The sequence below is a fragment of the Oncorhynchus mykiss genome, chromosome 20 (assembly GCF_057628025.1).
Source record: "Oncorhynchus mykiss isolate SJ-2025 chromosome 20, ASM5762802v1, whole genome shotgun sequence".
Lineage (NCBI taxonomy): Eukaryota > Metazoa > Chordata > Actinopteri > Salmoniformes > Salmonidae > Oncorhynchus > Oncorhynchus mykiss.
In genome coordinates this window covers 43,921,107-43,993,195 of record NC_143041.1, presented here as the reverse complement: position 1 = coordinate 43,993,195, position 72,089 = coordinate 43,921,107, and the positions used below count along the sequence as shown (strand labels likewise).

The 72,089-nt window shown below is 42.3% G+C and overlaps 4 protein-coding genes across 8 annotated transcripts; 2 read left to right on the top strand and 2 right to left on the bottom strand.

Moving 5' to 3' along the window:
- Positions 1-28,232: 28,232 nt before the first annotated feature.
- comtd1 (catechol-O-methyltransferase domain containing 1) lies at positions 28,233-36,709 on the top strand. Of its 5 annotated transcripts, XM_021575347.3 has the most exons (8): positions 28,864-29,091; positions 29,586-29,653; positions 29,843-29,970; positions 32,768-32,873; positions 33,078-33,196; positions 35,177-35,231; positions 35,316-35,449; positions 36,032-36,708. In XM_021575347.3, exons 3-8 carry the CDS (start codon positions 29,866-29,868, stop codon positions 36,182-36,184), a joined length of 672 nt encoding a protein of 223 aa, XP_021431022.1. In that variant the 5' UTR covers positions 28,864-29,091; positions 29,586-29,653; positions 29,843-29,865; the 3' UTR covers positions 36,185-36,708.
- A 154-nt stretch (positions 36,710-36,863) lies between these two features.
- LOC110499468 (non-selective voltage-gated ion channel VDAC2) lies at positions 36,864-41,076 on the bottom strand. Its single transcript, XM_021576606.3, has 9 exons — positions 40,992-41,076; positions 40,073-40,144; positions 39,630-39,679; positions 39,379-39,531; positions 39,248-39,300; positions 38,797-39,024; positions 38,394-38,544; positions 38,113-38,170; positions 36,864-38,018 (listed from the first exon to the last, which is right to left on the bottom strand). The coding sequence occupies exons 2-9, from the start codon at positions 40,137-40,139 to the stop codon at positions 37,927-37,929; spliced, it is 852 nt and encodes a 283-aa protein (XP_021432281.1). The 5' UTR covers positions 40,140-40,144; positions 40,992-41,076; the 3' UTR covers positions 36,864-37,926.
- A 2,595-nt stretch (positions 41,077-43,671) lies between these two features.
- On the bottom strand, positions 43,672-52,980 carry LOC110499467 (sphingomyelin synthase-related protein 1). Its single transcript, XM_036956332.2, has 6 exons — positions 52,692-52,980; positions 50,019-50,600; positions 48,746-48,841; positions 48,232-48,349; positions 47,710-47,860; positions 43,672-47,460 (listed from the first exon to the last, which is right to left on the bottom strand). Exons 2-6 carry the CDS (start codon positions 50,579-50,581, stop codon positions 47,153-47,155), a joined length of 1,236 nt encoding a protein of 411 aa, XP_036812227.1. The 5' UTR covers positions 50,582-50,600; positions 52,692-52,980; the 3' UTR covers positions 43,672-47,152.
- Positions 52,981-55,781: 2,801 nt separating this feature from the next.
- Positions 55,782-58,992, top strand: LOC110499466 (dual specificity protein phosphatase 13A). The gene is made up of 3 exons (XM_021576604.3): positions 55,782-56,270; positions 56,580-56,797; positions 58,564-58,992. Exons 1-3 carry the CDS (start codon positions 56,134-56,136, stop codon positions 58,782-58,784), a joined length of 576 nt encoding a protein of 191 aa, XP_021432279.2. The 5' UTR covers positions 55,782-56,133; the 3' UTR covers positions 58,785-58,992.
- The last annotated feature ends 13,097 nt before the right edge of the window (positions 58,993-72,089 follow it).

Sequence of the window (72,089 nt, the reverse complement as noted above, 5' to 3'; positions counted from 1 at the left end):
TACGAAATAGGGTGCCATTTGGGACATGTCTAGACATATCCCTCGCCACCTGCAACTCAAGCAGCCAGCCAGTCAGACATTATCTGTGTGTTTTACTATCAGTGAAAACGGCTGGTGACTCATACATTTAAATTCAGTTGAACTGGACCGGTTAGAGCACAGGGTTGTTTTGGATGTTTTCCTGGCTCAAGCTGAAAACACCTGACCAGCTCTTACTGTGCGAGTCACTGCTAATATATCAACAGAGTAGGTGCCTGAACAGATGTTGTGGAACCAGCAGAGAATCCCAGCTAACCCAAGACCTGGCTGCCTTTTAGAGCACGCTATATTTGTGAGACTAGATCAGAGGTCCCATGCCATATTAATCTTCTCAATAAATCTTCATATTCTTTTTAAAGACATGCATACTACCTATTCCGTTTTGTTGACCTGGTAAATTTAACTGGTTAACTGGTAGGCATACTGTAAGTATAAAAGTTCTCGTCGAATCTTTCAATGCTTCGTGTTAAGTATCATCGCTTAAGTATCAGGGTTATCGTCCCGTTATCCCAAACTCAAAAGAGGGATGACAACAACCTCAAGAAACCAGTCAACAAACCAACGTATGAACATGTACATTGATCGCTGAATAAAGTTGATGAACGTTCTAGAACACCTAGTGAATTTTCTCCACCCAAAAGAATTCAACGGATTTCTCCCGTGTGACCTTCAATTAAACACTTAAAGAGTATGGATCACCTTCTCTCACCTTGGTTATACGATTACTCTAGCTATTTATTTCCCCTAAGTTTAATACGTTATGTAATATGTAACGAATAAAACCACTTTTCAACACAGTATTGTGTGAGGATAATAGCATCTAATATTGCCACTTAACGGTAAGTCTCAAGAAGCTTGATTGATGTAAGCCATTGTAAACAAGACTTCCCGAATGTCAATTGACTGCAACTGAAACTAACTGAAATGGAGCGAGAGGATACTGAAGTATCAGACACAAGACAATACATAGTGATCTATAGCACTGTTGTAATGGTATGGTATATCATAGTCATTGATCTGAACTTCAGAAGGTTACTCGAGACGTCTCATTCTGCCAAAAGGAGTTCTGCTACAACTCAAATATTTCTCTTTGACAGCCTCCCTATAGGATACATTACAATACAACCTCCCACTCTTATTGAAACATACAAGTTGGCAACCAGGCAAGGCAGTGCACGAGGCTGGTCAGGTATACTGTAAGCAATCTAATTGAAGAAGCCAAAATGGACACCAAGTAGACGTTTACTTTCCCATGATCACAGCAGCTTTGATTTAGTGTGTACGGGATTTAGTCTGGGATTTAGTCTGGTCTAAATCAAGAACACAGGGATTCCCACGGTACTGTGGCATAACTCAAAATTATCATAGCAGCTTTGATTTAGTGTGTACGGGATTTAGTCTGGGATTTAGTCTGGTCTAAATCAAGAACACAGGGATTCCCACGGTACTGTGGCATAACTCAAAATTATCATAGCAGCTTTGATTTAGTGTGTACGGGATTTAGTCTGGGATTTAGTCTGGTCTAAATCAAGAACACAGGGATTCCCACGGTGCTGTTGCATAACTCAAAAGCTGAAAGAAAAAACAGCAAAGAACATACTGCTCTAAGACATGAATATATAAATTAATAAATACATAAATAGTATATCTACAGTACATTCAATATTTTTAAAATCGAGCTTATAGGTGTAGAAACACTCGGGATACACTGTATAAAAATCCTGTTGTTTTTTACAGTTGAAGGTAATGTTCTTTAAACCAAAGTTTCCTTGGAATTTACGGTAATATTCTGTACCTTTGTTTACAGTAACTTACAGGTAACTGGCAGCCTGTAAGTTACCATAAAAACAACAGGATTGTTTTTTGTTTTTTACAATGTATGGTAGGCTACAAGTGGTCTCGGTAATTGTTATGTATGGTACGGTGTGCTGTACGGCGTGCTGTACGTTGCTATGGTTTACTGTACGTTGCTATGGTTTACTGTATGTTGCTATGGTTCACTGTACTTTGCTATGGTTTACTGTACGTTGCTATGGTTTACTGTATGTTGCTATGGTTTACTGTACGTTGCTATGGTTTACTGTACGTTGCTATGGTTTACTGTACGTTGCTATGGTTTACTGTATGTTGCTTTACATATGAATGGGTTATCAGAATGACACTTTGGACAAGTCATTAGACATCATAGTGATGTACAATGTGAAACCATTCTACAGCTAAGCTACACTCAACAAAAATCTAAAACGCAACATGAAACAATTTCTAAGATTTTACTTCAGTTACAATTCATATGGGGAAATCAGTCCATTGAAATAAATAAAAATAAAGCCCTAGTCTATGGATTTCACATGACTGGCAATACAGATATGCAAAAAGGTAGGAGTGTGGATCAGAAAACCAGTCAGTATCTTGTGTGACCACTTGCCTCATGCAGCGCAACACATCTCCTTCTCATAGAGTTGATCAGGCTGTTGATTGTGGCCTGTGGAATGTTGTCTCACTCCTTTTCAATGTGCGAAGTCGGTGGATATTGGCAGGAATTGGAACACGCTGTCGTACACGTCGATCCAGAGCATCCCACACATGCTCAGTGGGTGACATGTCTGTTGCGTATGCAGGCCATGGAAGAACTGGGACGTTTTCAGCTTCTAGGAATTGTGTACAGATCCTTGTGAAATGTGTTATCGTGCTAAAACATTAAGTGATGGCGGCAGATGAATGGCACGACAATGGGCCTCAGGATCTCGTCACTGTTCCCTCTGTTCACAGCGTTGACATCAGCAAACCGCTATCTAACCGGTACAGTTGAAACCGGAATTTCATATGTGAAGAGCACACATCTCCAGTATGCCAGTGGCCATTGAAGGTGAGCATTTGCCCACTGAAGTCAGATACGATGCCAAACTGCAGTCAGGTCAAGACCGTGGTTAGGACGACGAGCACGTAGATGAGCTTCTCTGAGAAAGTTTCTGACTGTTTTTGCAGAAATTCTTTTGGTTGTACAAACCCATAGTTCCATCAGCTGTCCAGGTGGCGAGTCTCAGACTATCCTGCAGGTGAAGAAGCTGGATGTGGAGGTTCTGGGTTGGCGTGGTTACACATGGTCTGCAGCAGTGCTTAATTTGTAAATCGTGAGGTGCCGGAAAACAGCGAGAGGGAGGTGACCTGGGAAGCTCTGAGATACCAGAAAATCCCCTTTATAATAAATCACTGCATGCATATCATCCCATGTGGTAGCAGTCTAGACTAGAGCAGAAGAGTAGAGGCGATTGTAGCCTAGGGTCCGGGAAAAACTGAGCCTTTCATAAACGCATTTCATGCAATTCTGTGTCATTTTACATGACTGGAGACTTTCGCAGAATTAAAAAAAAATACCACACAAGTTATTTAAATGTCAAGCTACTTTGACACCGACAAAATGAGAATGTGGGTGGGGTTATATCCTTCCTGTTTGGCCCTATCCGGGGTTATCATCGGATGTGGCCACAGTGTCTCCTGACCCCTCCTGTCTCAGCCTCCATTATTTATGCTGCAGTAGTTTGTGTCGGGGGGCTAGGGTCAGTTTGTTATATCTGGAGTACTTCTCCTGTCTTATCCGGTGTCCTGTGTGAATTTAAGTATGCTCTCTCTAATTCTCTTTCTTTCTCTCTCTCGGAGGACCTGAGCCCTAGGACAATGCCTCAGGACTACCTGGCCGAGCTGTTGTTCCAGTTTCAACTGTTCTGCCTGCGGCTATGGAATCCTGACCTGTTCACCGGACGTGCTACCTGTACCAGACCTGCTGTTTTCAACTCTCCAGAGACAGCAGGAGTGGTAGAGATACTCTTAATGATCTGCTATGAAAAGCCAACTGACATTTACTCCTGAGGTGCTGACTTGCTGCACCCTCGGCAACTACTGTGATTATTATTATTTGACCCTGCTGGTCATCTATGAATGTTTGAACATCTTGGCCATGTTCTGTTATAATCTCCACCCGGCACAACCTGAAGAGGACTGGCCACCCCACATAGCCTGGTTCCTCTCTCGGTTTCTTCCTAGGTTTTGGCCTTTCTAGGGTGTTTTTCCTAGCCACCATGCTTCTACACCTACATTGCTTGCTGTTTGGGGTTTTAGGCTGTGTTTCTGTACAGCACTTTGAGATATCAGCTGATGTACAAAGGGCTATATAAATACATTTGATTTGAATGTGAGATCAATAAAAAACGATCTGGTCTTGAATCCAGCCTGGACCAGGTGTATAGTCCTAAAAATGCTTTCCAGTTTCACTGACTCACCCAAGGATTTGCAGCTCACTCACCAGCGATGGCCAGCCAAAAGCCTCTCTCTTTCGTTTTAGTTTGTAAAAACAATGCTGTTCACTCCATAGGCCTATTTGGATGTTAGGCCTATTTGGAAGTTGATCAGCTAGCCTACAGACAGAATAGTATTTTTTGTTTCAGCAGGAGCCATTTGCTTTCCAACCTGTGCTATCCCACAATTGTGTTTGACATATTGCGAAAGGCCTGTTTTGGCTGCATGCTGTTCGCTGACAACATTCTACCCATGGCTATGATTCTATAAGGAAATAAATGATCAAGTGCAACGCAGGAGAGATGAGAGTTGCAGGCTCATGTCTATCAGACTAGCGAGAGGGAGAGAGATCCTAGAAAGTGAATCACATTCTGGTTCTGTGAGAGATACAGGCGAGCTTCTCTCTCACACCACAACAACTGCCACAAGCTGGTCTCTAGGCTACAATGTTGCGTAAATCATAAACCGGGGTTGAATCAATTCTTAGAATATCAGGCATGGGTTGAAAATCAACGTTTTCACATTAGGCCACATTTTTTTTAAGGGGGCATGATACTTACAGAGGGGGGGAACTCGAATGAACTAAAAAAAATGACATTGCAAACAGTTAAAATGATGTTTCATGCCAGTAGAGGTACCTGATTCTGACAAATAGGTTCAGGAATGAAACAGTCTCTAAAATGATGTTGGAGGCGGCTTATGGTCGGGAAATTAACATTCAATTCTCTGGCAACAGCTCTGGTGGACATTCCTGTTGTCAACATGCCAATTGCACACTCCCTTAAAACTTGAGACATCTGTGACATTGTGGTGGTGTGTGACAAAACTACTCATTTTAGAGTGACCTATTATTGTCCGCAGCACAAGGTGCACCTGTGTAATGATCATGCCGTTTAGTCAGCTTATTGATATATGACATATGTCAGGTGGATGGATTATCTTGGCGAAGGAGCAATTCTCACTAACAGAGATGTAAACAATATTTTAGAGAAATAAGCTTTTTGTGCATATGAAACATTTCTGGGATCTTTTATTTCAGCTCCTGAAACATGGGACCAACATTTTACATTTTTGCGTTATTATTACAGACATTACGGTAAAATTGAATCTGTTTTCTGTGTTTACTTTGTTATCCTTTCAGAATGATCACAGACTAATAATAACACCTGCCATTCACATGACACACACACACACACACACACACACACACACACACACACACACACACACACACACACACACACACACACACACACACACACACACACACCCCAGAAAATCTCTGACATCTTCCATTCACGCTGTCTTCTCCTCACATCTCACTTCATCATCACCAGCCCACAACAAAGAGAGATGCCCCAAGTCATCGTCCATCAAACCAAGCCTTTTATGGCTCTTCAAAAGACAATGTACTGTCAAAGCCAGAGGAGTGTTTCAGACATGATATGACAGCAAATACTCCAGACAGAGATGAAACCGTCTGCTGAAATGAAAGGGCTACATGATGTTTGGGTAATTTGAAAGAATTAGTCAATATTATCCGTCTTTATGAAGGAACAGGAGTGTGGGAAAGTTCTCTCCCTTGTTCCTGATTGCAGTTTGATCCTTTGCCTTGAAGATTATGCTTGGCATCGGATCCACCATTTTGATGGGTTTAAGTGTTTCAGTATTTCATTGTTGACATATGTCAGCAGTGTTCTTTAGTTCTGAGGTGCATGCTGGGAATAAAAGCAGTATTCTGAAACAATATGTCATTCAATTAAATCAAACGTTATTGTATTCAAACTAAACATAGTGTAACACAGGGCAAGAAATGGTTGGACAGATATCAAGAGAACTATCGTTGTCTACTGGCACTGAAGAATGCAGATCAGTGTATAGTGAAGAATGGACGGACGACTAGCACCCCTTAAGGAAAAACCACATGAATTTCACATGTGATCACGTGTTTCATGACTTATGTAAAAGCAACATGTGATAACATGAAACTACGGGTGACAACATTTGCAAGATTTTCACATGTGAAAGTGCCAATTTGAATTTCACATGAGAAAGTTAGATTTTCACATGTGAATGTAAAAGTAACATTTTCACGTGAGAGTTTTTCAGTCAGTGGCGACTCCTCAGAGGAGGAAGGGGAGGACCATTTTACTGAATTTCATAAAAATCCAAAATTGTGAAACACTAAAAAAGTTATATTTTTAAATAATCTATACTAAATATATTCACGTCGCCAAATAACTGATTAAAGCACACTGTTTTGCTATGAAGATCTACAGTAGCCTCAGCAGCACTCTGTAGGGTAGCACCATGGTGTGGCAGGAGGACGGCAAGCCTCTATCCTCATCTGAATGCATTGACTTCCATACAAGACTTCTCATCCCCTTCCATGATGACTTCCCAGAGGACGTCTTCCAACCTATCAGAGTTCTTGTAGCATGAACTGGCGTGTTGTCCACCCAATCAAAGGATCAGAGAATGAATCTAGTACTGAAAGCATAAGCTACAGCTAGCTAGCACTGCAGTGTATAACATGATGAATCTAGTACTGAAAGCATATGCTACAGCTAGCTAGCACTGCAGTGTATAAAATGTGGTGAGTAGTTGACTCAAAGAGATAAAGACAATGGTTAAACAGTTTAACAAATTAATTTCTTTAAAAAATAAGGAGAAGCAGCAGAGAGAGAGAGAGAGAGAAACAGATATATTTTGTTGTATTTATTTCACTTACTTACTGTAGCTACTTATTGCAGCTAGCTAGTTAAACCTACTCAAACACCAGGCTCAAACAGAGAGGAAGGCTATTTATGTTAACTAGATGGCCAAGACTATCCAACAGAGAGGGGCGCTATGTTAGCTAGCTGGCTATGGCTATCCAACAGAGAGGGACGCTATGTTAGCTAGCTGGCTATGGCTATCCAACAGAGAGGGATGCTATGTTAGCTAGCTGGCTATGGCTATCCAACAGAGAGGGATGCTATGTTAGCTAGCTGGCTATGGCTATCCAACAGAGAGGGATGCTATGTTAGCTAGCTGGCTATGGCTATCCAACAGAGAGGGATGCTATGTTAGCTAGCTGGCTATGGCTATCCAACAGAGAGGGATGCTATGTTAGCTAGCTGGCTATGGCTATCCAACAGAGAGGGATGCTATGTTAGCTAGCTGGCTATGGCTATCCAACAGAGAGGGACGCTATGTTAGCTAGCTGGCTATGGCTATCCAACAGAGAGGGATGCTATGTTAGCTAGCTGGCTATGGCTATCCAACAGAGAGGGATGCTATGTTAGCTAGCTGGCTATGGCTATCCAACAGAGAGGGATGCTATGTTAGCTAGCTGGCTATGGCTATCCAACAGAGAGGGATGCTATGTTAGCTAGCTGGCTATGGCTATCCAACAGAGAGGGATGCTATGTTAGCTAGCTGGCTATGGCTATCCAACAGAGAGGGACGCTATGTTAGCTAGCTGGCTATGGCTATCCAACAGAGAGGGATGCTATGTTAGCTAGCTGGCTATGGCTATCCAACAGAGAGGGATGCTATGTTAGCTAGCTGGCTATGGCTATCCAACAGAGAGGGATGCTATGTTAGCTAGCTGGCTATGGCTATCCAACAGAGAGGGATGCTATGTTAGCTAGCTGGCTATGACTATCCAACAGAGAGGGATGCTATGTTAGCTAGCTGGCTATGGCTATGCAACACTGGAACTCTTCCAAGTCAGGGGAAGCCTTTGGTTTTATTAATTTATTGCCACCGGGACCCGCCGGTGTAACTGCTAAACCTTCTTGCTGACTGTACACTGTACTGCATGATTGTAGCGGGTTTACTAACGAGTTAGTTCTAGTAGCTATGTTGACTAGTATGACGTTAGCTAATACGGTGACAATGATGTAGGCTATGTGTAGTGGTTAGCGGTTATGGCATGAAGGTTTGGCTTGGAAAGGATTTTTCGCCTGGTCACAGACAGTTGCTATGTTGTGCAATGAAGTGAGACAACAACATCAAACAAAATGATGATACTGTTTGCATGTGGCTGCTATGAAAGCGGCTATGAAAAGCCAACTGACATTTACTCCTGAGGCACTGACCTGTTGCACCCTCTACAACCACTGTGATTATTAATTGACCCTGCTGGTCATCTATGAATGTTTGCCACCCCTCAGAGCCTGGTTCCTCTCCATCCTGCACAGCCAGAAGAGGACTGGCCACCCCTCAGAGCTTGGTTCCTCTCCACCCGGCACAGCCAGAAGAGGACTGGCCACCCCTCAGAGCCTGGTTCCTCTCCATCCTGCACAGCCAGAAGAGGACTGGCCACCCCTCAGAGCCTGGTTCCTCTCTAGGTTTCTTTAAAGGTTCCGGGCTTTCTAGGGAGTTTTTCCTAGTCACTTCTACATCTGTTATTGCTTGTTGTTTTGTGTTTTAGGCTGGGTTTTCTTTATAGCACTTTGTGACATCTGCTGATGTAAAAAAGGGCTTTATTAATACATTTGATTGAATTAAATACATTTGATTGATTGATGAAAGTGAACTGTGAGTGTGGGTGATTAGGGGTGTATTCATTCCAACAATTCTGTTGAAAACGTTTCTTAAAAACGGAAGCAAACGGAACGAAATGGTGATAAACCTACCTGAATTTGTCCAATACAAACTCTTGTTTGCAACGGTTGGACTAATGATTACACCCTAGATCAGCTAGATTCAGGCAAGAGTGTGCAAGGCGGTATTGAATGTGTCACTGTCTGCCACCTTGATTACTCAAATTTCTCCAATTTATCTCTCGATCTGTACACCTACATTGTAAACTTTCCTTCATAGGCTAGGTTGTAGCAAGCTCATGATGGGTATCATGTAGTAGCCTAAACCTATCACTTACATTGAACTGGGTGAATGGAATATGAATGACAGTCATCCAATATGCTATATTAGAAACAAGGCCATGCTCATGGGAAAATAAAATCATCCTCCATAATCTTAAACAGCACCGACCGCCACTGAATTCCACATCTGAGGGTTTTTCACATGATACCCGAAAATTCTGCAATTCGCATGCGAGTTGAAAACACGTTATTCTCCTCACGTGTGAAGAGGTGGCTTTATTAACACGTGAACTCTATATTGAATACATTGTGAACAACTGACCTCACGTGTGAAGAGGTGGCTTTATTAACACGTGAACTCTATATTGAATACATTGTGAACAACTGACCTCACGTGCCTCTTTTGTTTTTACATGTGAAATGTTCAACTCAACATGTGGAAAAAAGTTATTTCAATTTTTGCAACTGCAAATTTAACATGTTTTTTTGGGGGGTAACGGAAGTAATTAAATTGTATGGGTGTTTTAAGGTAAGTTGTACGTTATTCAGCTAAAATAGTGTAAAAATCTTTAAATCAACAACATGATAACTTAGTATTGACTTTTCAATATGTGTCACGTCTTCCAACGAAGGTGTTCGGGCGGCGGTCTTCCTGTTCGGGCGGCGCTCGGCGGTCGTCGTCGCCGGTCTACTAGCTGCCACCGATCCCCTTTTCCTTTTCTGTTTGGTCTTGTTGGTTGCACCTGTCTCTTATTTTGTTTTTTGATTCAGTACCATTTAAGCCTGTTTTTGTGCGGGCTTGTTTTCTGTTAGTCAGGTTGTGCGTGTTCTGTTGCTGTCCGTCTCTGCCCTGTGTTGGACATTTTGTGATCATTTTCACCTGTTGTTTTGGGCGTTGGCATTGGAAACCAAAATAAAGTCTGGTTTTCCCCGTATTCTCTGCTCTCTGCGTTTGACGCCGCACCCACCACTCCAGGGGTTGTGACAATATGACCACACCTGTGATTTGAACTCACGATCTCTGGATTTGGGGTACGCCGATCATTCTGGTGCCAACACACTCTCTCTCTCTCAGCAGTTTGAGGGTTTTCTGTATAGTTGTCTAATGTTGATGGAGCATATTATTCCCTTTTTAAAAGTTTCTCCTCAATCACTATGATAAATAGACTAGTTTTCCTTGATTACACAAAGCTGAGATTGACGTTGAAGTCCAAAGTGTTGGAATACAGGTGAAATCAGTAAACTGATAGACATGTTGGTGTAGAAAGAAGATTGGACTGCAAATCCTCGGTGAGGATGACATGTTGAATGATAATTCAGGATCTCTGTATGATGACACGGTGTTCACTGATTTATCGTAACAGCGGTAACTCCCTGCTGAACCCAGTCATCAGCTGTTACTATGACTAGTGCCAGACCTGGGTTCAAATAGTATTTATTTTCTTTCAAACGCTTTTCGTTTGATTGAGCTTGCCTGGGGCAACAGAATCAATGTGTGTGTTTTGGATTACAGTACTATGTGTCAAAAACAGCTATTCCTCTGTGTGTTTTGAATTACAGTACTATGTGTCAAACAGGGCTATTCCTCTCTGTGTGTTTTGGATTACAGTACTATGTGTCAAACAGGGCTATTCCTCTGTGTGTTTTGGATTACAGTACTATGTGTCAAACAGGGCTATTCCTCTCTGTGTGTTTTGAATTACAGTACTATGTGTCAAACAGGGCTATTCCTCTCTGTGTGTTTTGGATTACAGTACTATGTGTCAAACAGGGCTATTCCTCTCTGTGTGTTTTGGATTACAGTACTATGTGTCAAACAGGGCTATTCCTCTCTGTGTGTTTTGAATTACAGTACTATGTGTCAAACAGGGCTATTCCTCTCTGTGTATTTTGGATTACAGTACTATGTGTCAAACAGAGCTATTCCTATCTGTGTGTTTTGGATTACAGTACTATGTGTCAAACAGAGCTATTCCTCTGTGTGTTTTGGATTACAGTACTATGTGTCAAACAGGGCTATTCCTCTCTGTGTGTTTTGGATTACAGTACTATGTGTCAAACAGGACTATTCCTCTCTGTGTGTTTTGGCCTCAGTCCTCCAGTAAACTCTACAACACAATTAATCACTGAGCTGAGCTCAGTGTCAACATCGTTTGTCATCAGTGGTCCGTAACAGTCACTCTTAAGTCGGGAGTGCAAGGATGTTGCTGACAGAACCGCCTGCCAGAACTTTCCCGGCTGTAAACGAACACATTTTGACACTCCCTATCACTATCAGTGAGCTCGGGACTCAGTCAGGAGCTTCTTCCTGGGTGACTAGACAGGGGAAGATAATGCACAAGGCCCTGCCTGCCGCTCTAGCATTCCTGCCTGGTTCTCAGGACCCTTGTCAACAACCCAGAGGTGCAGATGCTCCGGCTGTCAGAGCCACTTCAGGAGGACTGGAAAGAAGGGATTTGTCCCACATGGCACCCTATTCCCTATTTAGGGCACTACTTTAGACCCGAGCCTCATAGGCCCCCAAACCCCAGATCAAAAGTAGTCCACTAAATAGGTAACAGGGTGCCGTTTTGGACGCGTAGGATAAAGGGCTGAGGCTCGACAGCCTTTGCATGCGATTTGTGATGTCAGCCTTGTGTGTTACAATGGGAAACTTCATCACCATCACCATCGTTTCATGTCCCATATGCTCATGACGTTATGCACCACTACGACAGAATCTTGGCGAGGACTTCACGTGTAGAGATTGTGGTGTTGTAAAATGAACCACTCATTATTTTTTAGTTAACTACTGTTTGTATATAGGGCGTCATTGTAAATAAGAATATGTTCTTTAACTGATTTTGCTTAGTTAAATAAAGGTTCAATTAAAAAAAAATTAAAAAAGGTATGTACTTCTCTTAAACAAGATCATAGAATTGAAACTGTACCAATGCACATTGATTTAAAAGTGTCTATAATATATAGTTGAAAATGTAGACAATTAAGTGTACTACAGCATGTTTAATGAATGGTTGGATGTGAGAGGCAACCGCTTTTAAAAGGTGGCTTTCCATTTAGTAGTGTTGACTATATTATCTCTAGAACATTATTCAGAATAAATGCATTATCAGGAAGTGGACACAAACGACTAGATACAAAATGTTAAACAGACAACCCAATGGTCCCCAACAAGATAAACAGCAGGTATTCCTTTTTCAGGATTGGATTTATTTTCTATGTTATTTCTCCCGTTAATAACTAGCCGTGATCACCACTGTTAATAACATATCGACAGTGTCTCCAGATTGGCAGTGAAACCCCGACGACTAATGAGAATTCAAAATGGCCGTTATCTACGTTAATGTCTTTTCATTCGGAGAGTCAATACAGTGTCTGAGATGGTGCGTGAGAGAGAGATGTATTCTAAGGGAGAGCAATCTGGAGTAAAGTCATCCGTTATCAACGATCTAATTTAAAGTGGTTTTTTAAACACGGCATGTGAAGGTATTTTGGCTTCTATGTGGGTGTAGCCAGTACATTTATATTAATGCATTTTCTTCGCTCTTCGTATTACTCTTTTAGATGAGTGCAAGATTTTCCCAATCGCATTTATCACCTACTAGGCCCAATTTAACTTTCATCGGTGTATGTATTATCACACCAACCAGATTTAAAATATTGAAAGCTTAATGATGTAGACTGATGTAGAGAATCTGTTGTAGGCCATTTTTTTTTCCCCCAACGAGAATGTTTTACATTAGTGGGATGAATTGAAGTAACACGTTCCTGCCTTCAATGTGTTTTCTCTCTGTAGGACGTACAGTGTATTCTACCAGAGGCTCTGAGGTAGAGAGGAAGTTGGACTCTTTCATTAAAATGAATGCTATCTTAGTAATGACTCCGCCTGTGATTCATAATGAAAGAGTCAAGCTTAGTAATGACTCCGCCTGTGATTCATAATGAAAGACTCAAGCTTAGTAATGACTCCACCTGTGATTCATAATGAGAGTCTAGCTTAGTAATGACTTCGCCTGTGATTCATAATGAAAGAGTCTAGCTTAGTAATGATTCCTCCTGTGATTCATAATGAGAGTCTAGCTTAGTAATGACTTCGCCTGTGATTCATAATGAAAGAGTCTAGCTTAGTAATGATTCCTCCTGTGATTCATAATGAGAGTCTAGCTTAGTAATGACTTCGCCTGTGATTCATAATGAGAGTCAAGCTTAGTAATGACTCCGCCTGTGATTCATAATGAAAGAGTCAAGCTTAGTAATGACTCCGCCTGTGATTCATAATGAAAGAGTCTAGCTTAGTAATGACTCCGCCTGTGATTCATAATGAAAGAGTCTAGCTTAGTAATGACTCCGCCTGTGATTCATAATGAAAGAGTCTAGCTTAGTAATGATTCCTCCTGTGATTCATAATGAGAGTCTAGCTTAGTAATGACTCCACCTGTGATTCATAATGAAAGAGTCTAGCTTAGTAATGATTCCTCCTGTGATTCATACAGTAAAGGAAATCGACTTTTAACAGGGGGAAACGGCATCTTTCAAAGCCCTTTAAATCCAAGCATTAGGGAAGATTCGCTGCCCCATGCAATTACATTAAAACCTACTGTTTCTCATCGATGTACAGAATAAAGACAGATTTATATAATATATGGTGTTTTCAGGTAAAATATAGCCTACAATAACTTTCTTAGCATGTTGTGTGCAATTCAAATGCTTAGGCTTGTTCATCTGTGATTTGGCATAGAGGGAGGGGTGACACTCTTAAGAGGACATGATTGTCATGCGTGCTCTTTTACACCTGTCTAGGTGGTCATAAATGGCAGGGTAGCCTAGTGGTTAGAGTGTTGGACTAGTAACCGGAAGGTTGCAAGTTCAAACCCCTGAGCTGACAAGGTACAAATCTGTTGTTCTGCCCCTGAACAGGCAGTTAAACCCCAGGCTGTCATTGAAAATAACTAATAATAATTAACTGACTTGCCTAGTTAAATAAAGATAAAAATTAAACGCAGAGAAATGCTCAAAGAAACTGTTTATCCACTTCCTGTATGGAGACGCACGGCAATAGTCTTGATTAATGACAAACAGAAATCTTTGAAAACACACCCCTGAGGACTTTGTAGTATCATCTGTTTTGTTAACCTACATACAAACATAATGTCTCTTATTTAACACTTTTATTTATTGAACTAGGCAAGTCAGTTAAGAACAAACTCTTATTTTCAATGATAGCCTACCCCAGACAACACTGGGCCAATTGTGCACCGCCCAAACACAGCTGGTTGTAAGACAGCTTCGATTTGAACCAGGCCATCTGTAGTGAGACCTCTAGCACTGTAGATGCAGTGCCTTAGACCGCTGCGCCATTCAGGAGCCCAAGTAGACACGAATCTTCTGTTGAGAGAACACAGAGCTGGTTCAGAGAGCTGACCTAACCATATCCTGTAATCTAGCCAGGATCGTGAGAAGTTACACATTACTACCGCCTTGTGAGACGAAGAAGGCAGGAACCACATGGAAAGACGTGTACACACTGGCCACATTTGTAAAGTGATAATAACAAAGACTCATACAGGGGTAGCAGGTAGCCTAGTGGTAAAGAGTGTTGGGCCAGTAACTGAAAGGTTACTGGTTTGAATCCCCAGCTGACTAGGTAAAAGATCTGTCAATGTGCCCCTGACCAAGGCTCTCAACCCTTGAGTTGTCTTAAGGGTAAAAAAATGACACACCACTATGTTTAAATGACATTTTGGGAAAAAAAAGCCAACTTGGCTCCTTCATTCATTGAATCAGATGGCTCATTCATCACAAAGCCCACTGATATTGCAAACTACTTTAATGACTTTTTCATTGGCAAGATAAGCAAACTTAGGGATGACATGCCAGCAACAAATGCTGACAATACAAGTATATCTGACTAAATTATGAAAGACAAGAATTGTACTTTTGAATTCCGTAAAGTCAGTGTGGAGGAGATGAAAAGAAGTATTGTTGTCTATCAACAATGACAAGCCACCGGGGTCTGACAATCTGGATGGAAAATGACTGAGGATAATAGCGGACGATATTGCCACTCCTATTTGCCACATCTTCAATTTAAGCCTACTAGAGAGTGTGTGACCTCAGGCCTGGAGGGAAGCTAAAGTCATTCCCCTACCCAAGAATAGTAAAGCTCCCTTTGCTGGCTCAAATAGCCGACCAATCAGTCTGTTACCAACCCTTAGTAAACTTCTGGGAAAAATGGTGTTTGACCAGATACAATGATATTTCACAGAATTTCAGCTTGCTTATAGGCAAGGATGCTCAACTAGCACAGCACTTACACAAATGACTGATGATTGGCTGAGAGAAAGTGATGATAAAATGATTGTGGAGTGGCAATATCGTCTTGTTTTGACATTATTGCAGCTTTTGACATTATCGATCATAGTCTGCTGCTGGAAAAACGTATGTGTTATGGCTTTACACCCCCTGCTATAATGTGGAAAGTTGTGATCAATATAATAGCCATACTGTGAGGGGTGTGGCTTCATGACAATGATCAAGAGCAGCTGCTCACAGATTTGACAGCTCCAACACAGTTCCAGCTCCAGCACCGCCACCTCCAGCACCGCCACCTCCAGCACCGCCACTTCCAGCACCGCCACCTCCAGCACCGCCACCTCCAGCACCGTTCCACCTCCTATATATATATATATCCATCATCTTTGAAATGCAAGAGAAAGGCCATAATGCAATATTTGCAGTTTAAGCGCAATTTAGATGGTGGCCACTAGATGGCAGCAGAGGGTGTGCAAAGTTTCAGATTGAACCATGTAAGTGCATTATTAGATGAATGTTGTGCACTCTCCTCAAACAATAGCAAGGTATTTTTTCCCCTGAAATAGCTACTGTAAATTGGACAATGCAGTTAGATTAACAAGAATTTAAGCTTTCTGCCCATATCAGATATGTGTCACATTTGCTCCTGCTACACCCTCTGGTGTTCATCCGGTGTCTCCTTGACCCGCAGCTACTCCCCCAGTACACGCTCACTCTCTCTCCCTCTCTGTGTGTGTGATTGTGTGGTTGGAGACAGGTGTGCTGAAGTCAGAGCAGATCCCCACCAGCTGCAACCCATTCCACAATCAAGACCTCTACAAATACTCAGTCCTGCCACTTCCACTCTGCCAGAACGTAATCTCTGCTCATTTCGTCGCCCTGACTCTGGTCCCTGTCTCCTGTTCCACGCTACGCTACCCTACCCTACCCTACCCTACCCTACCCTACCTTACCCTACCCTACCCTACCCTGTTGTGGTTTCGGCACACTACTAATCCCTTGGATTCACATCCGGACCCTGTTCCAATCCCGTTCACTCCAACCTCAGCCTTCATATCTGGTTTCCTACAGCCCACCTGAGCTTCCTCTGGCCTGCGCTCCATCTCTCCCTGTTTTTATTCATCCAGTTTCCTACAACCCACCTGAGCTTCCTCTGGCCTGCGCTCCATCTCTCCCTGTTTTTATTCATCCAGTTTCCTACAACCCACCTGAGCTTCCTCTGGCCTGCGCTCCATCTCTCCCTGTTTTTATTCATCCAGTTTCCTACAACCCACCTGAGCTTCCTCTGGCCTGCGCTCCATCTCTCCCTGTTTTTATTCATCCAATTTCCTACAACCCACCTGAGCTTCCTCTGGCCTGCGCTCCATCTCTCCCTGTTTTTATTCATCCAGTTTCCTACAACCCACCTGAGCTTCCTCTGGCCTGCGCTCCATCTCTCCCTGTTTTTATTCATCCAGTTTCCTACAACCCACCTGAGCTTCCTCTGGCCTGCGCTCCATCTCTCCCTGTTTTTATTCATCCAGTTTCCTACAACCCACCTGAGCTTCCTCTGGCCTGCGCTCCATCTCTCCCTGTTTTTTGTAATAAATACTTTGATTTTATTCATCCAGTTTCCTCATTTGAGTCTGCTCTTGGGTTCCCCTGTGCCTCTCCCACCTAACACTTTGTCCTGGGAAATTTTCTAATTACTTACAATGTCATGCTAATCACATTAGCGCACGTTAGCTCAACCGTCCCGGTGGAGGGACACCGATCCCGTAAAACCTGTCAATGTAATGTGTTTATTCATTGTAATCATGTGAGTATTAATGATGAGTTGATAGGACATACTAGTACAGCCTCTAAGTCTCATTCAGTGATATGGAAATGAAATTGATAGTTCTCAAAGACAAATGATCAAAACACCCATGGATAAGGCAGGCTGGGTGATGGATCTGACCTGCCTTTTGAAGTGTTGCACTGAGTTTTTTGGGACTTATGTCGTGTTCTTCACATGTTCTTTGCTGCTTTTTACATTTATAAAATCTTTGTCTGGTTGATTGTCTGAAACTCATGGGTTGATGCTGGTCTCTCTTTAAAAAAATAGTTGTTTTTATTAGTAAAGATTAAATAAAATATTTAAATAAAAGATGAATATAGTCCTTCATCCCTTTTTATTAGGATAACAAAGTAGCATTACATAACCGTCTGCTTTGTCAGTCAATAGTGAGATGATGGGTGGGTTGGTAGGCAGTGGTGTTACACACACACACACACACACACACACACACACACACACACACACACACACACACACACACACACACATATACACACACATATACACACACACACACACACACACACACACACACACACACACACATACACATACACACATACACACACACACACACACACACATACACACACACATACACACAAACACACACACATACACACACACACACACATACACACACACACACACACACACACATACACACATACACACATACACACACACACACACACACACACTGATCGTCAAGCTAAATGCCACTGAGTCATTAAATGGGGTCCTTCTGCTTTGTGTTCTCTCAATCAACACTAGTGATTTCGTGCTGAAGTGAGAGACTAACTTGCCCTAGGCCAAACTCATCTTTGTCTAAACTGGAACATGCTGGGCATAAAAAGGCATATTCTTGAGAGAATAGGCAACAAAACAATGGGAGGTTTAACAAACCGATTAGGATTATTATGTGGTCAATTTAATGTAAATATCACTGACTATTCTAGAGAAATATGTTTCTGAGAACTTAATAATGTAAAAAAATACAATTCTTAACAGGTTACATCTACAGGACAGAGCGATACCTCTTGTAATACGATGAATACAGTTCAGCTATATCTACTATCCAGCTATTTAAAGTACTTTACAGCACTGGTAGTTGTATTGTTGATTAGCATCCAGCATTTCAAGTCATCTCCCAACAGCTAAATTGGTTATAGCTGGTTACAATTATTAGACGTAATTTTCCGGTTATAATGATGTCATTTCAACCAGTTTTGCCCAATGGGATCGGTTTCAACAACCAAAACAGGACAGGCAGATTCCCAACCACTGTTGTTTAGAAAAACAATCTTTCGGATCTGACCTCACCTTACAACCTGGTCTCATAGCATTTCGTATTATTCTGTACGTAAATCCGAGACACTCCATTTGGTATGGTTCCATAAGACAGATGGTTACTTTAGGCAAAAGTCAAAGGAGGGTGGTTGGTTGGTGTGGATAGATAGATAGATGTATAATGTGAACGTCTAGCAACCCAAATGTTGCTAATTCGAATGTCCTCACGTACAACTTTAGCATTTTAGCTAAATAGCACCTTTTCAACTACATTTTTAGCTACTTTGCAACTACTTAGAATGTTAGCTAACCCTTCCCCTGACCCTAACCTTAACTTGAACCCTTTTAACTAAACCATTAGCTAACCTTAACACTTTATCCTAACTCCTAAACTTAACCTTAACCCAAACCTAAGTGTGAAATGTTACGTTTCGTATTGTATGTATTATTAATTTGTGGATGTGGATGTGCATTACCCATTATGAATGCTATGTTATGAATTACAATTCTAATTACTTGTTAAGAATTTGCAAAACATACAATATGTTATGAATTTGCTAAATGTATGTTATGAGTGCTAGCTAGGTGGCTAATGTTAGCTAGCTTGCTAACATTAGTTAGGCTAGGGGTTAGGGTTAAGGTTAAGTTGGGGTGGCAGGTAGCCTAGTGGTTAGAGCATTGGACTAGTAATTGAAAGGTTGCTGTGATTTAATCCCAGAGCTGACAAAGTAAACATCTGTTGTTCTGCCCCTGAACAAGGCAGTTAACCCCACTGTTCCTACGCCGTCATTGAAAATAAGAATTTGTTCTTAAATTACTTGCCTAGTTAAATAAAGACAACAACAAAAATGTTTAGGAGTGATAAGATTCCAAACTTTGGGTTGCTAGGCCTTCGCATTATACATCTACCCACCCACCCTCCTTTCACTTTTGCCTTAAGTAACCATCTATCTTAAGTAACATATACTAAATGAAGTGTCTTGGATTTACGTACAGAATAATATTAAATTCTCTGAGACCAGGTTGTGCCTTGACCTGGCTTAATTCAGAGTGGCTACAATGGAAGGAATGCCACCGATGGGCTGTAAAGATGAGAGTTGAAAAAAGCTAATGCTAACGACAACTTGACTTGAGCTTTGTCTACTCTGAGATTTATACAAATGTAACCTAAGATGGTGTTTTAAAAAGCATTTTGGAAATAACAATTCTGAAATAAAATCTGGGGTCAATTGCTAGATCAAGACATTGCGTATTTGTGTACATAAAATTCCGTCTGAATCAAAGAACTAGCCGAGTACGGGGTAAACTGTAAGCCAATAGGGTACTCAATAAAATCACTGCTGCCCGTGGGGCCTCTCTGTTAGAAACATCAATATCCAGAGAGCAAATAACCTATAGTCATCACTTAATTACCTTTATGACTGTGATTTAGGGGACAAGGAGAATGTTAAATAGCTGTAAATCCTTATCGTTGACTATGTGGGTGGTTTATGGCAGTTTCAACAGCAGCTCGGAGACAAAACCTCTATACCTGCAGCGGAATATACGATTTCTAGCTTTATTACTCGTTGTCTAAAAGAGCAGAGAAACATATAATTGAAAGGAAGAGATAGCAGCTAGCTAGCGGCTCTGGGAGCTAGGGGGGACTGGAGGGGGTAAGGGGATTGAGTATCATCATTGGTAAAGACATATCTCGGTGACAGGTTAATAGCAGAAGGGGCTAGCTCTTTATTTTTGGAGCTGCTACTCTATATGAAATGAGCAAGATCCAATTTTCTGATTCATCTGCAAACATTCCTAAGTTAAGTTAGACACCACCCACCAGACACACCACACACACACACACACACACCAGACACACACACACACACACACACACACACACACACACACACACACACACACACACACAAACACACACCAGACACACACACACACACACCAGACACACACATACACACCCACCAGACACACACACACACCCACCAGACACACAGAAACACCCACCAGACACACACACAGAAACACACACCAGACACACACACACACACACACACACCAGACACACACACACACCAGACACACACCAGACACACACACACACACACACACCAGACACACACACACACACACACACACACAAGAATGCACCAACTCAACCTCATGTTTTCCCTCTTTACACACTATCCACCCATAGTTCCACCCTGGGTGACACAAGGCATATTGCTCTCACTGATAAGACCACGATGTACACGGTAATGGGAATTAGGGGAAGTCACAGAAAGTGGGTGACACCGGACCAATAGATAGTCACGGCTTTCTCGTGAACCCTGAGGGGCCATTAGTGGAGAGGACTTCTTTGTTTGTCTAATGGTGAACGACCAGCCCATCCCAAATGGCACCCTATTCCCTATATAGTGCACTACTTCTGTCAGAAGTTTACTATAAAGGGAATAAGTCACCATAAATTATACATCCTGAGATTCTCTCTTCACCTGTGGACAAAGACAGAAGTTGACCTGAAAGTCAAGTCAAGCAAAATTCTAAATATTTTTTTTTTTTGTGAATTACTCTGAAAATTACATGAAACTAAGACCCTTTCTTGCCGCCGCTGCTCATCTTTATAAACAGACGGCCGTAGACATTTCCATCAGGAAGTGGGTTCTTAATGTGTTCGGTGGACTGTAGGAAAGGTCTCCGAACCCCATCATCAGAGCAGCCGTATAGGCCTGCAGCTCTGGCTGCTCAGTCTAGCCGGAGGATGGAAATAAATTATCTCTCATCTTCAACTGATTACCCCGAGCATGTGACAAGTTCAATAGAAGAGAATCTACATTAAAGTTCTTAAGGCAAATGCATATTGTAGCCATCACTGTGATGTGAGCCCCCAACATCCCACCTAAACGTACAGATCAGTTGTTGTTAGTCCTACCCCATAACAACACCTAACTGCTCCGACTACAGCTGAGCGAGCGATGTGCCAATCAAAACCAAATATGTTAATTTGTGTATTATGATGGCGGCACATGCATATTCACAATTAATAAATTCCACCCCATCGAGTTGCGATTTAATTAGGAATTATGTAAATGGTATATGGCATGAATCATTTATGCTTTTTTATTAGCTAAATGGGGGAACGGAATGTAAGTACAATCACGATGGTTTGAATTAACCCTCTCCAAATGTAGACGTCAGAAGTAACAAAATAATCAGAACGGCGCACAGAACGGCGTTGCTAATGGCAAAACACATTTCAGATTACAGATGAATAATTGACAAATAAAGCTTGAATGGCTTTTAAAGGGCCATTATATTTATCTGGTCTTCGAACCTGTTGCTGGATCCCAGGAAGAGTAGCTGCTGCCTCGGCAGGAACTAATGGGGATCCATAATAAACCCCAGGAAGAGTAGCTGCTGCCTTGGCAGGAACTAATGGGGATCCATAATAAACCCCAGGAAGAGTAGCTGCTGCCTTGGCAGGAACTAATGGGGATCCATAATAAACCCCAGGAAGAGTAGCTGCTGCCTTGGCAGGAACTAATGGGGATACATAATAAACCCCAGGAAGAGTAGCTGCTGCCTTGACAGGAACTAATGGGGATCCATAATAAACCCCAGGAAGAGTAGCTGCTGCCTTGGCAGGAACTAATGGGGATCCATAATAAACCCCAGGAAGAGTAGCTGCTGCCTTGACAGGAACTGATGGGGATCCATATTAAACCCCAGGAAGAGTAGCTGCTGCCTTGGCAGGAACTAATGGGGATCCATAATAAACCCCAGGAAGAGTAGCTGCTGCCTTGGCAGAAACTGATGGGGATCCATATTAAACCCCAGGAAGAGTAGCTGCTGCCTTGACAGGAACTAATGGGGATCCATAATAAATCCAAGGAAGAGTAGCTGCTGCCTTGACAGGAACTAATGGGGATCCATAACAAACCCCGGGAAGAGTAGCTGCTACCTCGGCAGGAACTGATGGGGATCCATAATAAACCCCAGGAAGAGTAGCTGCTGCCTCGGCAGGAACTAATGGGGATCCATAATAAACCCCAGGAAGAGCAGCTGCTGCCTTGGCAGGAACTAATGGGGATCCATAATAAACCCCAGGAAGAGTAGTTGCTGCCTTGACAGGAACTAATGGGGATCCATAATAAACCCCAGGAAGAGTAGCTGCTTCCTTGGCAGGAACTAATGGGGATCCATAATAAACCCCAGGAAGAGTAGCTGCTGCCTTGGCAGGAACTAATGGGGATCCATAATAAACCCCAGGAAGAGTAGCTGCTGCCTTGGCAGGAACTGATGGGGATCCATATTAAACCCCAGGAAGAGTAGCTGCTGCCTCGAAAGGAACTAATGGGGATCCATAACAAACCCCAGGAAGAGTAGCTGCTGCCTCAGCAGGAACTAATGGGGATCCATAATAAACCCCAGGAAGAGTAGCTGCTGCCTCGGCAGGAACTAATGGGGATCCATAATAAACCCCAGGAAGAGTAGCTGCTGCCTCGTCAGGAACTAATGGGGATCCATAATAAACCCCAGGAAGAGTAGCTGCTGCCTTGGCAGGAACTAATGGGGATCCATAATAAACCCCAGGAAGAGTAGCTGCTGCCTCGAAAGGAACTAATGGGGATCCATAACAAACCCCAGGAAGAGTAGCTGCTGCCTCGGCAGGAACTAATGGGGATCCATAATAAAGCCCAGGAAGAGTAGCTGCTGCCTCGGCAGGAACTAATGGGGATCCATAATAAACCCCAGAAAGAGTAGCTGCTGCCTCGGCAGGAACTAATGGGGATCCATAATAAACCCCAGGAAGAGTAGCTGCTGCCTCGGCAGGAACTAATGGGGATCCATAATAAACCCCAGGAAGAGTAGCTGCTGCCTCGGCAAGAACTAATGGGGATCCATAATAAACCCCAGGAAGAGTAGTTGCTGCCTTGACAGGAACTAATGGGGATCCATAATAAACCCCAGGAAGAGTAGCTGCTGCCTCGACAGGAACTAATGGGGATCCATAATAAACCCCAGGAAGAGTAGCTGCTGCCTCGGCAGGAACTAATGGGGATCCATAATAAATACAGATATTGTTTATTTGTAATATTACATATTATGTTATGGAATATATGAAATAATATGTATGGATTTGACCGGCTAAAAAGAATGAAGCAGAATAATAGACTATCAACCTCCTCAACATTAGGTTGTGTCTCTCACTTCACTCTCTTGTCAAGAAGATGCGGTATGAGTATATTTAGCTTGAAAAGGGCTGTCAAATCGAACCGTCAAGACTGCATTTTTGGATGAAGCCCTATTGCTCGCTCATCTGTCAATCAAAGGAGAAAGACTCCTGCCAAAGTCAAATTGAAGAGATGAGAGAAACGGAGTTGTCTGACAAGCTAACAGTTCACAGTGAGACCTGGGTGATAAAGAGATAGGGTATTCTGGGTATTCTGACAAGCTAACGTTTCACAGTGAGAGCTGGGTGATAAAGAGATAGGGTATTCTGGGTATTCTGACAAGCCAACAGTTCACAGTGAGACCTGGGTGATAAAGAGATAGGGTATTCTGGGTATTCTGACAAGCTAACAGTTCACAGTGAGACCTGGGTGATAGGGAGGTATTTGAAGGGTATTTTTACTTGGGGCAGCAGGGTAGCCTAGTGGTTAGAGCGTTGGACTAGTAACCGGAAGGTTGCAAGTTCAAACCCCCGAGCTGACAAGGTACAATTCTGTCGTTCTGCCCCTGAACAGACAGTTAACCCACTCATTGAAAATAAGAGTTTGTTCTTAACTGACTTGACTAGTTAAATAAAAATAAATATATATATAAATATAAATATTTCCTCAGGAAAAGGGTTGTTTCCCAAATGTCACCCTATTCCCGACATAGTGACATGACCACTATGTAGAGAACAGGTTGCCGTTTGGGTAGCCGATGATACTCTCTGGTATGAAGTATAACACACCCATACAAAATCACACTAGACTTGTTGGTTATGATTTACGCATGCCGTAGTAACTCAGCTAAACTACATACCGTACCGGTCAATATAGTCTTCCTGAATTTATTTGTATCTTTCATAACATATTGCGGTAAACTGTGGGCTGTTGGGTTGAGCGTGCAGTGATTAACACAGAGACCAGGAGGTTTTAGTCAGCAAACATGACTTTACTAGGCCATGAAATAAACATAACAAAGAAAAAATCACATAGGTTTGGCTCTCCGTCAGTCTCTCCCGCGGTGTGCCACAGAGCTTCTTTTATGTGGCCTCCACAGCTGGTTGGCACTTTCCCCTAATTAGCTCCACTTGGAGCCATCCGTGCCAGGGTGCTCAGCTCGTGTACTCCCAGCAGACGGAGCCAACGTCGCAGCACGTACCTCCCGGGATACCACAACATTAAGTTAGCTGGAGATACACTATATATTTAGTTTTTTTTTACTTAACCTTTATTTAACTAGACAAGTCAGTTAAAATCAAATTCTTATTTACAATGACAGCCTAGGAACAGTGGGCTAAATGCCTTGTTCAATGGCAGAGCAACAGATTTTCACCTTGTCAGCTCGGGGATTCGATCTGGCAACCTTTCAGTTACTGGCCCAACGTTCTAACCACTAGGCTACCTGCCACCCCAACAGCCGTTGAGGCTCTTCACTCCGCTAGGAGCTGAAATGAATATGTCAAGTCCAGTAAGTCATTACAGCATCAGGTTGTAGCCTAAGACTATAGAGCTCAGAGGAATAGAAAGGTATTCATAATGATATCCTTCACAGTAGCCTAAGACTATAGAGCTCAGAGGAAAGAAAAGGTATTCATAATGATATCCTTCACAGTAGCCTAAGACTGTAGAGCTCAGAGAAATAGAATGGAATTCATAATGATATCCTTCACAGTAGCCTAAGACTGTAGAGCTCAGAGAAATAGAATGGCATTCATAATGATATCCTTCACAGTACCCTAAGACTGTAGAGCTCAGAGAAATAGAATGGCATTCATAATGATATCCTTCACAGTAGCCTAAGACTGTAGAGCTCAGAGAAATAGAATGGCATTCATAATGATATCCTTCACAGTAGCCTAAGACTGTAGAGCTCAGAGAAATAGAATGGCATTCATAATGATATCCTTCACAGTACCCTAAGACTATAGAGCTCAGAGAAATAGAATGGCATTCATAATGATATCCTTCACAGTAGCCTAAGACTGTAGAGCTCAGAGAAATAGAATGGCATTCATAATGATATCCTTCACACCACAGCAATTTCCCAGATATACGGAGGAGTAATGCATCCCATCTGGATTTGTTGTGTGATGGTGTGATATTGCCTTTACTCCCTTACCAGGGGTGAGGGGTGCCCCTTGGCAGACTCCTCCAGACTTTTCCTCACCTCAGTGGGCCAGCTGTGGCTGTGAGCTCCCATGTTTGGTCCCCATGGGGAAATACTCTCTCAGACAGACACATTCTGTATTCACAGTTCATCTGGACAGGATGGAACCTGTAGACACTCAGACAGACAGATTCTGTATTCACAGTTCATCTGGACAGGATGGAACCTGTAGACACTCAGAGAGACAGATTCTGGAACTGTGTATATCTTCACGTGATTCGTATTTTAGATTGGGAACTTTCTTACTCACCAGGTCTCTTAGATAATACTCTCTCTCTCTCTTCTCTCTCTTCTCTCTCAGTAAATTAATTGGTGCTTTCTAGTGGCACACCTGGCAGCTGCTTGCCCTGACCTTTCTCCTGGGGACGAGAAATAATAATATAATTGGTTAGTCACTGTGTTATCCTGAGTTTATTCTGCCCTGTGCTTGTCAAAACTGAGGCATATCATCATCCAAAGCTCTTAAAACTAAGGCCTATCATCACCCAAAGCTCTTAAAACTGTGGCACATCATGAACTAATGCAGTCAATAATGATTTTAGATTATGTAATGACATAGTCATGGAGGCACTGACATTTTCTGTCTCCTCTCTCTCTCTCCCCGTCTCCCCTCCTCTCTCATTCCCTCTCCCCTCCACTCGCATCCCATCTCTCTGCTCCTCCTCTCTCATTCCCTCCCCCCTCCTCTCTCTGCTCCTCCTCTCTCATTCCCTCTCCCCTCTCTCATGCCCTCTCTCCTCCTCTCTCATTCCCTCTCCCCTCCTCTCTCATTCCCTCCCCCCTCCTCTCTCATCCCCTCTCTGATCCTCCTCTCATTCCCTCTCCCCTCTCTCATTCCCTATCCCATCCTCTCTCATTCCCTCTCCTCCTCTCTCATTCCCTCTCACCCCTCTCTGCTCCTCTTCTCTCATTCCCTCTCCCCTCCTCTCTCATTCCCTCCTCCCTCCTCTCTCATCCCCTCTCTCTTCCTCTCCCCTCCTCTCCCATCCCCTCTCTCATTCCCTCCTCCCTCCTCCCTCCTCTCTCATCCCCTCTCTCTTCCTCTCTCCTCCTCTCCCATCCCCTCTCTCTGCTCCTCCTCTCTCATTCCCTCTCACCTTTCTCATCCCCTCTCTCTGCTCCTCCTCTCTCATTCTCTCCTCCTCTCCCTTCTCTCATTCCCTCTCCCCTCTCTCTGCTCCTCCTCTATCCTCCTCTACCCTCTCTCATTCCCTCTCCCCTCTCTCTGCTCCTCCTCTCTCCCCTCCTCTCTCATTCCCTCTCCCCTCCTCTCTCATTCCCTCCCCCCTCCTCTCTCATTCCCTCCCCCCTCCTCTCCCATCCCCTCTCTCTGCTCCTCCTCTCTCATTCCCTCTCCCCTCCCCCTCTTTCCCCTGAAGTTAATTATCTACACCATTTGTCTCTGACATAACGCCAGCTGCTCTTGACCTTGTACTCATGTGTCTCAGAGCAGCTGATGAAAGGGAGTCGTCCCCTCATGACTGGATTAACCGCTGATATGGGATGTGTGCATTCCAAATAGCACCCTATTCCCTACATAGTGCACTACTTTTGACCAGATCGAGCCCTATGGGCCCTGGTCAAAAGTGAGGCACTACATAGGGAATAGGATGCCATTTGGGATGTATCTATGGTGTGTGTCTGGCACTATTAGGATCCTACACAGGGCCCTGTGATGACGCCCACCATCCTCCAGCCGTCTCTCCATGCAGAGCCACGTCTCTCGCTGGGAACATGCTGTCACCACACTATCACACGGCATGGCTGTGGAACTAAAAGGCCCTGAGGAGAAGACTGCTATTCACTTCAGCTACGGATCAGAGATATCAGCTCCCACTGGCCTGCTGATCACCACACCAACACATACTGTATGTAACTGGGTCAAAATACCATAGAGGCAGAGAGTTGGTCTATGTTACATTGTTGACAAGCACTTCATTGTGTAGCCTAGTGAAAAATCCTACAGCTTTTTAATATGATAGAAAATAACTCAACCAGCTGAAATGCAATAGCATTACTATTGTAGATGCAATAACATTACTATTGTAGATGCAATAACATTACCTTTTTGTTAGGTGAAAGTAGCAGACCAATGGCCCAGTGGATATCTATCTCCCACAATACAGTACAGTGAACATTGACATGACAACAGCGCCCCTCTCTGTACGAAAGTATGCATCACATGTTGGTCATCCCCCTCAGCTATTTATTTTGTTCATGATCACGTTACATGCGTCATGGATGCTCTAACGATATATTTCACAGGCAGTCACAAACAGCCCAGATGAACACGGGGGTAATAGTAGGGTTGACCTGGATTTTCTGCGAAACAGAATCAACTGGAGGGTGACCGTGTCATTACCCTCGTAAGATATCTGAAATGACATCAAAAGGTAAATAACAGTCCATGGTTTCCGACTGTGCTGTGGTAGAAAAGTAAATACTACATACCCGGGACACTGACTGTAGTCATTAAGATTATAGAATTTGCAATTCAACAATGACATTGCAAAATTATAGTAGTCTAGAATGATATTATTATTTTTTTTAGACATGGCCTTGCAAATACGCTATAGGGCTAATGTTTTGGACAAGACCTATTCACATATTCCTACTGGAACTATTGTCAGACGAGTTTTACATCGAGTTCAAAATAAACACACTGTTCAAACCGACTGTCCTTGTTCTCCTCTGTGTTGTGATGACAACCAATGATCCACATTCTCTAAGTGTTCTAGGACACTCTGTTGTTGTTTCTGTAACAGCAGGGTCCATGGTACTGTATGTTCCACAAACCAGAAATGGAATGGGATAGGGGGAACTGTCGTAATACAATACACAACTTTACAGAGACACAGAAGCCTCACACTTTGGCAACTATTACAGTGTGTCTGGTGACGCACCACACAGCTAGGTCTTTGTGTAAAACTACCATGGTTATGAGCACATGATAAAGCAATGGCATTATCTAGATTTGGTGAAACAAGTGTTAAAATGATTATTCATGAATCAGGGATCAGAGACCCTCCCTCCATCCCTCCCTGTTCAGAGGCCATTTTTATACAGAGAATCACAAAAACGGTACAACATAACTGGCACCACGCAGATTCATAGTTCGTCGATTTAATATCTTTCTACGCGGTAAGTAGGTTACTGTACGCATTACTTTTGGTGCTCCGTCATGTGAAGATCGGGTTATTTGTTCATGTTGATGAGGAACTTTGTACAAATGATTCTGATAATTTTGCAGCCATAAGATATAATGGTACAAAATATCAGTGTCTGAATGGATTAGGATGACAAGTTAACAATTCAACAGTATCTTGCTCAGAGTAAAATGGTGTTAAATTGCAGACCACTTGTGGTTATGGGCATTACAGCCGTTTGGGGTGGTTTTAGCACATGAGCGGTCACGTGCACGCGCCTATTATTAATTTGACCTAGAACATTGTAATATAAGCGCAATGTGAATGTATTGTCCGTTCATGTGTATGCATTATATTTAGGGTGCGCCACTATATTACAGCTTCGCGGTTACGTATAGCAAACAAGGAAAGAACTTGTTACACGGTAAGAAGTCCTTGATCGGTCAATGTTTAAGCGAGGAGAAACATTGTTACAATGTCTTTTCACAGTGTGTCCAGAGAAGCATTGATCGGCTCGGCTACACTTGGAGTTGTCTTTGTGGCTGGTTATTACATTGGTAGGGGGGGTTAGAATCAATATCAATTTCATCACATGTCAAGATGACGTTGAACAGTCAAATATGACAGAGAGAGTCATCGTGTATTGTTTCCCATTATTGTTAAATTATCAAACACTTAAACCACAGTATCTGTACCCTATAGCCATCTTGAGATTACTCATCATTTCACATGATTGCTCCCTCCAGGCAAAAGAAGATCCACATTTTCCATGGACATCTTCAAGAGTCACTCTGGGGCAAAAGATAACCCTTTGATGCAGTATGTCCTCAATCATTCAATGAGGGAGCATCCGGCCCTGAAAAAACTCAGACTGGTAAGAAGGTCCGGATTTACACATGTCTTCATTATCAAATATGTTCATATATTTGCCAAACAGTAGAAACTGTCCAAAGTCCATAGTGTCTGCCTTTTGCCACAAGGGGGCACCATTTGTTATATTGTACAAATCACATCAAATCTAATTTTATATGTCACATGCGCCGAATACAACAACACTTTACAGTGAAATGTTTACTTACAAGCCCTTAACCAAACATGAAGTTTTAAGAAAAATAAGTGTTAAGAAAGTATTTACAAAAATAAACTGAAGGGTAAAAAAAAGGAAAATAAGAAAATAGACAAATAACAAATAATTAAAGAGCAACAATAAAATAACAGGAGTGATGCTATATATAGGGGGTACAGGTACAGAGTCAATGTGTGGGGGCACAGGTTAGTTGAGGTAATTGATGCAATATGTACAGTACCAGTCAAAAGTTTGGACACCTACTCATTCAAGGATTTTTCTTTATTTTTAAAAAAACTATGTTCTACATTGTAGAGTATTAGTGAAAGCATAAACTATGAAATAACACATGGAATCATGTAGTAACAAAAAAAGTGTTAAACAAATCAAAAATATATTTTATATTTGAGATTCTTCAAAGTCGCCACCCTTTTCCTTGATAACAGCTTTGCACACTCTTGGCATTCTCTCAACCAGTTTCATGAGGAATGCTTTTCCAACAGTCTTGAAGGAGTTCCCACATATGCTGAGCACTTGTTGCCTGCTTTTCCTTCATTTTGCGGTCCAACTCATCCCAAACCATCTCAATTGGGTTGAAGTCAGGTGATTGTGGAGGCCAGGTCATCTGATGCAGCACTCCATCCTTCTTGGTTAATAATCCCTTACACGGGCCTCCCGGGTGGCGCAGTGTGCCACCAGAGATTCTGGGTTCGAGCCCAGGCTCTGCTGCAGCCGGCTAGGATCGGGAGGCCCATGGGGTGATGCACAATTGGCCCAGCGTCGTCCGGGTTAGGGAGGGTTTGGCCGGCAGGGATATCCTTGTCTCATCACACTCCTGTGGCGGGCTGGGCGCACTGCACGCTGACCAGGTCGCTAGGTGTTTCCTCCGACACATTGGTGCGGTTGGCTTCCGGGTGGGTTGTGCGTTGTGTCAAGAAGCAGTGCGGGTTGGTTTGGTTGTGTTTCGGAGGACGCATGGCTCTCGTACCTTCGCCTCTCCCGAGTAGCAGCGATGAGACAAGACAGTAACTACTACCAATTGGATACCACGAAAAAGGGGTAAAATAATAATTAAAATTATATATATATTTAAAAGCCCTTACACAGCCTGTTGGTGCTTTGGGTCATTGTCCTGTTGAAAAACAAATGATAGTCCCTCTAAGCGCAAATCAGATGGGATGGCGTATCGGTGTAGAATGCTGTTGTAGCCATGCTGGTTAACTGTTCCTTGAATTCTACATAAATCACAGACAGTGTCACTAACAAATACCATCACACCTCCTCCATGCTTCATGGTGGGGACTACACATGCAGAGATCATCCGTTCACCTATTCTGCGGGGACACGGCGGTTGGAACCAAAAATCTCATATTTGGACTCATCAGACCAAAGGACAGATTTCCACCGGTCTATTGTCCATTGCTTGTGTGTTTTGGCCCTCTTCTTATTATAGGTGTCCTTCAGTAGTGGTTTCGTTGCAGCAAATTGACCATGAAGGCCTGATTCCACCATTCTCCTCTGAACAGTTGATGTTGAGATGTGTCTGTTACTTGAACTCAGTGATGCATTTATTTGGGCTGCAATTTCCGAGGCTGGTAACTGTAATGAACTTATCCTCTGCAGTAGAGTTAACTCTGGGTCTTCCTTTCCTGTAGCGGTCCTCATGAGAGCCAGTTTCATCATAGCGCTTGATGGTTTTTGCGACTGCACAATGCAAATAGTCTGGGTAGCCATTTGATTAGCTGTTCATGAGTCTTATGGCTTGGGGGGTAGAAGCTGTTAAGAAGCCTTTTGGACCTAGACTTGGCGCTCCGGTATCGCGCAGTAGCAGAGAGAACAGTCTATGACAATTTTTAGAACCTTCCTCTGACATTGCCTGGTATAGAGGTCCTGGATGGCAGGAAGCTTGGCCACGGTGATGTACTGGGCCGTACACACTATCCTCTGTAGTGCCTTGCGGTCGAAGGCGAAGCAGTTGCCATACCAGGCAGTGATGCAACAAATCAGGATGCTCTCGATAGTGCAACTGTAGAACTTTTGAGGATCGGAGGACCAATGCCACATTTTTTCCGTCTCCTGAGGGGGAATAGGTTTTGTCGTGCTCTCTTCACCACTGTCGTGGTGTGTTTGGACCATGATAGTTTGTTGGTGATGTGGACAACAAGGAACTTGAAGCTCTCAACCTGCGCCACTACAGACCTGTCGGTGAGAATGGGGGCAACTCGGTCCTACTTTTCCTGTAGTCCACAATCATTTCCTTTGTCTTGATCACGTTGAAGGAAAGGTTGTTGTCCGTGCACCACACTGCCAGGTCTCTGACCTCCTCCCTATAGGCTGTCTCATCGTTGTCGGTGACCAGGCCTACCACTGTTGTGTCATCGGCAAACTTAATGATGGTGTTGGAGTCGTGCTTAGCCATGCAGTCATGAGTGAACAGGGAGTACAGGAGGGGACTGAGCGCACACTCTCTGTTCACAAGTGTCTGGGTCTGAGACTTGTAAATATGAATGTACACTTAGTAAACAGGCTGTTTATCATGTTAACTTTTCTATTTCTGGAGAAAAACAAAAAATGAACATCTCCTTTCTTCTGTTTTATCTTCAAGAGGACTATGGATGATTCCTGGAACTTCATCATGGTTGCCGCTGAGCAGTCTCAGCTGATGGCTAACCTGGCAAGACTCATCAAAACCAAGAAAGCTATAGAAATCGGTAAACGTTATTCACATTATACTCTTTATCACGTAATAATCTCTTCTCACTAGTTTCTGTGGGATTTTATTTCATGTTGCTTTTACCACCAATAACAGTGTAATTCTAGTCCATATTGGCTCGCAAAAACAAATACTGGTTTTTATGTAAAACATTTACTGTATACGAGTCTCATAATACTCGTTTTATTTGTCTTCCCTGTAGGAGTATACACAGGGTACAACACTCTGAGCATAGCGCTGGTTCTGCCAGACGACGGGAAGATGGTGGCCTGTGACATCAAAGACGAATACCCCAACATCGGCAAACCCTTCTGGAAAGAGGTGACATGTGGATTTACGTTTGCTTTCTCTGACACACCAGTGCTACGTGACCTACTGTTGACGTAACTCTTTTTAGACAGGCATTTCAGCGAGCAGAATCATTTGATTGACTATATGTCATCTTTCACACCATTGTAGTGATTCTGGCGTGTGCAGGCCAGACATGGGTGTATTTGTAAGGGATAGCTCCACTAGCCTTGTCAAGATCCCCAGGTAACAAATTACATTTGGAAACTATTATATTCACATTAGCCTGGTCCCAGATCTGTTTGTGCTGGTTATAGTTGACATGATGGTAATAGTTGGCATGAGGAAACAAACAGACTGGTACTCAAGCTACATTTGCAAGTAAAACTAAATGCATGCTCTTCAACCAATCGCTGCCCACACCTGCCCGCCCTTCCAGCATCACTACTCTGGACGGTTCTGACTTAGAATATATGGACAACTACAAACACCTAGGTATCTGGTTAGACTGTAAACTCTACTTCCAGACTAACATTAAGCATCTCCAATCCAAAGTTAAATCGAGAATCAGCTTCCTATTTCGCAAACAAAGCATCCTTCACTCATGCTGCCAAACATACCCTCGTAAAACTGACTATCCTACCGATCCTCGACTTCGGTGATGTCATTTATAAAATAACCTCCAACACTCTACTCCACAAATTGGATGTAGTATATCACAGTGCCATATACTACCCACCAATGCGACCTGTATGCTCTCGCTGGCTGGCCCTCGCTTCATATTCGTCGCCAAACCCACTGGCTCCACAAATTGGATGTAGTATATCACAGTGCCATATACTACCCACCAATGCGACCTGTATGCTCTCGCTGGCTGGCCCTCGCTTCATATTCGTCGCCAAACCCACTGGCTCCAGGTCATCTAAGTCTTTGCTAGGAAAAGCCCCGCCTTATCTCAGCTCACTGGTCACCATAGCAACACACACCCGTAACACGCGTTCCAGCAGGTATATTTCACTGGTCATCCCCAAAGCCAAGTCCCCCTTTGGCCGCCTTTCCTTCCAGTTCTCTGCTGCCAATGACTGGAACAAACTACAAAAATCACTGAAGCTGGAGACTCATATCTCCCTCACTAGCTTTAAGCACCAGCTGTCAGAGCAGCTCACAGTTCACTGCACATAGCTCATCCAACTACCTCATCCCCATACTGTTATTTATTTTGCACTCCAGAGTCTCTACTTGCACAGTATCTCTACTTGTTCTCAACTAGTCTACCTGGTTAAATAAAGGTGTTCTCAACTGGCCTACCTGGTTAAATAAAGGTGTTCTCAACTGGCCTACCTGGTTAAATAAAGGTGTTCTCAACTAGCCTACCTGGTTAAATAAAGGTGCAATTAAAAAAACAACATTTGCATGGCATCAGATAAACTGTCTCACTGGGCTAAGAACTAGCTGCAGCTCGATGGGTGTGCAGCACGATGGTTGTGCAGCACGATGGGTGTGCAGCTCGATGGGTGTGCAGCTCGATGGGTGTGCAGCTCGATGGGTGTGCAGCTCGATGGGTGTGCAGCTCAATGGGTGTGCAGCTAGTTATGGTTGTTGTTTTTATGGAGCCAAGATACCAAGCACAAAACTCTGTATGTTATGAAAAAAATACCTTTAAATTCATCATTAATCCCATAGCTGTGAACCTGTAGCTGTACAGCACACTGCTGATATTCTCAGACTTGCTTTTTCACAGTCCCTCCTCAAAATCAATTCAAGCTTTTGAGAGACTGGCTGCGATTGTGTGATAGATTGATGGGAATGTAATCTGATCCGTCGTCGAGAGAGCATGTCAGAGCATCCATTACTAACGGTCTCACCTGATAACAGAAGTTCTTATCAATACTCACCTACCACCTTCCAGAAAAGACCCTTCTTGTTGACGTTGTAAACAGAGTACAACATTTTTCTTGTCAGAAAGTCATGCGTAACTCAACCACCAGGCCTACTTCTGTGCTTTCTTCGCAGGCTGGAGTGGAACATAAAATAGATCTACGCATCCAGCCGGCATTGAAAACTCTAGGTATAGTAATAACATGTTTATAACACATCCATTACAAAACAAGACAATGAACAAATGTATTCACACTCACTCACTCTTCCTCAGATGACCTCTTGGCCAATGGCGAGGCCGAGACATTTGACTTCGTCTTCATCGATGCAGACAAAGCAAACTATGACAACTACTATGAAAAATCCCTCCAGCTAGTGAGGAAAGGAGGCATTATTGCCATTGATAATGTGAGTGTTTCAATATGAGGACTGAAGCCTAATCTAAAATCACATGGACAGCCATAAGCAACCAAAAGAGAGAGAGAGAGATATATATATATATATTACACACACACTACTGTTCTAAAGTTTGGGGTCACTTAGAAATGTCCTTGTTTTTGAAAGAAAAGCACATTTTTTGTTCAGTGAAATACAGTGTAGACATTGTTAATGTGGTAAATGACTACTGTAGCTGGAAACGGCTGATTTTTGTATGTAATATCTACATAGGCGACCAGAGGCCCATTATCAGCAACCATCACTCCTGTGTTAGCTAATCCAAGTTTATCATTTTAAAAGGCTAATTGATTATTAGAAAACTATTTTGCAATTATGTTAGCACAGCTGAAAACTGTTGCACTGATTAAAGAAGCAATACAACTGGCCTTTAGACCAATTGAGTATCTGGAGCATCAGCCTTTGTGGGTTCTATTAGGCTTTTTTATGGCTTTTCTTTCAAAAGCCAAGGACATGTAAGTTACCCCAAACTTTTAAATGGTAACATACATATATATACATACATTAGAATGCTGATGCTGCTCTGTGCTTTAGGTTCTGTGGAGTGGGAAGGTGGTGAACCCTGCAGCTGATGACATTGACACCCAGGCCATTGACAAGCTGAACAAGAAGTTGTACCGGGATGTCAGGATCAACATCAGCATGCTCACCGTGGGAGACGGCGTGACACTGGCCTTCAAACTCTAACACTATGTAGGAGACAGGTCTTAAAACTATAGTACTAAATGGAAGATTGGCCAACACTGGTCTGTACTGTGGTAAACCGTAGTACCCAATTACTGAGAAGTAGCTTTACATTACGATAATCAGATAGTACTTGCCAAGTGCTGACTTTTAAAATGGTTGTTTATAGGTCATTAAATCCACGTGCGTAATGCTGCCCTTTAATATATGTGACCTGAAAAGGTTTAAATGAAAGAACTAGGACTGTCAGAGTTAATCAGGTAACTTTGTGTGCATTTTTTTTTTTTAATATATTGTCTGAAGGCATTCAAAAATATACTGAAAACAAGTCGAGTGTCTGCTTTCTCAATTTACATCATTTTGCCAACTGTTACTTTAGACAAAATTAAGATGTCAATATTCTTGTTTTTTTTTAATGAAAAATCTTAAATCGCACCTTAATTTGAGCAAATTCTGAAGTTGTGATAATTCACAGCAAACCCTGCGATTAAATAAAACGTGATGGTCCTAGAAAGGACCAAAGTAATGTGTAATGTTTACTATTGTACTCAGGCGAGCCATACTTTTACGGTTGTTTTAAATGTTCATTATGGTTGAGCTGTAAAACAAGTGACTTGTCGTGTACAGTTTCATGGTTGTCCAACCGTGTGAAGGCGCCATGACTTATCCAAGAACAAAGGACTGACTTGTTTAAAGACTTTATTGTAAAGGTAGACAGACAAGTGGACTTGGTTTCCCAGTCATATCATTTATACACAGCTAGGGGAAGGGGAGGAGTCACTCAGTTATAATACTTTCCCTTTTTCCTTTCTAATGACACCCAGAAAATCCCATTTGGCAAATGTCTTGCAATTTATATTACCATGTTCAACTAGGAAACAGGTCAAGATCATATGAGCCTGCAGAAAGACCGCAGAATGAGTGGCGAAGCAGTAAGCATAATTAATACGTCCTCAAGAGTATTAGCTAAATAGATCAACACCCAATAGAAGAGAGGTTTAAGGTCTCTAGAATACGCGATGAACATTCTGAGTAGGAGCCGTCCTGACAACAGGCAAAGCGTCGCTAACCGAAGGCTACTCTATGTGCAAATGAAACAGGGAAAGAAAGGATATAAATTAAGGTATAATATAATTTTCTAGTGTGCAAAACAACAGTTCAGGATTGTCACATAATAACATTGTTATTATATATAGAATTAAATCAAAGTATACATCTTAATATAACCCTCCTTGGATTGTCCGGGCCAAACCAATGAAACAAATGTAAAACATACAGAATAAACACGATCTTTGAGAAGGAGGATGTATTTCACTAGTGGTACAGGAATACATAACAGGCTTAGTAGTACTGGGCTACTGTTCATAGGACACACAGGATGACTGACTACAAACCAATACATAACAGGCTTAGTAGTACTGGGCTACTGTTCATAGGACACACAGGATGACTGACTACAAACCAATACATCACAGGCTTAGTAGTACTGGGCTACTGTTTATAGGACACACAGGATGACTGACTACAAACCAACTGAAAGGAAATGACAGTGGCTGATAGGTCAGGGTTCCATCTAACTGACAGAACTGAGGGCTATGTTGTTGATGTTTTAGATTAGATTCATCGCTTTCCTTTGGAGACATCCCTTACTGGTTGTTGGGTTGGAAATAAATAAGGCCAAATTCTTCTAATATTCCCTCAAATATTAAAACATGAAGACTTCACTAGAAAGGATAGCTAGATACTTATGCCTCCAGCTCCAGGCCCAGTCCCAGCTTGTGGCCACCGGCGTTGATGCTCTTGCCATCCACCAGTGCAGACAGGACAAGTTTCATACCTGCAGAACAGGAAAAATAAATAACCTGGCTACAACAATCCACTTTGGTGATGGCCGGCAGTGCTATTGCAAAGTAGCGAGAGCCGGTTCTTACCTGGTCGCAGCGTCTGGGTATAGCCCACTCCCACCAAGCTGGCATTGTTAACTTTAGCCTGGAAAATATAACAAACACATACAATTAACAATGGAATACAACGGGTTATGATAATTATTGGCATTGTATAAGAACGTCACTTTATTCTCCAGTTACTTCCTAAAACATCTCATTTGACACAACCCATTCCCATTGAATAAACTACTAATCCTGCAGAACCCGACTGAATACTAAACAGCCATCAGGCTGATAAACAAGACAACCAAAAGAGCAGCACTCACAGATATGGAGGCACTGGAGTCCAGCTGATACTTGGCAGCGATGCCAAAGCGCGTGCTGTTGCTGCCTGCTGTCCAGGCCAGGTTCACAGCAGTCTCCAGCTTGTCATTCACCTTCTGGTAAATGGACCCTCCAAACTCTGTGCCATCATTACTGGTATATAGGACATAAACAGACCATACATTGTGTTATCATTGTCTGATGAATAGCTCTTTTATGTTTAATAATAACTCAATTAAAGATGAACTGAAACGCTCAAATCCACCTAGAACTTATTAAAATCGAATGTAACTTGTTAAGACCATAGTACTTTTCACTTCACTGCTGAGACACAAGTCCTCCAACAATACAATCCATATGAAGCTTACACAAGTCCTCCAACAATACAATCCATATGAAACTTACACATTGGTGTGCAGCTGGAAATCTCCCGTTTTGTAGCCAACAGCAAAGTTGCTCTGGGTCATTTTGGACTTGGCCGTGTCGAAGGTCATCTGGTAGCCAGCCAGCCATCCCTCGTATCCGGCCACCGCCGCCCCATGGATGGCCGGGCCGGCAAAGTCAAAGTCCACATCCACGCCCAAGTTGACGTATTCACGCTTATACGCAGTCTTCACCTTACCACTCTTCTTGCTGTTAGAAGGAGAATAGAGGAGGAAAATAGGACGAATAAACACCAGTCTGATATTTCTGTTGTTCTCGTTCAGTCATCACTGATTATTTTCAATAAAGGAAGATGGGTGGTGGATTACGCAGTGCTGAACGTGCACAATAAAGGTTATCCATTTCAGGGTTCCAAAAGACTGATGAGAAACATTTAGTAGTGCTTGAAATTTTAAAAAGCCACAAACCTTACCCAGAATTTGGTGAGAATTGGGTGTCGAACGTAAGTTTCAGCCCTTTGGTGATCTATGGAAGAAAAAAAAACTAAGCATAACTGAATAGAAAGTTCACAAACGACAGTATAGACTGGTTTCTCCTCTCTACCTGGTCTTCAACTGTGATCTCAGTCCCCAGAGTGTTGTCGGTGGTCCACTTCTCTGTAAACGTCAGGCCGTATTCAGCCCATTTGTACTTGGTCTCCAGGTTGCCATTGACTTTGCTGGTGTCAGTGTTGGATGAGCCAGAGGTTTTGAATTCCTAAATAACAACAATGACAATACGTAGTAAGCCTAGATCTTGCTATGGAGGACCAGAATGTACAGTAACCCTGGTAGGATTGAAAAGCTAAAACTCACCACTCCGCTTGAAGACTTAGTCTTGACATCAAGTTTCACCAATCCAAAGCCTAATAAAAGAACAAACCATAACATTCAGAACACCACGTTCCATTACATATTAAGGTAGTGGCGTTAACCTCGTTTTGATTAGCATCTACTTAACAGTGAAAATACTTGCTAAAATGGACTACTACATGGAGAATACTGATCCAGTCGGCCCAATTGCGACGCGTCTTGAACAAATTGAATGTCCGGGTGTTACGTTAACTTCCTTGTAAAAATGTCACGTCAGTGTGAAATGTGTTCTGTGCATTGACGGAAACCCTCCCTTACGGGCTCAAGAGAGGCCAAACGAAAGTGATGTGAACGTGTAAGTTGTCAGAAGATGCCCCTGTTACATTAATGAGTGTCCTGCTCATTATTCCTACAGGGGTAAAGCAACCAGTTTCAAAGACATTTACCGTATCCTTTGTTGAAGATGTCCTTTGCAGATTTACCAAGGTCACCATATGATGGAGGAACAGCCATTCTACCTGTGACAAGAAGGAAAATGGCAGATGACAAATGATGCTATCATAGTACTACTGACCAAGTTCCGCATGTAGCCTATTGCAGCAAATGTAGGACAAAGATGGTATTGCCACAAAGGGATAGTCCTAACATGCTCGCCATTTATTGACTAGTAGCAGTGTACTCCACCACCAAGTAACTGATCCGATAGTAGGGAATGTACGGATCATCTTCTCGTAGGACTGTGAACACATTATAAGGGATATAGCCAGGCCTACACAACCATCTCTATACACGTAAAGCTTTGAAGAACAAGGTTATCTGCCAGCAGCCATCTTGACGTCGATATTAGCACGTCAAAAGCCCCTGCCAAGTCTCAAGTTGATTGCTTGCCTAGCTAGTTAGCTACAGTAGATCGTTACAATATGCAATATCAATGTGACTGGCGGCTGGTTCAATGAAAGTCAAGTTAGCGAGCTAGTAGCCGTTAGAAAAATAGCAAGCCGGCGAGCAAGTTAACAAGCCATTAACATCACAGACAGGGATTTGCTCACAGCAGCAATCTGTTCTCTCAACTTGAACTAGACAATAAGAAGACGTAGCTAGGCAATGGTACATCATATTTCCACCTCGAAGTCAAAATGTAATTAGTTATACTGTAGTTAATGTGTCAAAGATCGGGACATGTATTTACCCTTGACAATGGACTAACGTTAGCTAGTTAGCTATCCATGTAACTGGTAGCTATCTGGCTACAGATTTTTCAGCGCTGGATCCCGGCCATGTCCCCTACCTAGCTAACGTTTAGCTAGTTAGCTGGCAAGCAAGGTATCTAATTAGAAAGAAAACAAAACTATGGCAATTACTTACTGGATTTTTTTGCGTTGGTTCGTTGTTTTCAAGCAGTTTCTAACACCGAGTCGCGACAGTCCTATCCAGCTGGAGGGCGATGAAGGAGAAACAGCGAAAGCAAAACAACCTCTCATGACCCCAGGATCGCAGGACCCTATAAATATAGGTGTTCGTTTTTTCGCCTGTCTAAATCAAAATAGGATGACTGAGTTCTGTTTTTTTTTGAGTATTTCTATGTCCATATTTAATCATTTTGTTAATACAAGACTGAAACACTTTAATATTTGTGTATTAATTTACTTAATACAATTGTCTTTACAAATAATGTATCTGGCAACTGAAAGATGTCTTTATCACCATAGAAACCACGGTGCTTTACCTAACACGATAGGTCTAGCAGTCAGCTAATCACAAATCAAATTGTATTTGTCACATGCGCCGAATACAACATGTGTAGGTAGACCTTACAGTGAGTGACATGCTCACTATCAAGCCCTTAACCAACAATGCAGTTAAGAAAAAATACGTTAAGTAAAAAAAATAGAGAAGTAAAAAAATAAAAATGTCAGAGCAGCAGTAAAAATAAGAGGAGAGAGGCTATACAGGGGGTCAATATGCGGGGGCACAGGTTCGTCGAGATAATTGAGGTAATATGTACATGTAGGTAGAGTTGTAGGTGACTATGCATAGATAATAAACAGAGTAGCAGCAGCTTAAAAGGGGGGGTGGGGGACGACAATGCAAATAGTCTGGGTAGCAATTTGATTAGTTGTTCAGGAGTATTTTGTCTAGGGGGGTAGAAGCTGTTAAGAAGCCTTTTGCACCTAGAAGCTTGTCCCCAGTGATGTACAGGGCTGTACTCACTACCTTCTGTAGTGCCTTGCGGTCGGAAGCTGAGCAGTTCCAAACCAGGCAGTGATGCTCTCGATAGTACAGCTGTAGAACTTTTTGAGGATCTGAGGACCCACGCCAAATCTTTTCAGTCCCCTGAGGGGGAATAGGCTTTGTCGCGCCCTCTTAACGACTGTCTTGGTTTGTTTGGAACATGATAGTTTGTTGGTGATGTGAACACCAAGGAAATTGAAGCACTCAACCTGCTCCATCGATGAGAATTGGGCCGTGCTCGGTCCTGTAGTCCGCAATCATCTCCTTTGTCTTGATCACGTTGAGGAAGCTTGTCATCCTGGCACCACATGGCCAGGTCTCTGACCTCCTCCGTATAGGCGGTCTCATCGTTGTCGGAGATCGGGCCTACCACTGTTGTGTCATCGGCAAACTTGGTGTTGGAGTTGTGCCTGGCCATGCAGTCATGAGTGAACAGGGAGTACAGGAGGGGACTGAGCACACACCCCTGAGGGGCCCACGTGTTGAGGATCAGCGTGGCGGATGTGTTGTTACCTCCTCTTTACACCTCGGGGCAGCCCCTCAGGAAGTCCAGGATCCAGTTGCAGGGGGAGGTGTTTAGTCCCAGGGTCCTTAGCTTAGTGATGAGCTTTGAGGGCACTATGGTGTTGAACACTGAGCTGTAATCAATGAATAGCATTCTCACGAAGGTATTCCTTTTGTCCAGGTGGGAAAGGGCAGTGTAGAGTGCCATAGAAATTGCATCACCTGTGGATCTGTTGGGGCGGTATGCAAATTGGAGTGGGTCTAGGGTTTCTGGGATAATGGTGTTGACGTGAGCCATGACCAGCCTTTCAAAACACTTCATGGCTACAGACGTGAGTGCTACAGGTTGGTAGTCATTTTGGCAGGTTACCTTAGTATTCTTGGGCACAGGGACTATGGTGGTCTGCTTGAAACATGTTGGTATTATAGACTCGGTCAGGGACAGGTTGAAAATGTCAGTGAAGACACTTGCCAGTTGGTCAGCACATGCTCAGAGTACACATCCTGGTAATATATCTAGCGGTCATCTTTTTTACCTGTACAGTTTCAGGAGGTTAGCATTTTTGTTGACATCTGGATTAGCAACTATAACAGGGGCTGTCAGAAACACTTCAATAAACCTTAACTAGAAGAATTCTGCATGATAAGGAATTACACTAACTGAGCTGTGATGAAATAAACATCTGCTGGAGCTGATCACTGTGCTGCTAGCGGAGGGCTGCAGTGTGGTTGAAGAAGAATGGGTTGGAAAAAAGCTTTTGGTGGTCACAACAGAAACAGGTGGTCTAGCTAACTAAAAACAGTAAACACTGAATCAGCACCGTCAGAGGACTTTGACCTGAAGTGGTACTAACTAAGCTAATAAGATAAGGCTGAACAGACATGCTGGTTTTCCATAGCAGACAGACCTGGCATGTAAACTCAGTAGTAGGTTAAATCCATGATTAGACACTGGACCTCAGACACAGTGGGAACCATGGCCGTCAACTGGACGGGATTTCCAATATGTAAACTGCTCAGGATAGCTCTGAGCCGATTCCCAGAATCCGCTTAAATCCACTGCACTCTGGCTCTATCCCGTGCAGATGTGTCACCATGTCCTCTAACCATGTAGCTAACTGAATTACATTCTTGCCCACAGTGCTCACAGGTGACTTTTGACTAGTTAAAGATTTAGGATCAGCTTCCCCTCCCTAAAATACTAACTTTAAACATTTGTAGGGAAACTGCAACAAGATCAGCATATAGGGACAATGTCACACTACACTCAAACCCTTCTCCTCTGAAGAATCACATCCAAGTCACATCATTGATGTCAACTGTTTAATGATGGCAAAGACATTAATCCATTTCACCCAATACAACCACACTTTGTGTGATTGCTACATTTCCATTACAAAATGGTAGCTAATTACTGCATCTTGGAGGTATGTAACATACCATTATAACCACACCAGTGATAAGGGTTAGAAACACTTTTTTATAGGGGGTTAAAAGTGTCAAGAACAAATACACAAGAGAAAAGCCAAAATTATCCTGTACATATCTCTCTCTAAAAAAAACATCTTAGCAGCAAATTATAGTTTTGCATTAGTCAAGCTGGCATTAGTCAAGCCAGAAGTTCAATGCATCACTTTATTAGGGGGGGAGGTGGGGGGGGGAATAAAAATACTCATAGCATGTAGAGGGATCTAGTAACTATTCCACAGCTGAAATTCCAAATTAAACATGGGATGGAGATGAGACTTTAACCCACTGGACACAAACCGGTTGAATAAACATAAATAAACACACAAAAAATGTGACGTAATCTATGACGTAGAAACAAATGTGATGATGATGAAGCAAGGTGGAAAACTGATTCTCAACATAAAAATAACTTGGAAAATGTCTCCTTTTTTTTCACTTATATCCAATGGCATGGTTCAAATCTATATATATATATATTTTTTACATTGAGTTGTTAACTTACATGAATTTAATCAAATGTAGGATACGTTTAAAAATTAGATGTTGAACTGACATCTTTGCCCAGTAAAGTAATACTTAATTGTCTTACAAAAGTGGGTTGTAACCAATACCATTAATGGTCGTTTCAGATCTGATTTTGAGTGACTGTGTGGGGTGGGGGGTTTGTGTTGGTTTTAATTGGTTTGGGTGAGAGGGTGATTCTGAAAATAAACCTTATACATAAAAGCACATTGTGTTTTAAACAAATATATTTTCTCACAACTGTAAACATATTCCTGTTCAAGTGTATATTGCAATATCCTTTATGTATATCAAATATTTAATAAAAACAAAAACAATTCTATTGACATATACAAAATTAAATAAATTAAGACAGACCAAGGGATCTGTGGAAGAAGTAAAACTATTATTTTATAAGGATTTACATCCTCGTATGTTATCGCGAAGCATAGGCATTTACTAAATTACAAGCAAGTACGCAACATCTGAGATATGCATTTCTTATAAAAAGACAATGTTACTATAAAACACCTAAAGTTATTGGCAAATGGAATGATATTTAAAAAAAACGATTGTTCACCATTTTCCATTCCATTGGTTTTGGCTGCTTTTTGCGATCTCCTTGGTAACAGCCCCGTTTACGGCACAAGGTGTAGTTCGGGAAAAAAGGTAAGAACTGAACAACACAAATATTATAAAGGAAACCAAATACATTGTACACACGCGCGCATGTGGACACCTCTTCAATTTAGTGGAGTCGGCCATTTCAGCCACACTCGTTGCTGACAGGTGTATAAAAAAAATGTAATCGAACACAGCCACGCAAACTCCATAGTCAAACATTGGCAGTGGACTGGCCTTATTGATGAGCTCAGATGCCACCTTCCCAACAAGCCAGTTCGTTATATTTCTGTCCTGCTAGAGCTGCCCTGGTGAACTGTAAGTGGTTATTGTGAAGTGGAAACATCTAGGAGCAACAACGGCTCAGCCGCAAAGTGGTAGGCCACACAAGCGCATAGAACGGGACCGCAGAGTGCTGAAGCACATACATAAAAAAAAAATAGAAGTCTGTCCTCGGTTGCAACACTCACTACTGAGGTCTGGGGCTGTTTTTCATGGTTCGGGCTAGGCCTCTTAGTTCCAGTGAAGGGAAATCTTAACGCGACAGCATACAATGACATTCTACACAATTCTGTTCTTCCAACTTTGTGGCAACAGTTTGTGGAAGGCCCTTTCCTGTTTCAGCATGACACTGCCCCCCCCCCGTCCACAAAGTGACGTCCATATAGAAATGGTTTGTCGAGATCGGTGTGGAAGATCTCGACTGGCCTACACAGAGCCCTGACCTTAACCCCATCGAAGAGCTTTGGGATGAATTGAAACACCAATGGCGAGCCCGGCTTAATTGCTTAACATCAATGCCCGACCTCTAATGCTTGTGGCTGAATGGAAGTAAGTCCCAGCAGCAATGTTCCAACATCTAGTAGAAAGCCTTCCTAGAATAATAGAGGCTGTTATAGCAGCAATGTTCCAACATCTAGTGGAAAGCCTTCCCAGAAGAACAGAGGCTGTTATGGCAGCAAAGGGGCGGGGACCAACTCCATATTAACACCCATGATGTTGGAATGAGACGTTCGACAAGTAGGTGTCCACATACTTTTGGTCATGTCGTGTAGTTCATGTCAACATGACGAATTCAATAATACAGCCAAACCCCACTGTAGTGTCTGAAGGAATGCAGAAGCTTTTCACACTACCTAAAGTAATAAAGATAAACAAGTAACAATTACCTGTCGCAACATCTGGAACTTAGATATTTTTACACAGAAATTCACGAACAGTATCTGTGACATTTTCAAAATTGCTTTAAAAAAAAAAAAAAAAAAGTGTGCCATACCTGTATTAGAGCCAAAGTCCAGATGAACACCACAATATACCCTAATTTCTCAGGATATCTAAATGAACACAATAGCTTTTTTTAAATTTATTACTATAATACTGTTGAACTTTAGATTAACAAATTCTATTGGACTTAAAAAATAAAACATTTTTGGTTACAATAGGCTGCCTGAGAATTCTGCTTTCATGTTTCTCCTCCCAAACCTCTAGCTTGCTATTATTACCTTCGACATTCACTCCAGACTGCAAGTTAAGAGGCGTTAAAAGCGTGGAAATGCTAGCCTGGCAGTAGCAGGTCAGTTTGTGCTGTAGCCAACTCCTCTGTCGAGTTCAGTCACGCCATAAACAGTAAGGCATAACAAGAGACGAGGAGTTGACTAAAGCACTTACATCACATCTGTAACCTGGTTATTGATCATGGCAAAAGGTGTGGGAAATATCTTCAAAAAATCTCAATCCCTTTTCAAATGAGAGGACTAGTCTTTAGCATTTATCCAAAATGGCACCCTATTCCCTATGTAGTGCATTATTTTTGACGAGAGGCCATAGAGCCCTGGTCTAAAGTAGTGCACTATAAAATGAGTAGGGTGTCATTTTGGACACACACTTAGTTTTATCCCTTTCAACAGGCTGCCGTGGGACAAACGCCAGCCAACCACTAAGTCACCGAATAGGAGTAAATCAAGTCTCCCCGTACCCTGTCTCACTGTGGCACCGATAGGATCCTACAAAGCCATCTCAGTTTGCAGTCTCTGCAGCTATTGGAATATAAAGTCAATATCACACAACCACAGTTGGCCACTCCTTGAAGGCAGCACAGCAGCAAAAATAGCACGACGGGGCTCAGAGTAAACAGCGTTAGTGTGTTAGAAGAGATCAACGTCGTCGTGGCTGCATCGCGGACCCGTGCACGCTACCGCCTAGTACCCAATCATGCTCCGGATCACGGCGGGTTTAGAGAAGGGCCAGCCGTACTCGTTGGGCACGGGGCCGTTGACGTTGCATTCGAAGAAGGAGAACATGGGGAACCAGATGCGGGCCCTGCGACTCTGCTGGTAGGCCCTGGTGTTAGCCAGCGTGTGGTAGTACAGGAACAGCCTGGTTGTGATGTAGAAGGCGATGAAGACGTCGATGGAATAGTGTTCATGGGCCGCCAGGATAAAGAAGATGCCAAACAAGTTCAGGACCCAGGACAAGGTGTGGATGAAGTTCCAGCCCCGCGGGGTGTCTGTTAGTGAACACATACAAGCAGAACATTGAACAGTGTGTTAGGATGGTTTTCAGTTCTGTTCCAATCAGGAATTGAATGACAACTTCAAGTGATCCTGTAGATTGTAACAACAGTTTAAAGCTGTCAGTGGTCTGGTCTTCATGTAGTTATAGCTGATGGACACAGACCTTCTTCCCACTACAGTCAATGACACCTTATAGGTTTGCACCAAGGAGACAGTAACAATAAATGACATGGAACAATTACATTCTGTCACAAAGAAGTTGAGCATGGTGATGACCACCGTGTGACCGCTGAACATGTAGTCCCCACACGTATGGACCCCTGTGAGGGACATTCCAAATCCACTCCATATGACCAGAGCTCGATGCAGTTTGGCCCACATATCACCATACACCTAGGGGGAAAGAGAAGGAAAGAGTCACGATTGATATTCTAGCCTGTTGTGAGAAGTGTAAATTGCCAACCATAGCATGTGGACAGCAGGGGGATGGTCCAGAGGGCCAAACTTAAAATTGGTCACATTTGCTCAGCGTCAAAATTTAACCGTCACTTTTAGAATTTGCGATTCTCTGACTGTCTAGCTTTCATTTTGATTACTGTTAGCAAGCTGGACAGAATGAATAGTGACTATAGAGGACTTATCAAGCTGGACAGAATGAAAAGTGACTATAGAGGACTTATCAAGCCGGACAGAGTGAAAAGACTAAAATGTAGTTCCGTCATAATTTCTACACAGTTTTGATTTAGCTAGTAGAGCGGTGGTACCTTTCCTGAGCACTGCAGGTGCTGCCCTGGCACTGACAGGGAGGTCACAAACATGGTGACGCAACGCAGCATGAACACGGTCCCCATGAGGCTGCACAGCCGCCGCAGTAGAATGGACCTTCAGCAGAGCAAACATTACACACATTAACATAGCACGTACTACCACAACTTCAATAACTAGGCCAAAAGGTTTTCAAACCTCTCCTCAGGGACCCTTAGAAGTTTCACACTTTTGCTGTAGCCTTAAAAACTAGCTCACCTGATTCAAGTAGTTAAAAGCCTAATGATTAGTTGAATCAGGTGTGCTAGCTCTGGAATAGATTGAATATACGAAACAGGTTCCTTTGAGGAGAAACTTGAAAACTGCTGGACTACACACTTATCTACACACTTCTATTCTACATAATTCCTCTATTCTAGTCGAGGAGAAATTCTAGATACTAGCTTTAAAAAAAATAAAAATAAATGTCTAGGCTGTGCATGTTTCCCCGTGGACCAGTAACCAGTACTCTACCTGTGTTTGTGCAGCAGTAGAACTAGCAGCCAGATATTACACAAGATGACTCCACATGCCTCTGCCATGGCAAAGGCCCATGGTATTCTAGGTACACTGTTAAAAAAAAAGAAGAAAAATGGTTATAGGCTGATCTTCAAGCTGTCTGCTACGGAGCACTGTGGGTTATTCTCCCAGGCTTAGCCAACCTCTTTTTTTTCCTCGTCTTTTTTTTTTTTTTGAGTGACACTTTTTTTTTTAAAGTGTCACTCAAGCCTAATCGCTAATAACCTAATGAAAAGTATTAACCTATAGTCAACATTACTTGACTGGAACAAACGAAACAGCCTAGTAGATTTCTATCCCACTTAAAGGATGCATAGCGTCATCCAGCTCAACTGGGATAATACCTGACAGACCTGCATGAAGTTCTCACAAAAGGCTAAACCTTTCTGCTATTTCACACTATGCCACGTCTCGACGTCAACCTCTAGTCCTGCTCGACCATAAACATACGGAGCTACATCTAGCCTAATTACTGCTTAGTCATTTCACCAACAGTAATCTGACACATTATCACACCATGAGTAAGTCAGACTCAGCACTCGGTGAGAACAAGCCAGACATTCATTATGGCAGAACAGCGAGATCTACTGTCCCAATTGGAAGTCATTGTGAACAGAAGATCAGACAATCCAAGAACACTTGATGGCAGGACATGCTATCGAGATTCAGAACAGGCAATAGTTGCGTCGCGATTGGCACCACATTCCTATATAGTGCACTACTTTCAAGCAGGGCCCAGAGTAGTAGTACACTTCATGGGAGCAATTTGGGACACACACCATGTCAGGCTTATAATAGACAGTTGCTATCAGAAAGTAGGGCAAGTATCACAATGTCCATCCAGACTGATTCTCTCTTCCCCCCCCTCCCTGCAGGTGCACCATCATGTTTAACTTCATTATCAAGACAAACTTTCACTGTCACTCTGAAAGCCTAGTCAGGGTTGTATTCATTAATCAGACAGACTAAATTAATACATTCTGCAACGGAAGTGAATTTACTCCAAACGGAAAACATTTTGCTATGAAAAAAGAGTTTATATTAACGAAATTCAGATGAGTTCCTCCCGGTTTCATTCCGTTTGCTCGTATTTGGTTCCTTGTGACATGTCGTCACCAAAGCATCCGTTAAGTTAGAAAATCGGTGCTTGCTGAGAAGTCACAAGATCAAGTCAGTCTAAATGTACACACATTGCTTAGGATGTGGGGGAACAGCATGAGCAACCCACCTGTCTAAGAAAATGTCTGGCAAGGGCGGGTAGGTGCGCATGTCCGGCACCCTCTCGTGCACGATCACCATGACGAAGGAGGTAAATCCGAACACAAACACCACGTAGATGGCACTAAGCGCCGTCTTCCAGTACTCGGGGTCCAGCCTCCCGCTCCCTCCGTGCTTGTACTTCCCATTCCTATACTGAAGATACTGCTCTCCAACCGGTGCTGTGTCTGTGTTAGAGTTATCGCACTCTCTACTGGAGTCTCCGTTGCAGTGCCAGTCCCCACCCTGAGGCGAGTGTCCGTCGAACGGGACCCCCAGCTCCTCCAGGATGTCCAGGTTGTGTTTCTGCAGCTTGCGGAGGGACACCATCAGCCTCTTGATGTCCCCCAGCACCTTGAGTTCCAGCGGGGGAGAGCGGAGGTCGTATTCACTCAGGGTAAGTAAAGACATGCCATCCAGACGGTGCTTGTTGCACAGCAGGTCTACATAGTGGCAGAAGCCCTCATCCTTAAGCCACTTGGCTACGTGCTTGGTGGTCCAATGCTGGATGCTCAGCTGGGTGCTACTAGACATCTCCCCTTCACTCTGTAAACTGTAGAAGACAAACAAAAAAAAACGACAAGATTAATCTCGACTCCAAAACCAAATCAAACACGCTCTTAAAAAGGGCGACTGCATTCCTGATTTGACCTCGTTTTATATTTGATTCGTTAAGAAATGCTAGTGGTCGTGACTGAATTCAAACATGAGTTTGTGTCTGGGGTGTGGTTTGATGTGGGTCTCTCACAGGTGGGACGAGTTAAACAAATTATTTCACCAATTAGCTTCAGCAGGCTGGTGTTTGACCTTGGCAAAGTTGGTTACCTCATCTCTGGGGATAGTTCGGGACCCTCAAATTACACAAGAAAATATTTTAATGTCGCACATCTTTCAGTTGTCTCATTAAAGGCTTTCAATATTTGTATAGGAATTTCTAAAATGTATAGTTAGAGGTTAAGTCATCGAAATTTGGAGCTATTGAACTGTTAAAATATTGTCCCATATGCAATTTACTGATGGTCTCCAACAATGCGGGTTACATTGTTCAGCAACAAGACTGCGGCGTGCGCATCTATGGGACAAAACAGACGGGTTGGTTTATACTGTATTCAATAAACATCGTCAACAAACAGCTGCACAATGAGCACTTGTTTATCAAATATAAATGTTACAGTTGTTGGTTAGCGATTTTTTTTGTGTGCCATTTTAGCATAGTCAAAACAAGGAATCAAGAAGAAAAAAAACGTTTTAAAAAAAACGAGCCCCTTAGCATTCCCCACGTGGCAGTTTCTTGTCATTGTTGCTAGCTATTTGGCCATCCAGAATCACAACACGGACATCTGTCCCATTGAAGCATGGGGTTCGTGGCAGTTTCAGCAAACCCATCTATAGAATCGACTAAGTGGAGAGGGGGAAAAACATATATATCAATGTGCCCTTGAGCAAGGCACTTAACCCTAATTGCTCCTGTAAGTCGCTAAATGACTAAAATGTAAATGAAAAGGATCGGGTCGAGTGCAGCTGCGCTCTGAATTCATTACTTGGATGCTGCCAGCTGGATTGAAATAAACACAAGGAAAAAAAAACTTACTGTACCCTTTATTCCGTGACATAACATTCTTTTCCCTATCATCTTGCAAATCTCTGTTTTGGACCAGACTGACTTTACACTTTGTAGTACATTTTGACACTAGAATAAAATGTTTCTAACTCATAACGATGCCACATAGGCCATTTTCAAAACGAGAAAAGCTTTTTAAAAAGGGCAGTCGCTTTTTAAGTCTGTCACAGGTAACATGCATATCACATGAAAAAATATGCAGTGTGTGGAATAGACAAAGTCCCCATATCGATTGGAGGAGCCAGTACCATTTCAAAAGAGAAAACACTGCAACACTGTCATTACACAAGCCACAGGGAACTAGACATTCACCATTTTTCACTGAATCAGCATTTCAGCAATACTGTCTGGTTCCCTGTCTAGCATACAATATTTCTACACGAGGCATTGACTTCACACCGTTTCAAGACAATCTTCTCCATTTCTTCCAGTCTGGTTAAAATTGTAGTCACTCAAAGCAGTTTTCGGCCGAAACTTCCAAGGACTAACGTTAAGTCTAGCCTACAGTACACTGTCAGACAAACCTCTGTATATACCGAGTAATCGTGTAATAAAGCCTAGTTAAAAATCTGCCTACTTAGAGGTCAGTGTCCCCTGGCAAGAAAAACTGTCCCATGTCATGTCCCTACTCACCTCCTTGCAAAACATTAAAACGCAATACAGAAAAGTAGTATTAGGTGCTAATAGCACAGTCGGTCATTAATACTAAAAACAACAAGACAGACAGAGAAGGGTGGTGACATCTCTAGCAACAGCCTACTGTCTGTCTCCAGCAGGCCAGGCAGAGTTAGCTAACAGTAGCTAGCTAGTTAGCCATACACATTTGACTGATATATACTATCAAAAGCCCAATTATCTTGCTGTGTGGATAGTTAACTACACAAAAACACATTTCAATGCTCAGAATACATTAGCTATCAGCAACAACGTGTACATTCCGGTCATAACGTTATCAGCTTGCTGGTATGCTAACGTTAGCCTGATATGTTAGCTAGTTAGCAATAATAACAGTAAAATACTCACCGGAATTCAGACTCAACTTTTAATGAGCTGCCGCGGAGAGTAAAAAATGACTATACGGCATCTCACATGAGTCTGACGAAACTATATTTACGTTTAGTGTGATAAGACGATTGAGGCAAATCATTTCGTCCGCTTTGCGGTTGACAACACTGGAAGGAGCCGAGCACCAGGTAGTTCTCTCGTACTGAGTCGAGGGTCGCTCATTGCTGAATTTATAGCCACTACACTGACCTCTACTGGTGAAATGACAGTATCGGTATGCAAAGACAGCACAGCATGTACTCACACTGAAACAATGTATTGTTCATGACCACTGAAGTAACCTAACGTCATGTCAGCCTGGTCTCAGAATCTAGACGTAACATAGTAAATGTAAATCCAGAGTTTATGAATTGACGGTTTATTAACCCAACTTTACACAGGCTACTGTTTGGCTGTAGCCCACGCCAAATAAATGAAAGATAAGCCAACCGTGACCTTCTCTTGTGAAACCCAGACATAAGAGAGAGAACAATGGCTAAACCTGGTCTTAACTTCCAATGCTCCCTCCCCCTGCCCAATCCCCTCCATGCCACTCCGCCAACCACCAGATGCCCAGCATCAGAACATTCCAGGCATTCCCGTGATTGGCAGATAGCAGGTTGATTGGCATGTCGGACCCAAGAACACTGGTAAGTAGAACACAACCCACTAATAGCCTAACACATAACACACCGCTCGCTGTCTGTGCGGGTTGCTACAGTATGTTATGTTTGATATGTATACATAAGACAGAAAGATATGTCAAGCAACCCAAAGGTTGTGTATTTGGTGTTTGAATCTCATCACGGAAAACTTTAGCATTTAAGCTAATCAGCAACTACTTACAACTTTTTTTTACTCCTAACCCTTTAACCCCTCTTAACCTTAACCCATAGCCTAGCTAACGTTAGCCAACTAGCTAATATTAGCCACAACAAATTGGAATTTGCTATTTTGCAACTATTTGTAAGAATTACAATTCATAATATATTGAATGAATTGCAATTTGTAACATATACTAATTGTAATTTGTAACATTTACAAAATGGTTGATGACACCCACAAATTAATACATACGAGATGTAACATATCACATACCATTTTGTGGATTTACGTTTACTTTGTTACATCTAAGCCTGAGTCCAGGTTGCATAATGTAGAATAGATTTAAATGAGGTGAGTCACTGTAGCCAACATTAGCTCTATGTAAAGTTGCAAGACACATGTAAGATTTAAGACATAGGTCTGAGTTCAATTACACAAACAGACATCAATCAGGTAATCTTAATTTTAGACTGAGGCGAAGGAACAGCACCTGTTCTTGTTACTATACATAGGCCTAAAGCCTCAACTAGGCTAATTACCATCCTACAACACCAGAAAATGAAAAGGAAAGATAGCTGATGTCTCATGAGAACCATTTATACCAGACTGTATGTGTGTTCTTGTCTTTCTAAATGTGTTCTATTGAATATAATGTACAGCTGTTGCATTGTTTGACAGAAGAGCCTGCAGGTAAGCATTTGATTGTACTGTATATTACACTACACGGTATCCTGTGCATATGACAAATACACTTTTATCTGATTTGTATGTTGTAAGTACACTTTAAAAAGTCATTGTTGTTTAAATGGTTCTTCCTCAGCTCGTATGGTTCCTTGGAGAACTCTTGCCTGATAAAGAGCCTTTGAGTTAAACGTGTGGGGTTCCGTTTAGAATTCTTCTTAATTCTAAAAGGTTATTGAAAGGTTCTGGAAGCCTGCAGATGTGTCCCTTTCATAGCACACAGCAAAATTGGCCAGTGTTAACTAGTGTAGATTGTTTTCAGTGTAAAATTTCTAGTGGTTATTCAATAGGTAAATGAACACTGTAAAATGTTACATTAACACTCAGTGTTGTAAAATAACCTCCGTGTTGGGGTTAATAACCAGAGTTGAACCATTATTGTATTTTCCAGCATACTCTATTGCAGGTTGATTTTTATAATTGTTTGTTTCAATATCAATGTTGTTGCATGTTCATTGATTGATGAATTAATCTAATGCTACTTAAATATAAATAACATACATTTTTCTAAACTATTCCAATCTGTTACCCGGGACGGTCCCATATTTCAGCCCCTTTTCAGGTGTTTTGACTCTTCTTTTTACAAAAAGGTAAATTTGGCAGCAAGACGCACCAATTAATTTGGGCAACAAGAGTGTAGGCCTAACGACAATGGCCGAATGTCATTTTTTTGGTGTGTTTTATAACGGACGTGTTTCCATTCATCAAATGGATTGGATTTGGATGCTAGAATTATTTTGAAGTGGACAAACTTGTGCAGGTAAAGTGAGGGGGAAGAAAGGTATTTGATCCCCTTCTGATTTTGTACGTTTGCCCACTGGAAGAATTGATCAGTCTATAATTTTAATGGTAGTTTTATTTGAACAGTGAGAGACAGAATAACAACCCAAAAAAATCCAGAAAAACGCATGTCAAAAATGTTATAAATTGATTGGCAGCAGGTAGTCTAGTGGATAAGGACGTGAGCCAGCAAACGGAGAGTTGCCATTTCGAATCCTGGATCTTACGGGAAAAATCTGGTTGGATGCAAACTGCAACCGGAGGGTGGGGGCGGTATCAAAATCCATTGCCATTTAAAACCCCCACAACAACTGCTCCACGGGCACCCAGTGTGGCGGCTCCAACCTCTCTAATATGTGTGTGTCTTTCGGAGGTTGGGATCAAGTGGAAGTCAAATTTCGATTGGACACGAAAGTGGACGAATAAAATGATTTTAGATCTACTCTTCAGTATACTGTAGAAACACGTTTAACATGTCCGTCAGGTGCTCCCTCTCTGTTTGTGGTTTATTAAATTAAGGATCTTTGTCTGCGTCCCAAATGACACCCTATTCCCTATATACTGCTTTACTTCTGACCAATTTTTTTTTATTTTACCTTTATTTAACTAGGCAAGTCAGTTAAGAACAAATTCTAATTTTCAATGAAGGCCTAGGAACAGTGGGTTAACTGCCTGTTCAGGGGGCAGAACGACAGATTTGTACCTTGTCAGCTCGGGGGTTACAACCTTCCGGTTACTAGTCCAACGCCCTAACCACTAGGCTACGCTGCCGCCCCAAGGGCCCATAGGTTTCTGATCAAAAGTAGTCATAGGCAATCGGGTGCCATTCTCGGACACACACCCGGGGTGGTGTGAAAGGACACAGTCACAGCCGCCAGTTTGTGATCCTGCCCTCTGCCTGACTTAGCCTGAGCGCTACATTGGGTAACTGTCCCAGTGAGGGTAAACAAACGCCAGCTCACACATATCAGCTGAAGTGGGAGTATAGAGTGTACTGCTGCTTTAACACACTGAAAACATTGAGTAGTAGCCTAGTCATTCATTTGTAATTTGAGGGGAATTTGGAATTGGAATAATGGCATTCCGGAAGACCAAAAAAGAACCCAGGAAAGAGTACCCATCTGTGAAGGACTTGGAAAAGATTTTGGATTCTTGCACGTTGCGGTTGACCCAGATAAATGAGGTTTGGCCGAACATATTCATAGGAAATGTGTAAGTATTCTTTGAATAATTATTAATCTTAACCTCATTACACTTAGTTTATAGTTCAAGCATTTGTAGATAAAAATACTCATGCAGTTATGATAAATTCTATGTCGATGTCACAGTAAACAGATCAACTATAACCCAAGGTCATATCACAGGCTACTGCAAACATCTAATGTAATTCAACAGAAGTATTGTTTATCGTTGGTACAGTTTCTGACGAGGTGAAAACTATTTGACAAACTAATATAGCTAGTGCTGCACTACATTTACAATAGTTCAGTCTCACCACCTTCTCTCTCTTTGTCTTACCAGGGCAATAGCCCAAAACAGGAGTACCTTACAGAAGTTAGGCGTCACTCATGTTTTAAACGCTGCTCATTCCAAGCGAGGCAGCATAGGGGACCACAGATTTTATGGCAACAGCTTTGTTTATTATGGTATTCCAGCAGAGGACTCGACTCACTTTGATCTGGATGTTTACTTCAAGCCCGCAGCTGATTTCATTCACAAAGCATTGAAACAACCAGATGGTAAGACTCCTATTCTAAGTCAAGTAGGGACAATCAGCAGTTGAAACTATAACAAAGTGTTTTGCCTGGCTTTGTTTGTTTGTTTACATTTCCAGTGTTTGCAAACATTGGTGTTAAACAAGCTTATATTTTGGGTTCTGATGGGCTACGACAGTTCAACTAAACATTTAGAAGTTATATTCTTCAAGAATAAGTCCAAAAATGGATGTAGCAACTGTTGATTTTCCCTGTAATTTTATATAGAAATATCTTTACATGCAGAGTTATGAAAAGCAAAAAAGATCATTTGAAGTTGACACATTTCATCTGTTAGGCTGACATTTGGTCTTTACAAAAGCACCAACCTCAACTCCTTCCCAGAGTACACCACTCTGTCCCTATATACAGTATCACCGACCTTAACTCATTCCCAGAGTACACCACTCTGTCCTTGTATAGCACCAACCTCAACCCATTCCCACAGTACACCACTCTGTCCCTGAATAGCATCGATCTCAACCCATTTCCACAGTACACCACTCTGTCCCTGTATAGCACCGATCTCAACCCATTCCCACAGTACACCACTCTGTCCCTGTATAGCACCGATCTCAACCCATTCCCACAGTACACCACTCTGTCCCTGAATAGCACCGACCTCAACCCATTCCCACAGTACACCACTCTGTCCCTGAATAGCACCGACCTCAACCCATTCCCACAGTACACCACTCTGTCCCTGAATAGCACCGACCTCAACCCATTCCCACAGTACACCACTCTGTCCCTGAATAGCACCGACCTCAACCCATTCCCACAGTACACCACTCTGTCCCTGTATAGCACCGACCTCAACCCATTCCCACAGTACCCAAGCCTGTCCCTGTATAGCACCGACCTCAACCCATTCCCACAGTACACCACTCTGTCCCTGAATAGCACCGACCTCAACCCATTCCCACAGTACCCAAGCCTGTCCCTGTATAGCACCGACCTCAACCCATTCCCACAGTACACCACTCTGTCCCTGAATAGCACCAACCTCAACCCATTCCCACAGTACACCACTCTGTCCCTGAATAGCACCGACCTCAACCCATTCCCACAGTACACCACTCTGTCCCTGTATAGCACCGACCTCAACCCATTCCCACAGTACACCACTCTGTCCCTGTATAGCACCGACCTCAACCCATTCCCACAGTACCCAAGCCTGTCCCTGTATAGCACCGACCTCAACCCATTCCCACAGTACCCAAGCCTGTCCCTGTATAGCACCGACCTCAACCCATTCCCACAGTACCCAAGCCTGTCCCCGTAAAGCACATTGAATAGTTAGTTATAGAGTGACTACTTCCAATCCACACAAAGAAGAATAAGAAATCTTACCTTGCAGAATTTTATAAAGTCTAACCATGGATCCTCTCAGAGAGCCTCACCACCAGAGGACAGGCAACATTGGAATTATGTGACAGCCAAGCAGCCTAGGCCTCTCTCTCTCTGCAAAGGCAACTTAAATGATCAAAGGCAATTAATTATGGAAACTATTTTTAGATCTCTGAAAGGAACAGAAAGGCCACAGTTTGAGGCAGGCAGTCATGTATGATATTAATAACACGGTGGCCTCTCACTAATCCCTCTCCATCACTTTCTTCTCTCTTTTCATCTTTTCTCGCCACTTCTCAAGCCGTCATTCCAAATAACAATTAGTTCTTAATTGACTGGATAAATAAAGGTTAAATATATAAAACAAACAATTCTCCTCTCTCCTCTTCTCTCCTCTCCAGGGAAGATTCTCGTCCATTGCATTATGGGTATGAGCAGATCATCTACCTTGGTGTTGGCGTACCTCATGTTGTATTGTCACATCCCCCTCCATTGTGCTCTTCAGAAAGTAATCCAGAAAAGAGCCATTTACCCTAACAGGAACTTCCTGGCTCTGCTGCTGGACCTAGATCTTCAGCTGAAGAGAAAACAGAAAACGTGGAAAACCTGCCTGATTCTGTAGAGATCAGAACACAGCAAAACAGACCTTAACCTCACAAGTTAATATTTGTATCAGTGCACAACGAAGAAGCTTGAAAAGAGGAAGTTGATTTTCAAATCAAGTGGGAATGAATCTATGTTAAAAACCTTTCTAGTGTACAAACTACCTAAAACAAACAAGTATACCTCACCTACATACAGTATGTTGAATAAAAATATGTTGCAACATTTTGGGGGATTTATAATTCATTTGAAAGAGCAGACTGTTACTGGCATTATAAACATATGTATGGATGTTGTATATTTTCAGCAGTGCCATCAAACGAGGTCCTTGGTAAACAGAGCTCAGACAATGGCTGTGTCCACACAGTGAAGGAACATTCTGTTAAAGAAATATCAACACAGAAGACACGAGCAGTGTCTCTAAAGCTATTTTGTCGCTGCTGACAAAAAAACAAACCGTGTGTCCACTCCCACTCTCCATACCTACTGGTAGCTCACATAACCTTGGGGGTATGCAGAAGAGATGCCAGAATTATTTTGAGCCGAGGTCATTCAGGTGTAAAAATAGAAAGAAAGAGTTAAGGCAGATGTCTACTACCTACAGCCAGTTGTGCTGTTAGAATACATGTACAAGAGCTCCGGTTTAATGAGATTCTAATATGTTTCATGTGTAAGTAGTCTGTTAGAAGAATAACTCATCTCTGTACAATATCAATTTGTATATACACTGGAGTGTACAAAACATTCGGAACACCATCCTAATATTGAGTTGGACCTCATTTTGCCCTCAGAACAGCCTCAGTTCGTCAGGGCATGGACTCTACAAGGTGTCTAAAGCGTTCCACAGGGATGCTGGCCCATGTTGACTCCAATGCTTCCCACAGTTGTGTCATGTTGGCTGGAAGTCCTTTGGGTAGTGGACCATTTTCGATACACACGGGAAACTGTTGAGCGTAAAAAACCCAGCAGCGTTGCAGTTCTTGACACAATCACACCGGTGCACCTGGCACTTACTACCAAATAAAATAAAATCCAATTTTATTGGTCACATGTGCATTTTTAGCAGATTTTATTGTGGGTGTAGCGAAATGCTTGTGTTCCTAGCTCAAACAGTGCATTAGTATCTAACAATACACACAAATCTAAAAGTAAAATAATGGAATTAAGAAATCTAAAAATATTAGGACGAGCAATGTCGGAGTGGCATTGACTAAAATACAGTAGAATCGAATACAGTATTTACACTACCAGTCAAAGGTTTTAGAACAACTACCCATTCAAGGGTTTTTCTTTAGTTCTACTATTTTCTACATTGTAGGATAATAGTGAAGATATCAAAACTGCGAAATAACACATGGAATCATGTAGTAACCCCAAAAAAGTGTTAAACAAATCCAAATATATTTTGGATTTGAGATTCTTCAAATAGCTACCCTTTGCCTTGATGACAGCTTTGCACACTCTTGGCATTCTCTCAACCAGCTTCACCTGGAATGCTTTTCCAACAGTCTTCAAGGAGTTCACACATCCTTCACTCTGCGGTCCGACTCATCCCAAACCATCTCAATTGGGTTGAGGTTGAGTGATTGTGGAAGACAGGTCATCTGAGGCCGCACTCCATTACTCTCCTTTTTGGTCAAATAGCCCTTACACAGCCTGGAGGTGTGTTGGGTCATTATCCTGTTGAAAAACAAATGACAGTCCCACTAAGCCCAAACCAGATGGGATGGTGTATCGCTGCAGAATGCTGTGGTAGCCATGCTGGTTAAGTGTGCCTTGAATTCTAAATAAATCACAGACAGTGTCACCAGCAAAGCACCCCCACACCACCTCCTCTATGCTTCACAGTGGGAACCACACACCATCACACCTCCTCCTCTATGCTTCACAGTGGGAAATAGACATGTGGAGATTATACCTTCACCCACATCGCGTCTCACAAAGAGATTGTCCTCAGCACAAGGTACACCTGTGTAATGATCATGCTATTTAAACATCTTCTAAATATTCCACACCTGTCAGGTAGATGGATTATCTTGCCAAAGGAAATTGCTCACTAACAGGGATGTAAACAAATGTGTTCACAAAATTGGAGAGAAATAAGCTATTTGTGCATATGGAAAAATGTTCTTTTCAGCTCATTTTCTTTTCAGCTCATGAAACATGGACTTTACATGTTGCGTTTATATTTTAGTTCAGTATAGAGCAGAGCTGCAGCTCAACATGAACACCATGGGGAAATCAGCTTTTTGCCCCTGACTTGAGAAGAGAAGAGGATATGTACTTATAGATAGATACATGAAGAAGAAGAAGATTGTATAAAGCACATTGTTTTGTACTTGTGCAGAGACTTTAGCTACACCATTAAACCTTTCCAGTTGTTTTTACTGTCACTTACAAACAACTAAGGGGGAGAAGAGATTTTTTTTTTTTTTTTTTTACAGTATTTTACCGTAATTTTAGGGGGCATAAAAGGTATAATATCACTTTCACTTCAAGAGGCCTTAACAAAGGCTCCCTCACTGGCAGTGAATACAGGGTAAAACAGGCCAAAGGACGTGGCAAATAGTGACACTTGCCACCACTCCAATCTGTCCCCTATACACATTTACGTGTAGAAACACTGCTACGACCAATCAGTTTAATTGGCACAGGACTCTCGCTCACGGGCGGCACAAATTTAGCCTCTTTATTAGCCTCAAAATATGTTAAGGAGCCAGGAACACACCTCTTGCACTAAGATGCAGTGCCAGTAGGGAGACCCAAATGCTGTGGGGTTACAGTAAAGTACTGTTAAACCAAAGTTTATTTGGAATTTACAGTATAACTTACTGTTTATGCCTAAAAAAAAAAAAATCACCAAGAGTGCATTGCCATATACTGCAAATAATGAATACATGTTTTATTGTATAATACTGTCAAAACAACATTCTACAGTCTCTCTCTCTCTCATGGATAAAGCTATCAAAATGTTGCAGTGCACTTCCATATGCTACTCCAGGCCTCTTTTACGAAAGGTCACAGAAACAGATTTGCTCTCAATGACTCGTCCCCACGGACATGACAATAATTCTCCATAGCCCACCACTGAGCATCACATTAAATCTCTACACCCCGACTGTAATTAAAATAATCAGCTGCAGCTGCATTGCTAATGGTTTATTTACAATGACAATGACTAGGATAAATAAGTCTGATCTCTAGCCAATGCCGAGAGCAGAATCAGTCCAAGCTAAACGAACGCAAATATATACAGTATGAATAATATATGAGGCTTTTCGCATTCCCAGTGTGTAAATGTTGCTCTCGTTTGAAGGAAAAAAAAAAAGGGATATATTTTATATATTATACAGTATTAGTTATACTGTATAAAACTGTATATATAGAATACTGATTCTGAGGAAAGAAATGTGTTTTATTTGAGAGTTACTGTATTAAAGACAAGTTATTGTAAACTGTATGGCACTTTCATCTGGACTACCTGATTGGTTATACATACAATGAATACATACACTACCCCAGACCAAAGGGATTGAAGTGCTAATCTCAAAATATGTGTTTTTGTGTTGTTTATGAATGGGGTTGAGGGCAGAGCAGATGGATGTAACAGGTGGATAAATATAGTTGTGTTTTATTGAATAGTATTGTGCCGTACTCTATCATATCATATTGGAATCTCTAATAAAAATGCCAATGTCTGACTCCAATAGCAGACTAAGTAGGAGGTCTACCACCAACAGGAGATTCATTCCACCACCATCACCAGCACCACCCAGACAGCAAGACAAGCCCTGGGGCAGCAGCACAGACAACTGTTTTGGAGGGCTCTGAGAGGCAGACATGGACCAAACCAGGGACCCGTGGCCATATGGACGAGGTCCAGCCCAGGATCTAAACAGGAGACGTACTCAAATCAAATCAAATTTCATAAGTCACATGCGCCGAATACAACAGGTGTAGGTAGACCTTACAGTGAAATGCTTACTAGCAGTTTCAAAAAACACGGATAAGAATAAGAGATACAAGCAACAAGTATTTAAAGAGCAGCAGTAAAAAATAACAATATATACAGGGGGGTGCCGGTACAGAGTCAATCTGTGGGGGCACCAGTTAGTTGAGGTAGTATGTACATGTAGTATGTACATCTATGACATGGTGGCTGGAGTCTTTGACCATTTTTAGGGCCTACGCCGCCTGGTATAGTGGTCCTGGATGGCAGGAACCTTGGCCCCAGTGATGTACTGGTCACTTTGCACTACACTCTGTAGTGCCTAGGCAATTGCCATACCAGGCAGTGATGCAACCAGTCAGGATGCTCTCGATGGTGCAGATGTGGAACCTTTTGAGAATCTGAGGACCCATGCCAAATCTTTTCAGTCTCCTGAGGGGGAGTAGGTTTTGTCGTGCCCTCTTCACGACTGTCATGGTGTGCTTGGACCAAGTTAGTTTGTTGTTGATGTGGACGCCAATGAACTTAAAGCTCTCAACCTGCTCCCCTGCAGCCCCGTCGATGAGGATTGGGGTGTGCTCTGTCCTCTTTTTTTCTGTAGTACACAATCATCTCCTTTGTCTTGATCACATTGAGGGAGAGGTTGTTGTCCTGGCACCACACGGCCAGGTCTCTAAACCTCGTCCCTATAGGCTGTCTCGTTGATGTCGGTGATCAGGCCTACCACTGTTGTGTCATTGGCACATTTAATGATGGTGTTGGAGTTGTGCCTGGCCGTGTGGTCATGAGTGAACAGGGAGTACAGGAGGGGGCTAAGCACGCACCCCTGAGGGGCCTCTGTGTTGAGGATCAGCGTGGCGGATGTGTTGTTACCTATCCTTACCACCTGGGGGCGGCCAGGATCCATTTGCAGAGGGAGGTGCACCCCTGAGGAAACTTTGAGGGTACTATGGTGTTGAACGCTGAGCTGTAGTCAATGAACAGCATTCTCACACGCGTGTTCCTTTTGTCCAGATGGGAAAGGGCAGTGTGAAGTGCAATAGAGATTGCATCATCTGTGGATCTGTTAGGGCGGAATCCAAATTGGAGTGGGTCTAGGCTTTCTGGGATGATGGTGTTGATGTACATACAACTCTCCTTCCGTGGCCTTCAATTGCTCTTAAATACAAGTAAAACTAAATGCATGCTCTTCAACCGATCGCTGCCTGCACCTGCTCGCCTGTCCAACATCACTACTCTGGACGGCTCTGACTTAGAATACGTGGACAACTACAAATACCTAGGTGTCTGGCTAGACTGTAAACTCTCCTTCCAGACCCACATCAAACATCTCCAATCCAAAGTTAAATCTAGAATTGGCTTCCTATTTCGCAACAAAGCATCCTTCACTCATGCTGCCAAACATACCCTTGTAAAACTGACCATCCTACCAATCCTCGACTTCGGCGATGTCATTTACAAAATAGCCTCCAAAACCCTACTCAACAAATTGGATGCAGTCTATCACAGTGCAATCCGTTTTGTCACCAAAGCCCCATATACTACCCACCATTGCGACCTGTACGTTCTTGTTGGCTGGCCCTCGCTTCATACTCGTCGCCAAACCCACTGGCTCCATGTCATCTACAAGACCCTGCTAGGTAAAGTCCCCTCTTATCTCAGCTCGCTGGCCACCATAGCATCACCCACCTGTAGCACGCGCTCCAGCAGGTATATCTCTCTGGGCACCCCCAAAACCAATTATTTCTTTGGCCGCCTCTCCTTCCAGTTATCTGCTGCTAATGATTGGAACGAACTGCAAAAATCTCTGAAACTGGAAACACATCTCCCTTACTAGCTTTAAGCACCAACTGTCAGAGCAGCTCACAGATTACTGCACCTGTACATAGCCCACCTATAATTTAGCCCAAACAACTACCTCTTTCCCTACTGTATTTATTTATTTTGCTCCTTTGCACCCCATTATTTCTATCTCTACTTTGCACATTCTTCCACTGCAAATCTACCATTCCAGTGTTTTACTTGCTATATTGTATCTACTTTGTCACCATGGCCTTTTTTGCCTTTACCTCCCTTATCTCACCTCATTTGCTCACATCGTATTTAGACTTGTTTATACTGTATTATTGACTGTATGTTTGTTTTACTCCATGTGTAACTCTTTGTCGTTGTATGTGTCGAACTGCTTTGCTTCGTCTTGGCCAGGTCGCAATTGTAAATGAGAACTTGTTCTCAACTTGCCTACCTGGTTAAATAAAGGTGAAAAAAATAAATAAAAATGTCAGCTATGACCAGCCTTTCAAAGCACTTCATGGCTACCAACATGAGTGCTACGTGTCAGCAGTCATTTAGGCAGGTTACCTTAGTGTTCTTGGGCACAGGCACTATGGTGGTCTGCTTGAAACATGTTGGTATTACAGACTCGGACAGGGAGAGGTTGAAAATGTCAGCGAAATACACTGGGCCGTGGAGGCGCACTGGAGGTCTCGAGCATAGAGCTGGTACGACCCGTCCTGGCTGGATGCTTACTTTCGCCCGGCAAATGCGGTGCGCTGGCAGAGAGCGCACAGGCCTGTGAATGCTCACTGGAGACACATAACACAGTGCCTGACCGGTCACACGCTCCCCACGGTAAGCACGGGGAGTTGGCTCAGGTCTAAACCCTGACTCCGCCAATCTCCACGTGTGCCCCCCCAAAAAATATTTTTTTTGGAGCTGCCTCTCAGGCTTCCGTCGTTGACTTAACTCTTCGTATCGTCACCGTTCCTCTCTCACTGCCTCCATCTGCTTCCTTGGGACGGCGATCCTTGGACGGGGTGAATAGTTATGCACGCTTAAGTTTTCTGTTTTTTTTTGGTCTTATTTCTTGTTATTATTATTTCTTCTTGTTTTTTTTTTTTTTTTTTACCTTTATTTAACCAGGCAAGTCAGTTAAGAACAAATTCTTATTTTCAATGACGGCCTAGGAACAGTGGGTTAACTGCCTGTTCAGGGGCAGAACGACAGATTTGTACCTTGTCAGCTCGGGGGTTTGAACTCGCAACCTTCTGGTTACTAGTCCAACGCTCTAACCACTAGGCTACCCTGCCGCTTGTTTCACAATATAAAATATTTTTCATCTTCATCAAATGATACAAACAACTGTTTTAATTCCATATTGTAAGGCAACAAAATATGGAAAATGCAATGGGGGCGAATACTTTCGCAAGCCACTGTACATAAGACCACTTAGAAGATGCTTCTACATTTGTAGTATGTGCTGTATGTGTTAGTCTGTGCTGTATGTGTTGGTATATGCTGTGTGTGTTGGTATGGGTTACTATGTGCTGTATGTGTTGATATGTGTTGGTATGTGCTGTATGTGCTGTATGTGTTGGTATGTTATGGTATGTGCTGGTATGTGTTAGTATGTGTTAGTATGTGTTAGTATGTGCTATATGTGTTAGTATGTGTTGGTACGTGCTGTATGTGTTAGAATGTGCTGTATGTGTTAGTATGTGTGGTATATGTTGGTATGTGTTGTATGTGCTGTATGTGTTGGTATGTGCTGTATGTGTGGTATATGTTGGTATGTGCTGTATGTCTTGGTATGTGTTAGTATATGCTGTATGTGTGGGTTTGCTGTATGTGCTGTATGTGTTGTATGTGCTGGAATGTGCTGGTATGTGCTGGTATGTGTAAGTATATGCTGTATGTGTTGGTATGTGTGGTATATGTTGTATGTGTTGGTATGTGTTGGTATGTGTTGGTATGTGCTGTATGTGTTGGTATGTGCTGTATGTGTTGGTATGTGCTGGTATGTGTAAGTATATGCTGTATGTGTTGGTATGTGTGGTATATGTTGTATGTGTTGGTATGTGTTGGTATGTGCTGGTATGTGCTGGTATGTGCTGGTATGTGTAAGTATATGCTGTATGTGTTGGTATGTGCAGTATGTGTTGGTATGTGTTGGTATGTGCTGTATGTGTTGGTATGTGCTGGTATGTACTGGTATGTACTGGTATGTGTTAGTATGTGCTGTATGTGCTGGTATGTGTTGGTATGTGCTGGTATGTGCTGGTATGTGTTGGTATGTGTTGGAATGTGCTGTATATGTTGTATGTGTTGGTATGTTCTGTATGTGCTGGTATGTGCTGTATGTGTTGGTATGTGCTGGTATGTGCCGGTATGTGCTGGTATGTGTTGGTATGTGCTGTATGTGCTGTATGTGTGGTATGTGCTGGTATGTGTAAGTATATGCTGTATGTGTTGGTATGTACTGTATGTGTTGGTATGTGCTGGTACGTGCTGGTATGTGTTGGTATGTGCTGTATGTGTGGTATGTGCTGGTATGTGCTGGTATGTGTAAGTATATGCTGTATGTGTTGGTATGTACTGTATGTGTTGGTATGTGAGTAATGTGTAGGTATATGCTGTATGTGTTGGTATGTACTGTATGTGTTGGTATGTGCTGTATGTGTTGGTATGTGCTGGTATGTGCTGTATGTGTTGGTATATGTTGGTATGTGTTGTATGTGCTGTATGTGTTGGTATGTGTGGTATATGTTGGTATGTGTTGTATGTGCTGTATGCTGTTGTTGGTACGTGCTGTATGTGTTAGAATGTGCTGTATGTGTTAGTATGTGTGGTATATGTTGGTATGTGTTGTATGTGCTGTATGTGTTGGTATGTGCTGTATGTGTGGTATATGTTGGTATGTGCTGTATGTCTTGGTATGTGTTAGTATATGCTGTATGTGTGGGTTTGCTGTATGTGCTGTATGTGTTGGTATGTGCTGTATGTGTTAATATGTACTGTATGTGTTGGTATGTGAGTAATGTGTTGGTATATGCTGTATGTGTTGGTATGTACTGTATGTGTTGGTATGTGCTGTATGTGTTGGTATGTGCTGGTATGTGCTGTATGTGTTGGTATATGTTGGTATGTGTTGTATGTGCTGTATGTGTTGGTATGTGTTGTATGTGTTGGTATGTGCTGTATGTTTTGGTATGTGCTGTATGTGTTGGTATGTGTTGGAATGTGCTGTATATGTTGTATGTGTTGGTATGTGTTGGTATGTTCTGTATGTGTTGGTATGTGCTGTGTGTGTTGGTATGTGTTGGTATGTTCTGTATGTGTTGGTATGTGCTGTATGTGTTGGTATGTGCTGTATGTGCTGTATGTGTTGGTATGTGCTGGTATGTGCTGGTATGTGTAAGTATATGCTGTATGTGTTGGTATGTACTGTATGTGTTGGTATATGCTGTATGTCTTGGTATGTACTGTATGTGTTGGTATGTGAGTAATGTGTTGGTATGTGCTGGTATGTGCTGTATGTGTTAGTATGTGCTGTATGTGTTGGTATATGTTGGTATGTGTTGTATGTTCTGTATGTGTTGGTATGTGCTGTATGTGTTAATATGTGCTGTATGTGTTGGTATATGTTGGTATGTGTTGTATGTGTTGTATGTGTTGGTATGTGCTGTATGTGCTGGTATGTGCTGTATGTGCTGTATGTGCTGGTATGTGCTGGTATGTGTTGGTATGTGTTGGAATGTGCTGTATATGTTGTATGTGTTGGTATGTGTTGGTATGTTCTGTATGTGTTGGTATGTGCTGTATGTGCTGGTATGTGTGGTATGTGCTGGTATGTGTAAGTATATGCTGTATGTGTTGGTATGTACTGTATGTGTTGGTATGTGAGTAATGTGTTGGTATATGCTGTATGTGTTGGTATGTACTGTATGTGTTGGTATGTGCTGTATGTGTTGGTATGTGTTGGTATGTGCTGTATGTGTTGGTATGTGTTGTTTGTGCTGTATGTGTTGGTATGTGCTGTATGTGTTGGTATGTGCTGTATGTGTTAATATGTGCTGTATGTGTTGGTATATGTTGGTATGTGTTGTATGTGTTGTATGTGTTGGTATGTGCTGTATGTGTTGGTATGTGCTGTATGTGCTGATATGTGTTGGTATGTGTTAGTATGTGCTGTATGTGTTGGTATGTGTTGTATGTGTTGTATGTGTTAGTATGTGCTGTGTGTGTGGGTATGTGCTGTATGTGTTGGTGTGTGTTGGTATGTGTTAGTATGTGTTGTATGTGTTGGTATGTGCTGTATGTGTTGGTATGTGCTGTATGTGCTGATATGTGTTGGTATGTGTTAGTATGTGCTGTATGTGTTGGTATGTGTTGTATGTGTTAGTATGTGCTGTGTGTGTGGGTATGTGCTGTATGTGTTGGTGTGTGTTGGTATGTGCTTTATGTGTGGGTATGTGCTGTATGTGTTGGTATGTGCTGTATGTGTTAGTATGTGCTGTATGTGTGGGTATGTGCTCTATGTGTTAGAATGTGTTGGTATGTGCTGTATGTGTTGGTATGTGTTGTATGTGTTAGTATGTGCTGTATGTGTGGGTATGTGCTGTATGTGTTGGTGTGTGTTGGTATGTGCTGTATGTGTTAGTATGTGCTGCATGTGTTAGTATGTGCTGTATGTGTTGGTTTGTGCTGTATGTGTTGGTGTGTGCTGGTATGTGTTGGTATGTGTTAGTATGTGTTGTATGTGTTAGTATGTGCTGTGTGTGTGGGTATGTGCTGTATGTGGTGGTGTGTGTTGGTATGTGTTAGTATGTGCTGTATGTGTGGGTATGTGCTGTATGTGTTAGTATGTGCTGCATGTGTTAGTATGTGCTGTATGTGTTGGTTTGTGCTGTATGTATTAGTATTTGCTCTATGTGTGGGTATGTGTTGGTATGTGCTGTATGTGTGGGTATGTGCTATATGTGTTGGTATGTGCTGTATGTGTTGGTATGTGCTGTATGTGTTGGTGTGTGCTGTATATGTTGGTATGTGCTGTATGTGCTGGTATGTGTTAGTATGTGCTGTATGTGTGGGTATGTGCTCTATGTGTTAGAATGTGTTGGTATGTGCTGTATGTGTTGGTATGTGTTGTATGTGTTAGTATGTGCTGTATGTGTGGGTATGTGCTCTATGTGTTAGAATGTGTTAGTATGTGCTGTATGTGTGGGTATGTGCTGTATGTGTTAGAATGTGTTGGTATGTGCTGTATGTGTTAGTATGTGCTGCATGTGTTAGTATGTGCTGTATGTGTTGGTTTGTGCTGTATGTATTAGTATTTGCTCTATGTGTGGGTATGTGTTGGTATGTGCTGTATGTGTGGGTATGTGCTATATGTGTTGGTATGTGCTGTATGTGTTGGTATGTGCTGTATATGTTGGTATGTGCTGTATGTGTCGGTATGTGTTAGTATATGCTGTATGTGTGGGTGTGCTGTATGTGCTGTATGTGTGGTATGTGCTGGTATATGCTGTATGTGTTGGTATGTGTGGTATATGTTGGTATATGCTGTATGTGTTGGTATGTGTGGTATGTGTTATATGTGTTGGTATGTGCTGTATGTGCTGTATGTGTTGGTATGTGTGGTATGTGCTATATGTGTTGGTATGTGTTGGTATGTGCTGTATGTGTTGGTATGTGCCATATGTGTTGGTATGTGCTGTATGTGTGGTATGTGCTATATGTGTTGGTATGTGCTGTATGTGCTGGTATGTGTTAGTATATGCTGTATGTGTGGGTGTGCTGTATGTGCTGTATGTGTGGTATGTGCTGGTATGTGTAAGTGTATGCTGTATGTGTTGGTATGTGTGGTATATGTTGGTATATGCTGTATGTGTTGGTATGTGTGGTATGTGTTATATGTGTTGGTATGTGCTGTATGTGTTGGTATGTGTGGTATGTGCTATATGTGTTGGTATGTGCTGTATGTGTTGGTATGTGCCATATGTGTTGGTATGTGCTGTATGTGTGGGTATGTGCTGCATGTGTTAGTATGTGTTGGTATGTGTTAGTTTGTGTTGGTATGTGCTGTATGTGTTGGTATGTTCTGTATGTGTTAGTATGTACTATATGTGTTATTATGTGTTGGTATGTGCTGTATGTGTTGGTATGTGCTGTATGTGTTAGTATGTGCTGTATGTGTTGGTATTTGCTGTATGTGTTGGTATGTGCTGTATGTGTTGGTATGTGCTGTATTTGTGGGTATGTGCTGTATATGTTAGTGTGTGCTGTATGTGTTAGTATGCGCTGTATGTGTTAGTATGTGCTGTATGTCTTGGTATGTGCTGTATGTGCTGGTATGTGTTGGTATGTGCTGTATGTGTTGGTATGTGCTGTATGTGTTGGTATGTGCTGTATGTGCTGTATTTGTGATCCTTTGAACCCATGACCTTGGCATAACACAGGAGGACCACCCTTTCATCACGTTGACAGGCTCACCTATTATTAAGTTCAATGTATGAAGTTTTGACAAGCCCACTGGCGACATCTTCTGTCACAAGAATGTGGGATCAAGTCCCGCAGGGATCACATGCAAATACTAAAATGTTCTTTATGCACTTACTGTATAGTAAGTCACCGTATTAAAAATGTCTGCTGCACAGCAAATTCTCCATTGTTAAATCAACACAGAGTGTTAAATTGAACACTGGCCCAGTGTCTATACAGGGCCACACTTTTCAGTGTTGAATACACACACTGCTTAGTGTAAATCGTTATTTGCATATTTCCCAGAGTGCCTTTCATTTCTGGTGAATTTAAGTTACTAACCATGACTGTATTTGTTAGTGACAGAGACTTGGTTGTTGCGGTCTCTTTTTTTTTACCTGTTATTTGGCCCCCAGCAATTGACATCCTAATTGATTATACTAACATTAAAATTACATTCATTACAACTAATTAATTAGGCCTTATTCTGAGGGCATAGTTTTACCTTAATTTGGTGGCCTGAAACTCAAGGGTTTCCAAATCACATTATGACAGCTTGCAAAGTGACGTGTAATTCCTATTGGACTCCAGTCAGTGGCGACATCCAACATTGTATATTTCGATTCGCCCGGAACCTGTATTCAGAATGACTGCAGGATTGGGAAGGCAAAGATATGAGACAACATAAACCATCTAAACTGGAACAACCATTTCAGTAACGGGTGCCATGAATCCAAGTAACAGATTGGATTCGTTTAGACAAATTTATGTTGTTTACAGTACCTTCAAGAAAGTATTCACACCCCTTGACTTTTTCCACATTTTGTTGCGTTACATCCTGAACTTAGAATGGGTGAAATGGAGACACAATACCCCATAATGTCAAAGTGTAATTATGTTGTTTGATTTAAAAAAAACAAACAAATTAATTAAAAATTAAAAGCAAAACTGCTTGAGTCAATAAGTATTCAACACCTTTATTATGGCAAGTCTAAATAAGTTCACATAAGTTGCATTGGACTCACTCTGTGTGTAATAATAGTGTTTAACATGATTTTTGAATGACTACCTCATCTCTGTAACCCACACATACAATTAATTATCTGTAAGGTCCCC

Bases quoted from the DNA above. Each gene is read 5' to 3' on its own strand.
- LOC110499466 (XM_021576604.3), top strand. From the start codon at position 56,134: ATGGCATTCCGGAAGACCAAAAAAGAACCCAGGAAAGAGTACCCATCT. The intron at 56,271-56,579 runs GTAAGTATTCTT...TTGTCTTACCAG, and splicing joins AACATATTCATAGGAAATGT to GGCAATAGCCCAAAACAGGA. The intron at 56,798-58,563 runs GTAAGACTCCTA...TCTCCTCTCCAG, and splicing joins AGCATTGAAACAACCAGATG to GGAAGATTCTCGTCCATTGC.
- LOC110499468 (XM_021576606.3), bottom strand. From the start codon at position 40,139: ATGGCTGTTCCTCCATCATATGGTGACCTTGGTAAATCTGCAAAGGAC. The intron at 39,532-39,629 runs GTGAGTTTTAGC...GTTGTTATTTAG, and splicing joins CTAAGTCTTCAAGCGGAGTG to GAATTCAAAACCTCTGGCTC. The intron at 38,019-38,112 runs GTAAGAACCGGC...CCTGTTCTGCAG, and splicing joins TACCCAGACGCTGCGACCAG to GTATGAAACTTGTCCTGTCT.
- LOC110499467 (XM_036956332.2), bottom strand. From the start codon at position 50,581: ATGTCTAGTAGCACCCAGCTGAGCATCCAGCATTGGACCACCAAGCAC. The intron at 48,350-48,745 runs GTAGAGTACTGG...GCTCTGCTGAAG, and splicing joins CTACTGCTGCACAAACACAG to GTCCATTCTACTGCGGCGGC. The intron at 47,861-48,231 runs GTACCACCGCTC...CTTTCCCCCTAG, and splicing joins ACCTGCAGTGCTCAGGAAAG to GTGTATGGTGATATGTGGGC.
- comtd1 (XM_021575345.3), top strand. From the start codon at position 29,572: ATGTCTTTTCACAGTGTGTCCAGAGAAGCATTGATCGGCTCGGCTACA. The intron at 32,874-33,077 runs GTAAACGTTATT...TCTTCCCTGTAG, and splicing joins CAAGAAAGCTATAGAAATCG to GAGTATACACAGGGTACAAC. The intron at 35,450-36,031 runs GTGAGTGTTTCA...TCTGTGCTTTAG, and splicing joins GCATTATTGCCATTGATAAT to GTTCTGTGGAGTGGGAAGGT.